The 72,089-nt window shown below is 43.0% G+C and overlaps 1 protein-coding gene and 1 long non-coding RNA gene across 4 annotated transcripts; one reads left to right on the top strand and one right to left on the bottom strand.

Moving 5' to 3' along the window:
- Positions 1-13,373: 13,373 nt before the first annotated feature.
- LOC306916986 lies at positions 13,374-64,787 on the top strand. 2 transcript variants are annotated; one of them, XR_013789072.1, is made up of 5 exons: positions 13,374-13,508; positions 13,598-13,659; positions 14,034-14,188; positions 30,722-30,786; positions 63,541-64,787. It is a non-coding gene; the product is annotated as an uncharacterized lncRNA (long non-coding RNA). The 2 variants fall into 2 exon arrangements; XR_013789073.1 differs by lacking the exons at positions 30,722-30,786; positions 63,541-64,787 and having other exon boundaries at positions 14,034-16,342.
- Positions 32,841-56,053, bottom strand: mdka (midkine a). Of its 2 annotated transcripts, XM_079495091.1 has the most exons (6): positions 55,950-56,053; positions 55,687-55,797; positions 42,268-42,350; positions 39,903-40,070; positions 39,087-39,248; positions 32,841-36,169 (listed from the first exon to the last, which is right to left on the bottom strand). In XM_079495091.1, exons 3-6 carry the CDS (start codon positions 42,347-42,349, stop codon positions 36,135-36,137), a joined length of 447 nt encoding a protein of 148 aa, XP_079351217.1. In that variant the 5' UTR covers position 42,350; positions 55,687-55,797; positions 55,950-56,053; the 3' UTR covers positions 32,841-36,134. The 2 variants fall into 2 exon arrangements, with proteins under 2 accessions (XP_079351217.1, XP_079351218.1); XM_079495092.1 differs by lacking the exon at positions 55,687-55,797 and having other exon boundaries at positions 55,950-56,050.
- Positions 64,788-72,089: the final 7,302 nt, after the last annotated feature.

Genomic DNA, 72,089 nt, shown 5'->3' with positions numbered 1-72,089 from the left:
TCAAAAGTAAACGAGAGTCGGTTTATTCTGGGGATGTCGTTAAAACGTCACTGGCTCATGTTGTCACTGAACGCAGGCCCTGACGCCCATTAACCCAGTCTGGGCGGGAACCCCTTTTGGTGTTTTAACTAAGCATTTAGCTATTGAAAAATAGCAGACCTACAAGCTCGTAGCGCGCCACCGAGTGGCGCGCTACGAGCTTGTAGGTCTGCTATTTTTAAAAAATTGTGAAAATGCGAAAATTGAATATATAATTCAGAAGACTTTTTTTTTTTATTTCGACGTCAGGTCTACATGGGTTAATGGCCCCCGAATCACAGCGGAGGATTGAAGACGAACAGATGAACATTTTGCGGGTCGTGTTTCTTTTCATTTTATTTTATATATATAAACCATCTTTCCTCTTTGATCCACAACTTCTTTCCACTCATCTTCACAAATTATGGCGCTGCAAGGGGGAGAGTAGTCAAAAGAAAATTGCTAAAATGAAAAATAAAATAAAATGAGAATCCTTGATATCTGGGACTGGGGCCCAGTAGGAATTTTAAAGGTCCCTCTGCTTTGCTGCACAAAATAGCACTGACAGGAATGTCCATTGTGCCAAATGGAATTTGTTGCGACGGCATGATGCATTCGATGATGATGATGATATGCTTGCGGTGCTGACAACAGCAAAAACAATGACAGTGATGAATGTGTCCGGATGATGACAATGGCTGAGCTTCATCATGTCAGCCACATCCATCCATCCATCTATCCGTTCATCCATCCGTTCATTGGGATTGCTCTCCGACACACGAGGATCGTTGTGCGTTGTGGACGAGACGCGCAACAAAGCGACGGGAACGAGTCCGATATCGACTCTGTTGTTGACGTGATGAATGTGACTCCCGGGGGAGGCAGAGGAGGGGGGGGGGGGGGGGGGGGGGGGGGGGGGGGGGCGTCTTTGTGCGACCTGCTTCGTCAAAGAGAATTCATATCGTAAAGTATTCCAAAGATTTCAATCAATTTATGACAGTCAATGCGACACATAGGCGATGGAGACTGGAGGGGGGGGGGGGGGGGGGGGGTTGGGAAGAAAAAAAAAAGTTGCACTGCACTGCCAAGAAAGCGCCCTCCTGCTGAGGAACATTGAACTTCAAGTATGTTGGAACTGTTTATTTACTGTTATTATTATTATTATTTCCCTTCTGTTTAAATTGATTTTTAGAGCGGGCTTCATGCACAGCAGCCATTTTGGAAAGAAATTGGGCCTCTTACTTCCTCTTCCTCAGAGTTATATACACCCATATATGGGGCTATTTGTAACCCCCTCAAGGAACCATGAGGGTCCCTGTGGACCCCAGTTTGAGACGCACTGGTGTAACGGGAGTCTTTCCAGTGAGCAAACATAATGCACAGTATATCGTCACCCTGAATCTGTTTGACCAGAATGGAACAGAGCCTCCATTAGTATCAGGAAGGAAGACACTGGGAGCATCACAGAAGGTTGGAGCCCTTTTTAATTTCGATATGTCGGTTACATCTTCGTCAGGTCAAGATGTAACCGAAATGTCATTTGTTTTACCTGCACCCTGTGAATTAAAAAGGGCTCGAACTCTCTGTGATGCTCCACTGTCTTCCTTCCTATTCGTCAGTCCTGCCTCTGAGACGCACCAGACTATAGCCTATACCTCAGGCTTGAGGCGCGGTGGAACTCCCTTTTCCTTCGTTAGTATTATTGGTAACACCTGTGAAGGGAGTAAGGAGGAGGCCTGTTGTGCATAGAGCCTGGGTGGCCCCTGGAAGTGCTGTCGTGGGCTAAGGCCTCACTCAGACCTTTACTGCATTGCTGTATGCTTGTTGGATGAATGTTGTGTAGTGTCATGGCCGCCCCAATGCATTTCCAATGGAAGTCACATGGTTTGTAGTCCACATTTTGGACTACAAGCTGTTGTATGGCTTTTGGCTGTGTTTCGACTGCGCCCCTCCCCCTCATACAACACAAATGTTGTGTCAAACCATGTGACTCCCATTGGAAATGCATTGGGGCGGCCATGACACTACACAACATTCATCCAACAAGCATACAGCAATGCAGTAAAGGTCTGAGTGAGGCCTAAGTACTCAACCCCAGTAATTTAGTCAAAGTATAGATACTCCAGGTCAATTAGTGAAAGTCGCTCAATCAAATTGTACTGTACTGGAGTTAAAGTTCTGGAGTACTTGCTCCATTGCAGATACATTAATAAGCTGAACCAAAGAATCTCAAATAACCAAATCAAAACTTGCAGATTGGTATTAAAAAATAAAACCAGTGGCCACCATATTATGGTTGGCAATTTTCTTCTATGTCCAGATAAAGGAAAAAAGTGCAAACAAACATTCATGCGTGTTCAAATTCTACCAACCATGAGGTAAAACAGTAAAAAACACCAAACTAAATTTATCTATTACAAGCTACAACATAAATCACTAAGTATCGCATAGGAACCAAAAGAGGCATCATTTACACACAACTATTGCAATCTTCAAAAGATGATTGTGCCAGTTTAACCCATTTTGAGCGGGAACCCCTTTTGGTGGTTACATACATTATGTTATAATTTAGCTATTGAAAAATAGCAGATCTACAAGCTCATAGCCAAAGCTATTTAATTGAGAATGCAAAACACATGTTTTAAGAAGCTGCATTCATTTGAATATTGTTCATTGATTTAACAAAATAAAATATACAACAAAAAGTACCTAAGAAATAAGTACAAACCATTACAAAAATTAAATGAATGAATCTAAATTATTTTGAAAATAGACGATTTTATGAGTTTGTGTAATGTTCAAATGGGTTTTTTTTTGTTTCCCATTGAATTCGGGCCAAAGTCAGCCAGGACCATAATTATGTCAGACCTTGTACCCTTTCAATCAGCAGTGCTTTTGCTGTAGTTGCACTCGTTTCGGGACAGTATATTGAACAGAATATACCGTAAAACCATAACATAACTACCTATATAAGAAATAAGGACAAACCATTATGAAAACAAATTAACATCATTCTTAAATTTCCATATTTGATCACAAAGGATATCGGGTTGAAGACGGGCTCATTAGTTAACTGTGTTATCCTCTTGGAGAAGAACTTGGCTTTCATTTATATCCACAGCTCTCTCCACATCACTCCCTTTATCCCTGGACTCCCTCCTGTTGTTGTTGGTAATGCTGTGTGATCGCCATGAACAGGCGTGTCTGCCTTCATGTTGGGCTTTGATCCCAAGTTCTTTCGCAAGACTCTTGCAGCTCTGCATATATATACTTCATGGAGTCCAGCACCATTTTTCAAAGGGTATTTGTATTTTTTGGACCTAAAAAGCAGAAACTCAGAAAGCCAGATAAAAATTCCATTCAGTATTTTTCATTTTGTATCTAAGGGCCGATTCATACTCCTATTTTACCGCTGTAGAGCCGAAATGATTTCGGCTCGTCAGAAATTTTCAGTAGCACCGAAGAGCCGACTTTAGGACGGTACCCGCCCCCCCAGAACCTCAAATGACGTCACATAGTAGGCTCTACAGAGCCGAACCGACTTTTATTCGGCTCTAAAATAGGAGTATGAATCGCGCCTAACGCAGTTCCAAAAACAGATTGTCAATAAAGCAAACGCCATCGTAGTTTGACTCAGCTCAGAATGAGGTAAATAATCGGGTTTTGGAAGAAACCAAAGGAGGGCACGCTGACTGACAGGCAGGCAGGCAGGCGTAGACTGTCAACTGGACGTGGATCTAGGACCTCCACGGCCACGCATACACACACACACACACACACACGACAGGACGCATAGGACCCATTATATTGAGTCTGTAATCTAGACACGCATGTTTTTCTTTTGTTGCATTTTTTTTTTGCAATGGGGGGGGGGGGGTGGGGGGGGGGGGGGGGGGGGATGGCATCCAGAGGCTATGGCTACACGGGGGGTCCTTATTGGCATGGAAGATTTAGGGACTCTTGCCTTACTGGAATCCCAGATCCGTTTCAACAAATGCTATATCAAGTTTCAGCATCGGTCTTTGTAATTTCACCTCAACGCGTATCACTGTATCCCTTACACACTGTACAGATTACATTGACGTATGTCGTATTATCTATTATAGGAACAATATTTATGATAAGTTTGCTGTTTTTGTTGTTGTTGTTTTGTTTTTTTTAGTTTTTTTTCAATTTGTTTATAATTTAATGTTTTCGGGGGTTGGTAACTCAGGGCTAGGGATCAGTCGCTATACGACAAATCAAATCATTTTATAGACTGTATTCTAAAGTATTCACTCTTTAATCTATAAAAATAGCAGATCTACAAGCTCATAGCGCGCCACCGAGTGGCGCGCTATGAGCTTGTAGGTCTGCTATTCTTTTTTTAATCGTGAAAATGCGGCACAAATCTTTGAATATATATTCTTTCAGGATACTTTTTTTTTTAATTTTGCATCTGAAAACCTCTGCATTCTGAACAGTTTCCGTTACGGAGGGAATCATGAATACGGTTATTTCCTGAATTGAGTGGATCTTGTCAGTAAAACCGATCCCAGCCCTGTTTGATAAAAATGTATTCTGTGCCCATATGGACTTGTTGTGCACGAATGAATGTATAATGGTATAGCCTAACATTTTTAAAATATTGACGAGCACTGATACTTTGATGTTATTAGTCAAGGTCGCTGATCTCAGCCGGTCGATTTTATACTCAGACCTTTAAAACATTGCTGCATGCTTGTTGTATGAATATTGTGAGTGTCATGGCCGCCCCAATGCATTTCCAATGGAGGTCACATGGTTTGACACAACATTGTGTTGTATGAGGGGGAGGGGCGCAGTCGAAACGCCCCTCCCCCTCACACAACACAATGTTGTGTCAAACCATGTGACCTCCATTGGAAATGCATTGGGCGGCCATGACACTACACAACATGCATCCAACGAGCACGAGAATTGCATTAAAGGTGTGAGCTCAGCCTAAGGGTGCACTCACACGGTTAATGCAATTCTCTGTGCTCGTTGGATCAATGCTGTGTTGTGTCATGGCCGCCCAATGCATTTCCAATGGAGGTCACATGGTTTGACACAACATTGTGTTGTATGAGGGGGAGGGGCGCATTCGACTGCGACTGCATTGCTGTATGCTTGTTGGATGAATGTTGTGTAGTGTCATGGCCGCCCCAATGCATGGTTGGTCACATGGTTTGACACAACATTTGTGTTGTGTGAGGGGGAGGGGGCAGTCGAAACACAGCTGAAAGCGTCGAAACACACAACGCTGTAAAGGTCTGAGTGAGGCCTTAGGTGGCTTTTTCAACGTTACTACTTCGTGGCTGTTTCCATCATGGTTGATGTAAAGATCGGAGGCTGATTCTCCTTCTCCACAGGTGATCTTCTCATTCTGATCTTAGCAGAATCCCCTTTTTTTCCATCGACACCAAATCTCTTCACGGAATATAGCCAAGCTCTCAATGCATCGCGAGTCACGACACATTGTGAGCTTCTAGTTCTGCTTCTTGCAGATTGTTTGCCCCATAATAGGGCCTCTAGGGTCCATGTGGTTAATTGTGTGACAGCAATTAACCCATTTTGGGCGGGAACCCCTTTTGGTGTTTCAAGCATCATATTATACTTTAGCTATTGAAAAATAGCAGATCTACAAGCTCATAGCGTGCCACCGAGTGGCGCGCTATGAGCTTGTAGGTCTGCTATTTTTGAAAAATCGTAAAAATGCGGCACAAATCTTTGAATAGGTATATATTCTTTCAGAACGAACGTTTTTTTTATTTCGACGTCGGGCCTAAATGGGTTAAGTAATTAATGGTGAACCGTGTTGTGCCCGGGTTATTTTTTTAAACGATATGTTCCATTCATAGAACTACAGGGAGTAGTGAATGATTTAAGGCCCATGATTTCGTTTTCTTACTATACTTAATGTGAACGTTTACATTGCCATTTATGTGCTGAGTAACCCTCCACACTCGCACAAAGAAAGACTGCTCTGAATATGCATAAGCATCGGTGGGGGGAAAAAGATTTATTCTTGTTCTTCGTTCATTGAAAGAGACTGATTCAAATGTACAGATTCTATTTGCAACTTTATATCAAATCTTTATCGAGAAGTTTTTTTTTTTTTTTTTTTTAACTCTTCAAATTCTTCTCGCATAGTTAGCCTTCTTCTGTGTTAAATATCCCCAATGTAAGTAATTTGTTGGCAGAGGTAAAACAAATTACATTCCTGGTCATTTTACAGTAAAAAATACAGTACAGTAACTAAATGGTGGAAGATTTGGACATTTAAAATCCCTTTTATTGTGCTCTAGCTCATGGGCATTCCCTCAACCTTAAAAAGGACATAACATACCAGACCCTGCATTCATGGCATGTCAGAACCTTACATTTCACTGCCAATATGCGGGAACTCTCTCTGAAACTCTTGAATTCAAGTGTAATTGCGGTACTAGACACTAAGTTCCAGTCAAGATGCCGTACTCAATACTAGTACTTCTTGAATTTCTGTGAGATACAAGTATGCATACATAGAGCTCAAAGGTCTGGGTTTATTAGCAGCAAATCTGCATAATGCCATGAATTCAGGTCTAGATTCGACCTATAAACAGAATACATTGAGAGAATGTTGGATAGGAATATAGTTTGGACTTTTCTACATTAAATGTAATTTATGATTAAGTCTAACTAGAGGAATGCTTTATTTAATACATGTCAGGTGGTTGAGCTCACATCAAACCACAACATGGAATAGGATTGGGGGAGGGGGGGGGGGGACTGAATAGAGGTTTAATGATGTACTGTAAATATTTGAATATACAGTATATTTTGAATTACAATAGGATTTGAATACGTATTTTCTATTTTGCCAGTGCTTGGATTATTATTTTTTTCTTTCTCCACTGGGGAAATACACAGCAAAATCCAGAGTGTTATTTCAATTTAAGGAAAGTGTACAAATGGACCTGTCCTGTGATATACTCCTGATTTTACTGTGTGCTTTGAAATGTGTTGTATACGTACGTTTCCAGTGCCAAGCAGGTCTGCTCCATCAATATGCTGCATATAGGCTCGCGGCTATACTTCTACAGTCACCAGATCATAAAAAATTAAATAAAAACACTCAGTCATTTTAAGCTGACTTTTGAAATATCGGGCAAAAATAACCTGCACAATTCAGTGCATTTCCACCCGCTGGGATAAAGTAAATTGGATTATGATTTGGCACATTGACTTACTGTATGAGATATTGCTACATAGTTATCCATCGATACGGTGACCTTTTTTGAGGTTTTGATGAACGTGTCTTACTTCTGTTAAACAGAAGAAATAAGTGTGTTGAACACTGGCTCCAGCAATTTATTTGATAAACGTTAACATTTCCTTCCTTCCTCCCTCAGAATTAACAAAGGAAGGCCAACATACCGAAACGCTAATCAAATAAATCACTGCATATGGGAGTGTATGACACTTTTCTTCTCGAAGGTCAGCTAGCACCTCACCACCAAAATCTTTGGTGTGCGTTTGGCCTCACGCACACCTTCGCAGCAGACTGCTGTATGCTTGTTGTATACAAAGGGTGTGACACAGCTTGCCCCAATGCATTTCCAATGGGAGTCACATGGTTTGACACAACATTTGTGTTGTATGAGGGGGAGGGGCGCAGTCGAAACACAGCCGAAAGCCATACAACAGCTTGTAGTCCAAAATGTTGTATCAAACCATGTGACTTCCATTGGAAATGCATTGGGGCGGCCATGACACTACACAACATTCATCCAACAAGCATACAGCAATGCAGTAAAGGTCTGAATGAGGCCATACTGTGCCTGCTAAAGGTGCAATATAGACAGCATTCTCAACACATGTTTGCAGTGTTGTGAATGTGGCGGCCCCTCCAAGCTCCAAATTGGTATTATTATTCACCACCTTTATGCTCTGCTATGTGATAATAACAATAATTATTATAATTTGTGTCAGAGCACTCGGAAGAAAATGACAGTGACAGAATCCGGAGCACGGTACTCGGAAGAAAAACAAAAACCTCGATGGCAAATCCTTGTCGACCATGCACAGCATTCATAATGAAATCATTCAACTCCACAACACATCCAGTGGTTTGCAATTAAAAAAGTGAAAGTCCAAAGCATTCTCTGACTGCTAGCACACTGCCTCCAAAAATGTTAGCATAAAACAAAATGACAAAAGAATTGTGTTTGGGTTTATATAATATTATTATTATTAGCTTTGCATTCAGATGCTCTTTGTGAAACAACTTAAATTTAAAGTACAGTACTTTTGTATCAATGTGTCATTCTTTGCGGCCAATCTAGTCTTTTTTTTCTAATGTTTATTACATTGCTTTAAATATCTTTTTTTGTTTTGCTAATCTAGTCTTTCTATCAGTGGATTCTTGAATATTATTATGCTGTCATGTTTATTTAGATCTTTCTTAAAAAAAAAAGAAGGAAAGAAAAGAAAAATACAGATTTCTGTAATTTGTAGATATATATATATATATATTTTAACATTTTTTTGTGTGTGTGTTTGGGATATTAACTGATATAAAGATGTATATTTGAGAACAGTATCTGTGAGAGTGATTTTATATTCCTGTGTCCTTTACAGTTGATTTGCCTAAAACCGGGAACGCATATCTTTGGCATTTCAGATTTTACCGTTGGCTATGAAAAACATTGCAGATATACAAGCTCACATCGCGTCACTGCGTGCCACACTGTGAGATTGTACATCTGCTTTTTTTGAATTGTTTTGATTTGGAAGGAATTTTGTAGAATCAAACGCAGGCTTGACACATTTAACGCCGTTGCCGTAGATGTACGGCATTAAAATAAATACCACGCTTAGCGCCATTGCCGTAGATATATACGGTACAATTGGTCTTTTATAGTGCTTATGATCGATCAAGTCATAATGCTACTTACATTAGCGTTGGGTTGCTACTAGCTGATGTCAGTAGCAATGGTGCGCACACACCCGCACCCATTTATCTCCAATTCCTGGTCAAAGGGTCACGGTGGCACAGTTGGTAGTGCTGTCGCCTCACAGCTAGAAGGTCCTGGGTTCGTTTCCTCCTCCGCGTCATCAGTGCCGATACCCGAGGCGGGGTTGGCGAAAGGGCCTTTCTGTGTGGAGTTTGCATGTTCTCCCCGTGTCCCCTATAGGGTAGGTACCCTCACAAAAAACATAATAATAGTAATCCTGGTCTCTAAACTGCCTCCCCCTGGCCAGCCGGGGCGCCGGGGAAAGGAACTGGTTGGAATAACGTGTTCCTTCCACGCGCTACGTCCAACCAGGGAAACTCCCCCCTGTCAGGTGTAAAGGAGCAACTTGGACACTCAGGCATGAAGGAAGCATGAGTTCAGAGTCCGTTGCTCTCCCCATGTCCCCCATATATGGGGACTAGGTTGGCGGAGGGTGTGTAGAGCCCAGGATCAATTAGATACTAAAAATAAGGTTTATTCCACGGCCCACGGCCGATGCTGGAATGGTCGCGATCAGGCTTTCTCGTCGCCGATTGCGAGACCGGAAGTGGATGCGACAACACACACAGTGGGAGTAACATTTGTAACATTCGGCTGCAGGTTTTAAATGGCTCCTGGTGTGAATTATAGCGAATTTATGAATGAATCCTGGCGGCTGGTGTGTTGTTAATAGATAACCTACGTATTCACTGGTTTTCCAGCACTATAAGACCGTGAGCTCTGCACAGAAAACGTATATTATTATTGGGATGATCTTCAAGTTACTGAAGTTGGCGTTTCACACTGAAATACCCTGAGATTTTTGGCATCGATTTTCGCTCGCAGAAATACAGAAATGACTTGAACTGGTTATATCAGAGTGGAGATTAGAAATACGTTGGAAATACATAAATGATATTAAATATTAACCCATTTTGTGCGGGAACCCCTTTTGGTGTTTTAAACATTATAATTCAACTTTATAATTTAGGATTTAGAAGATTCTTTTTTAATTTCGAGGTCAGGCCTAAATGGGTTAAATACAGTTTTTAAATGCATTGTTCCTGTAATGCTTTTGTGAGGCTTATTCTTAAAGCTAAAATTCGGACGACCCTTCTTGCCCTTGCGTGGAAAAGGACTACAGCATTAACATAAACCTCTCTCTACCTCTGCTCGTGAAACAATTTATTCATTTTTTGTTTTTTTATAAAATGCTAATAATGTTCCAGCTTCTGCATAATGTTGACTTCAGGACTGCCACATAGCTACAGCCTCCTCCACATAGCGGTTCGGGTTCTGTTAGCAGTCACCAGGATGGTTAAACCATTTTAGGCGGGAACCCCTTTTGGTGTTAGCATTATGTTATGCTTTAGCTATTGAAAAATAGCAGATCTACAAGCTCATAGCGCGCCACCGAGTGGCGCGCTACGAGCTTGTAGGTCTGCTATTTTTGAAAAATCGAAGAACGACTGACATGGAAACAGTTTTTCAGAAAACTGTCAGGATGTAGAAGACATTTTTAGAATCTGATCTCAGGTCAGAATGGTTTAAACCAATGAGCACTTCCATCCTCGAGCCCTTTCTCCTGCTATGACCTGCGGGGCGTAAAAAATCTATCAGGGAGGCAAGCGGAGGAATAACAGAACAATGAGAGGTCAACTCCCCACGCAAATTGATTTCCAGCAGAGCTTCGACAACAACAGCGTTCAATGTCTGCTTTCTATCCAAGCACAGATTGTACAAACACGACTGTACAAAGACTTACTGTATATCTGGTACAAAAGTCAATATGCAGTTTGTTTGGTCCCAATTTTGGGCTTGTATAAAGCCGTCTTGGTAACTTTATTATGATAAATGGACATAAATGCAGACTGGGGCCTGTGCTCCTTCTTTTTTTTTCGCGGTCGACTATCTGATTGTGATTAGAATTAAGAATACATGCTGACTGTGACATAATTGAAGCATTATATGCTCCTCCTGTCTACATGTCGAAGTGTCCTTGGGCAAGACACTGAACCCCAAATTGCTCCCGATGTGCTGGTTGGTACCTTGCATGGCTTCCGCCGCAATCGGTGTATGAATGGGTGAATGTAATGCACAATCTATGTAAAGCGCCTTGGATAAAGGCGCTATATAAATGCACCATTTTACCATTATGGATGGATTTTCTATCGGCGGAGGCAGACACTGTGTCTTTTATTCCATACGTGGGGGGGACGTACACGTACAGCAGCTCTGAAAGGCGTTTTCACAGTCACACCATGCTGTTGTTGCCAGTCAACGCAGGCCCGCGCGATCATTCATCATCTTCTCCATTCAAAGTTGCTCCACGGATATTACGACCGTGCTAGCTCAAGGGAAACATTACATTGAGAAATGCAATGGGGAAAACAGGGTGGAGAGAGAGAGAGAGAGAGAGAGAGAGAGAGAGAGAGACACATGCAGTGAGAGAAAGAGAGAATGAATGGCGACCCTCGGAGCATATCGACCAGCGATCGATCAATCCATTTGAGAGGAAGTAATTAACTAGCTCGGGAGCCCTTGAAGTATCACTGACGCTATCCTGCTGTCGCTTTTTCGATCTACGGTATCATTCAACGGGAACGGGATCTGTTGTTGACATTTCCCCGTGCCCTCTCGTTTCATGGTAGGGCTGTGAACCCTGCTAATGCAGGGGTTCTCAACGTTTTTGTCCGGGGACCCCCGGAAATGCTTTGGCAATGTCTCGGGACCCCCGCCCCGCCCCCTCCCGACCCCCAATATAAATTGACTGCTACAATAACCTTAAACCATTTTGGGCGGGAACCCCTTTTGGTGTTTTAAGCATTTATAATTTAGCTATTGAAAAATAGCAGATCTACAAGCTCATAGCGCGCCACCGAGTGGCGCGCTACGAGCTTGTAGGTCTGCTATTTTTGAAAAAACGTGAAAATATATATATTTTTTTAATCTTTTTTTTTTGAAAATAATTTGGGGGCCCCCTAAAATATTTTGGCGACCCCCCGAGGGGTCGCGACCCACGGGTTGAGAACCCCTGTGCTAATGGACTGGCAATACATTTTGCTGTGCACCTTTCCTACTGGAGGCTGTACGGTGCTACGTTGCTACTCGCAAATATTGGGCCATGGCTCTTTAGTCGACTGGTAACGTACGTGCCTGCTGTGGAATAGGGGTCCCGGGTTCCGGCCTCCCGGCTGTGGCTACATTGGTGGCAGCGGTGTAAATAGGTACCCCTGGTTCCTCGGCGTTACAGACCTTAAATTCGACAGCACGTTACGAGGCTGGCGTGCTTCCAGGGGGGGAACGACGACTGTAGGCTATACTGTGCTGCGTTGCTACTCCGCACCGAAGTCTGACGTCAATATCGGTAGAGGGTGCAAATCCACGGCCCGGGTTCATGTACTTTTTATTTGCATTGTAATCCCCATAGGCGGATTTGTTTGAAAAATAAACATGTCATCCCGGCCGTTTCACTCATATGGATATGAAGAATCAACGGACTGAGAGAAAACGCTATTGTTACTGCTACTGAATTAGTTACATTTTCACTAGAAACAGACTGTATTCATATATGAGTGAATGACTGTCAAACGATACAAATTAAAATGAAAATAGCAGATCTACAAGCCCACAGCGCGTCGCAGCGAGACGCGTTGTGGGCTTGTAGATCATGCTATTTTCAGCAAGTGTAAAATCAGTCATTACGACGGCATCAAGGCCCACCAAGACACATTTTGTTCGACTAAATCAACTGTAGATTTAGTCGACTAAAATCTTATGACATTTAGTCGACTAAATCTAGACTAACACTAAGACATTCCAGGTGACTAAAATGTGACTAAAACTAAATGAAAACTGTTCAAGAGACTATGACTAAAACTAAAATAAATAAAAATGCTGCCAAAAACAACACTGTATGCCTTAATGTTTTTTGTAGTTTTCGTCCATTTTTGTCCGTGTGTTTATGTAAGTCGATACATATGATATGAGATGTGTAAAATGAGAGCTTTGGAAATAGCTCTGCTGGTCCTGTGGATCATTGGATCCTGTGGAAGATGCTGCTCGGTTGAACTTTTGACTCAGCTCAACAGCAACACAAACCGGTGGCGGGAAGATCCGTTTGATTGTTCCTGCCTGAGGACTACAAAACAATGACTACAACATGACGTAATGATATCATCCGTTCCAGACCGGTTCACACGGCACTTTTAGAACAGAGACCAGGCTTTCCACCTCGCTTTCCTCCGAGGTGGAAAGCCTGCGAGGTTATACTCCTACCTACTGTAGCCTGGATCCAGCCCAAAGACCCCTACAGTCTGATAATCAGGCTAACTCCTACCTGCAGTGCTGCACTAATCAAGCCCAATTGAACTGAGTCAGTTCAGCTGTTGAAGTTAGAGACAGAAAAAAAGCCACAGGCAGCAGTGCACAAACACATGAGAAGAGCACAGAACAGAGAGGAAAAGTGTGATTCTAGAAGAGTTTTATGAATACAAACCACAGCGAAGCAAGGTAACTCACCAGATAAATAAGTTAATTTAAGAGTAACAAATAATTGGAAGTTACTTTGGTTTTTGATGAGTGGTGTTGTTTATTTCTAGAAACCATTGTGGATTCACTGGGGCAGCCATTGCATTGTTTGTGCCCAACCTGAGCAGAATCGGTGAGACAGTTAATTTCTTTTCAATTAAGGGATATTATTTTTAAGTTTAAGTTAATTGTGAACACTTTGAGAGTGTAATACTTTAAAAGGGAGTTTATGTTTTGATGATTTGTTTACTAAATGGATGTAATCCATTTCACCATGCACTTCATACAAGATGCACTGAATTCACGTGAAGATGTTTTTGCTTAAAATGCATAATGTTGAAAGAAAGCATGTAAAAGGTTTAAAAATGCACAGTGTTGCATACAGTATTTCATTTATTGTTCATTTAAAAAAGTTCATGTAATGCATATTTCATGGTTAAAAACTTAATTGACAACAGACGGTTGATACTATGTTACTGATTAGATTTCTCTGACCCTGTCTGACAGGTCAGGTTTTTTTTTGTTGGATTGGATCGTTTTCCAGTTGACCATTCCAATAAATGGCGAGCTTCCCACCACCAGGATCTAGAGATTGATCGACAGCGAGTATTCCCCCATACTCTGGTGACCACTGGACAGATACTACTGCACTCTACAGTGTGGTAGGCCTAACCAAGGGACCAGTGAGGCTATTCAACGTTGAAGCTCTGGGCCCTAGTGGTAGGAGGAGGGACTACAGGCGGACCCGTGGATTCATGACCGGGAAACCCCATGCAGCTGGGCTTTAACATTGAGCGCTCGGTTGCACTTCCGCATTTGACCACCAAAATTTGGTGGTCAAATGCGGAAGTAGACGTTCTGAGACGGTACTTCCGGCAGTCTTCCAGGTGCTTCAAAACGCCACTGAGCAACTTCCACTGACATGAATAGCTGGGGGGGTGGAGCTTCGCGCCAGTTCAGTCTCTATCCTTTTATATACTCTATGGGCCTAACCTGCAGACTTCCCCACTCTCAGCTGCAGTTTCACCCTTTGTCAGCCTTCTGATTGGTCCCTGACTGACCAACCAGCAGGCTCTTTCTGCCTTGTTCCGCCCTGGTTCCGCCTTGTTTATGTTGAATTTGCTAAAACATCTTTTTTGGAGAAAACTAAAAACAAACATGATATGCCCTGCAGTCACCATGCTGCACCTGGGATGTTCCTTTTCACTGACACCAAGTTTAAAATAAGAGTTGAGTGCAAGAATATCAATACGAAGCAACTGAAAAATACCTTATTTCAATGGTAGTGGATGGAGAGGGAGGATTTTTGTCCAACCATGGAACGGCAACCAATGGGTGCAAAGAGGGCAGAACCAGGACTTGACAAGGGTGCGCACGTGCATGCACACCTTAGAGTATATATGAATAGAGACGGCACCCGGATGAAACCCTGAGGTGAAATGGACATAGTGGCCGAATTTGATATTGCAGTGTGGGCCAAACACATGAACGCGCTGGTCCGTTGACTATCATAGAGCTCCGAAGTCTGACGTCACTTTCAGTAGAGGGCGTCAATCTCCAGGTTCATGTATTTGTGTATTTGCATTGAGATCCCCAAACGGTGATTTTAGGTCGCTTCATATAAGAACTGTTTGAAAAATAAACCGACCACCTCGGCGTTTCTGTCAGGGGAGTGGCTGTGCGTCGTTAATGATGTCCATTCATATTTGATACAGCCAGTTTCTAGAGAAAATGGAATTAATGTGACCGCAAAAGCCTTGAAACTACATATGAATGCAATGTCGCTGAGCATATACGTCACGCCCAGCTGTCAACATATTGCGTTCCTGAGATTCCTCGTTGACGTAAGCTCAGCTGGTGGTGACTCGACTCGTACTAACCACGATACATTATATATCCATAAAATAAAAATAAAAATAAACGTAATTAACGTTCAGTTTCTGTTGTGCGACGGGCTGCGGGCAGAAGCAGCCTACCCGGAAATGTAGTCTCTGGGTTGTTTGGCTCGTTTCTAACGCTTATTTTGTTACTCTTTGGGTATATTTGTACATTTCCACCTTCAGTCGATGCTTCATATCCATATGAGTGAAAAGGCTGGGGTGATCGGTTTATTTTTCAAACACAATTCTTATATGAGGCGATCTAAAATCCCCCTATGGAGAGTACAATGCTTAGAAAAAGATACATGAACCATGGCGCTCACTGCCCTCTACTGGTAGTAGAGGGCAGTGACGTCAGGACTTCGGTGCTCTATTGTGCACGTTCATGATGACACGTGAACGCTGAATGCCTGCAATGATAGTCAGCGGCAGCGCGTTCATGTGTTTGGACCCAATCCATCCCAGAATGCACTCTGTTCCTACCCAGAATGCACAGTGAAATCGCCTCATGCGCTTTTGAGCAACTTAATGCAAGTGGATGGGAGGAGAACTCGGGTGCCGTCTCTATTCATATATATACTCTAAGATGCACACACATTCATGGAACTCTGTTACGTACAGTTTTGGAAACCATATGGAACTTTTGACACATAGACTGATACCTCCTGGTTTATCCTTGGAACTCTGAACCCTAAATGTTATGTGATTTAACTGGAACAGAACAGAACAAAACTTGAGTTGAAGGTTTAAAGGAGATAACTGAGGATTCAAGTTCGAAGGGTGCACCCTTAAAATAGGAAGACACGGTGAACTGTGAGAATTGAAAGTGGCCAAGCAATTGCTACTAGAATTGGTACCAAATGATTTGTATTTCCATATTGTATGTTTGTATGTTTGTTTTATTGTTTTTCAATATAACTGCCGGCAATCATTGAACATTTAACCTCCTTGTGTCTGAGTCTCCCTGCAAGACCCGTATCCATTTCTACCTGCAAAAAAGATGTCAACCTTACTTGTAGTACTGCTAGGACTTTGTAGAGGGAATTATGTAAAAAAATAAAAAGCAAATTTTATGCACATTTATTATAATTATTAAAATAATTTAATAATTTACATTTGGGGGATATCTTTCACAATAATAAATAAAACATGTTCTAGACATTCTAATCACAAAAAAACATATTACAGTTATTTTACTTTTATCAGGGTCATAGGTTCAAAATTGCACAGTGTCCACAGATTTAAAATCTTTGTGAATTTCAGCCTCTGGGGGTTATTTATATGCAAATATCATGACCAATGGCATTGCAATGAACATCAATGATGTTTAGGTGAAAAAAGAACAGAACATTTTTTTATTTAATTAAAATATGTTTCTATTATTGCAACGGTGGGTCTTACAGGGTTAAGCACTCCCCACAGCTCCAGCAGTCGAACCTAATAACTAGTCCAGATTTTGCTATAGTGCCTTTTGGGTGCTACAAGCTACTCCCAGAAGTGTCACTCACCCCCGTTTGGCACAAGTCGGTATTACAATGGTCGTTGTGTTGTGGACTGACCCCCCCCCCCCCCCCCCCCCCAATATACCACACTGCTACTGTTCGAATGAACCTTAATGGTCGTGTGTGTGTGTGTGTGTGTGTGTGTGTGTGTGTGTGTGTGCGCGTGCGTGCGTGCGTGCGTGCGTGCGTGCGTGCGTGCGTGCGTGCGTGCGTGCGCAGTGGTTGGTCCCAAACTTTTTCATGTCAAGGACCCCCAAATCGACACTAATGAGCCTGCGGTCCCCCAGGCCCATTTGAAAAGATATGTCGGGGACCCCCATAAGAGAAGCCTGTTAAATTTCAAGGACCCCCAGTTTGACATGCATTAGACTGAGGACCCCCATTAATGGCATTTCTATCTCTGGGACTCCCAATTTATATTGTAAAATGTAATTGTTAATCTAACTCTTGAGAGTGTACGGGTTCATTTGGTTCCATTTGTACACTCTCATATGGTCCATTTGGTTCCAAACTATCATTTAGGTGTAGGGGACCCCCTGGAACTCCCTCAAGGACCCACCTTGGGAACCATTGCGTAAAGGTTGCCAAGTGCCCTTGGCGACCTTTGGTAACATAAGTTGACAAATCATGAAGAAGTATATACATTTTTTTCATTGGATGATGTACGACGACAAGAGCGCCCCTCACTTCACACGGGTGTGATTTTTGTTTATTAGCAGACAAGGATATATCCCAACGGGTTGAAACGAGCGTTTAAATCGCTTATTTATTCGGCGCTTCCATGCTTTTCAAGGAAGTTGTGACCAGGAGGAGGCAGCATTAGCTGCATCAAGACAATACTATACCAGAAATCAATGCTAGGATAGGGAGGTATATTTACAGAAAAACAGTAGGCGGTAATTTCTTAATCTTTAGGCTTGTCTAGGTCTTGTTGTAAATGGCAGACAGGTGCTCTTTTATGGCAATTGTTTTATGGAGCGTAGGGAGTCTCACCTTTTGATGGCCTTGGTGTGCATTACGCATGCACTGACCTCCCCATTTTACTTTTGTCCCTGGGACCCCAAACTAAACTAAGAGTGCCATTTTTGGTTCCATGAGTTACAGACCGGCCATAATAAGGGCCCATTTGATTCTTAAAGGCTCATTCATAGTCTGGATTTTCGGTGGTGAGGTGACCACAGCTCCGGTGGTGAGCTGACCACCGGAGCTGAAATAACGTTGAGCGGTGGTGAGTAAAAACAGAGAGAAGGGCTGGAGCGGTGGCGGTGGTTTGCTCTTCACCGCGGCTCGTGACGTCATGTTGTAGTTCGGTGGTCACCCCACCACCGAAAATCCAGACTATGTATGAGCCTTAACTCTCCCATCATTTGGCTGGGGTGTCCTGCGGAACCCCCTGAAGGACCCCTGGGGGTCCCTGGACCCCCATGTTGAGAACCAGTACTGTAGTTGCCCACCATAATGATGTACGGTAGGTTGGAATAATATCATTAGTCTTCCGCTTATCCTCCGTGCAGAGCGAGTCATCCATCACCCTATACTCCACCTTCTGGCATTCCTCCTCTTCCGTCTCTCCCACTCCCCCATCGCCCGTCTTTCTCTCCTCCTTGCCCTATTATTACCCTCCATTCTTCCTCGCGACTCTCCTTCCTTTCTCCTTTAGTTTTATCATGTATCTCCGCCAAGGTCACAAGGAGTAAAAAGGATCAACTCTTTTGATGTGTTCATGGTGTGCTGCACATGTAGTCGTCGTGCACATTAAATTGAACATGTCCCGAGGTCTGTTCTTTTCTTTAGAAGCCTGACATTTGGGAATATGTCGAGCTTGGATCGAAAGTCCGCTCTCAAAGTGGTGGTCCAGGGGATCACCCTTGGGATTTCGGGGTTCCAAATGGACCCTTTTACAGATCTCTGTAACTCTGAGAGTGTGCAAAATGGAACGGGTCCATTTTGGTTTCGTTTGTTGACTCGGAGTTATGGACGGTAATCTCTCAGTGCAACTGAGGTCCAAATTGTTCAGATTGGTGCAGACTGCAGGGAAGATCATAGGGGTAAGACAACTCCCCTCTCAGCAGTCTATTGATGAGCAGGCTACATTAAAACAGGCTCAAAACATCGTCAGTGATGTTACCCATGTTTTAAATGGCGAGTTTGTACTTCTGCCCTCTGAGAGAAGATACAAAGAACCAAAGTGGAAGTACATCAGATTTAAAAAATCGTTTGTACCAGCATCAACTAGAACGAGGCTCTGAAACAGCAGTAACTGTGTGAGGCTAGATTATCCACATCATGTGTGCAATTGTGTAATGTGTCTTCCTCTGTAATGTATTTTTGTTTGTCATTGATGTTTTATGTGTGGCTGTAGCTGGGGTGAAAGCCCAAGACAAATTTCCCTTGTGGACAATAAGGTTTACCTTGACCTTGACCTTGACGCTCTTGAAATGAAAACCGTTTGAGAACCATGATTGGTCTATGCACATCACTTCTTGTTCTTATTTTATCTCTCTTTTTGAAGGGGCGCTTTAGGGAAAACTATAGAACTAGGGATGCACTGTAATTGAAATGTTGGCCCATATCCCAACATAAACAGCTTGAATGTATATGTTCCAACTTGTTTTTGCAGCCTTCATCATCACAAAAGGCTTTTTTCAGGCTTTTTGTATACATTTTCCAACATAATTATTAAAATATAAAATATCTGCTAAAACCGATATATTATTTTGATGTCGTTTCGATAACAACATTGCATTTTAAGGCCAATATCGGCCGATACCGATGTGATGACGATTAATTACCCATCCCTATGTTTTTGTGTGAATGCCATGCACATTAAAGCACGCTGCCCCTTTTATTTTAGTTTTAGTCATAGTCTCTTGAATAGTTTTAATTTAGTTTTAGTCACATTTTAGTCACCTGGACTGTTTTAGTGTTAGTCTAGTTTTAGTCGACTAAATATCCTAAGATTTTAGTCGACTAAATCTACAGTTGATTTAGTCGAACAAAATGTATTTTGGTGGGCCTTGATGCCGTCGTAATGAGTGTTTTTTTCACTTGCTGAAAATAGACGATCTACAAGCTCACAACTTGTGAGCTTGTTGTGAGCTTGTAGATCGTCTATTTTCAGCATGCAACTAATTGTAAAATGACTTATACTGGATCTCTTGTCCACTAGTCCCTTCCTAACATTTTAACAGTTTTTATTTGTTGACGAAATTGTCAGTATAGTCTTAGTTTTAGTCATCATAGCTTAAAGTTTTTATTTAGTTTCCATTTAGTTTTCATCAGTGGAAAAAGGTATAGTCGACGAACATTTTTCGTCTTAGTTTTAGTCGACGAAACCAACACTGCGCTGCACAAAGCTTAAAGGTGCCGTACTAGAAATGCACACTGTTTACCATTTACACAAACAGCAGTCATACACACACACACATGTCTACAAAGAGACACGTGCCTTTCTTTATATAGCATAGCGAAAGACAGCATAGATAGTCTACGACTCTACCCGTATGATGATTCTCTTTGACACAAAAACAACATTCCTCTCTCATGCAGGGCATGGATATATACCCCCACGTTCACACAGTGCCTGTGTGTATCTCTCTCTCTCTCCTGCTCTGTGTGTATCTCTCTCTCCCCCGCTCGCTCTCTAGCTGCTTGTCTCTCCCAACCAAAGCAGAGAGTCAGTGAGCTATTTTACGTATCAAGACATTTTAATGAGGTCAGCCAACGGTGTTTTTCTCTCTCTCTCTCTTCTATCGAGTGTTCATCTCAAAAAGGAGTAGGTTTCTCCTGATGTGTCGAGTGTCTGCACATGTGCGCATGCATGCGCATGCACGTGCGCATCTCGCTATAGGCACGGATGTGCACGTTTGTGGTTTTCGGCACAAAGAGCCTTTGCATCTACGGGTATTTTTGGACACAACCTGAAATGCATAAATTAGTCTTGTTACATGCCTACATGGTTCCTCTGTGTATTTGTGCGTCTGTCTATTTAATGATGCCTATATATATATATATATATATATATATATACTGTATATTATATATATGTCCCTGTCTGCGCACAAGCCCCTTGCCTCCAACCCCTGTACCTGGTCCTTTGAGCCAGGCAGCACGTCTTGCCTCCATCTCTATAGACAAATTCCAATACCCCAGATCTCGGCCTCACTCACAAACCACTCACACCAGCATGGTGGTGTTTTACTGTGAAATTGGTGACCTGCTGAAATATGTGACAATCATGTAGACTAATCACATAATCTCAGTGTCCGAACGTAAATCATTGTGGTTTGTTTGTTGGCACGAGTTCAATCTAGCTGTATTTTAGGCAACGTATTTAAAGTATGTTGTAAGTATGATGTAAGTTGTGTGTAGTCCACACAAGATGGTCACATATTTCGGCAGGTAACCAATTTCATCGTAACACCGCCATGCTGGAGTGAGCGAGTGTATAAGTGAGCGAGATGGCCGAGATTTTGGGCATTGGAATTTGGCTTAACCCTGCATGTGTCCAATTTGACAGACATAAAGGAGTACAGAGAGAGCCTGGTTGGTGACTTTTCTTCAATCTGCAGCGCCCGCTGGCCTAGCGGTCCAGGCATGTGCCACATAACAGGCTTTGGCCTGGCAGCGCGTCGCGTGTTCGAGTCCCGTTCATGCTGCGATGTCTCCCTCTTTCCTGTCTATCTTCACTTGATACTATATCAATTAAGGCAATTTTGTCTCATACTACGATGATGTGCACCGAGAACAGTCCGTCTAGAAGCTCTCAATGCGGGGCATTGTGAACGTGTAGATCTGCTATTTTCGGAACGCAACACCGTCTCTCAACCTTTTTTCATATCCTCATAATATGAGGATATGAAAAAAGGTTGAGAGACGGTGTTGCGTTCCTCATTAATGCTCAATATTATGAGCATTTATGCTCTCAGAGGTGGGCTATGGACAGTTCAGAAACCTCAGTGCCTACCGATGACATCATCGATGGGGGATTCCAAGCTTATGGAAATCATAGCCTTTCTCTTCTTGAAACGTTGGCATGCTGAAATAGAAGTCCTTGTTTTTGCAGCAATAACAACAAAAAAAGTTTGAAATCTAGGTTCACGCTGTGAGCTGTTAGATCGGAACTACTTTAAAATGTTTTTCAAAATAGTAAAAAATGGCAAAATAACTAAAAAGGGAATGTGATGGAGGAATTGTTGAAGCATATGCTGATGAAAAATCGTATGTATTTCTTCATCAGTTGCAGTATTACAGTAGGCCTATAGGGGTTTCCCTAGGTCTCCTTAACCCATTTTGGTGTTTTAAACATTATGTTATAATTTAGCTATTGAAAAATAGCAGACCTACAAGCTCATCTACGAGCTTGTAGGTCTGCTATTTTTGAAGATTTTTTTAAATTTTGAGGTCAGGCCTAAATGGGTTAAACTGGGAAAGGTCAAAGTCGTACGATTAGTCACACACGTTACCACAGTGAAATTTGACCGCATTTGACCCATCTCTTGGAGCGGTGAGCCGCAGCGGGAATCATTAGTTGATTTGACCCCCCAATCCAACCCATTGATTGCTGAGTGCCAAGCAGGGAGGCATTGGGTCCCATTTTTACAGTCTTTGGTAAGGATCGAACCCCCGACCTCCCAGTTTCAGGGCAGACACTCTAACCACAAGGCCACTGTCTGGGTGGGACAGATGGATGGAGCAGTCATTATCTCATCAGGCTGCTGCAAGAGGCCATATTGCAAAAAAAAAACCCACAAAACAATACAGTCCAAAGTCAATACTGATCTCCAGACAGCCTGGAGCCCCGGTATAATCTAATTTAACAGAACTGTGCCCAGTGTTTATACACACAGGTTTTTAATCATACTTTTGGTTGCCAATTTCACCTGCTTCCTGTCAGAATTGGGTGTATAACAAAGGATAGCACAGCACAGATGGAACCTTTGTGTTTGGGCCAGTCACAAATTAACATAAAAATGCTGTTTTATCCCAATTGAGTGTGTAGAATGTTAATGTAGGCCTAGGCTAGTGGTAAAACATCTGTCTATCCTTCCCCCCTGAAGGAATTATTAGGATAATAATTATTAGATAACTGATAATAATAGATAGCCCTCCCATGCAGAGAAAAGGTAGGAGTGTCTGTGGACCCTTTTTTGATGTGTCAACCAATTTCCCCATGGATAAATAAAGGCCATTTGATCTTATCTTACCCTTAAAGCTGCCCTTCTTTTATTATTATTATTATTGAACAATACACAGGAGTTACCTGTACATGGCAAGATCTAAATGTAATAATGGGGAGTTCAGGAAACATGTTTTTACCCAATTGTCCTGGTTAAAGCTGCTATAAGCATTAATATGTCAAAATGTTAATGACCTTTTTATTTTTTTATTTTTTTGGTATTCAGACAGTCAGCAATGGGTAGAACGCTCCCAAAAATAATTTAGTCTCTGTGACACATCTAGGGGCCGCAATCTGCATTCAAAGATTTTCCTGGAAGCTTTGTCATTGGTTGATTTGTCATTGCGACTTTTTTTTTTTTCCCGACCAATGACAAAGCTTCTAGGAACATCTTTGAATGCAGATTGTGGCCCCTAGATGTGTCACAGAGACTACATTTTTTGGGGGAGCGTTCTACCCATTGCTGAATACCAAAAAAATAAAAAGGTCATTAAAATTGACATATTATTGCTTATAGCAGCTTTAATAATGGCCCTTTTTATTTACAAACATAACATTTGTTACCATTGTTTCTACATTCTGTGTACTGTACATAATATTGTACAGGTACATGCTAAAAGATGCCTGAGAGATCGCCTTGCCATGCACAAAATTACATTAGAAGTCATGATTGCCCCCATGTCTAGACACATAATGATTTTCACAATGCTAATGATTCTTCATTGCTCACAGAGGGCATTGAACACATTAAACCTCGATCTGCTCATGGCAGCGCGGACGGAATACAGAAACGTCCGTCGATTGCATTCGTAACGTGGTCTCAATGAGGGTACGGCCGTCACCGTTTTCTGTTCATGGCATGCGTTTTGTTTTTCTTTCTATATACCTCTTCCCTGTTTTTCTCACAACCTACAGTTGGGCGGGAACCCCTTTTGGTGTTAGCATTATGTTATGCTTTAGCTATTGAAAAATAGCAGATCTACAAGCTCATAGCGCGCCACCGAGTGGCGCGCTACGAGCTTGTAGATCTGCTATTTTTGAAAAATCGAAGAACGACTGACATAGAAACATAGCTTTTTCAGAAAACTGTCGGGATGTAGAAGACATTTTTAGAATCTGATCTCAGGTCTAAATGGGTTAAATACTGTAGGCTAGGGTATATTATGGGTAGAATTATCCTAAAACTTCTTCGTCTTCTTCTTCTGTGTAATCTAAATTCTCTCTGTGTTTTTCATCGTTTTAGATTTGGTTCATTTGTCTGACTTTTATCTGGGTCAGCTAGGGACTGTCTCTCATCATATAGTCGTATAGCCACCCTGCACAGCAGGGGGGCCAGATTGATGTAAAGATAGAATGATGACAGCTCCGTTCACTGCAATGGACCAATTTCCGGCGCCGCAATTTCCGGATATAGCGGAGCTCTCTCGATTGTCCCTGGAAGTTTTTCAGTCAACACTAGCAGCACAGTATAGGGCTGCAGCAGGGGATATAGTTTATAGTTTAGTTTCACCTTTTTTTAGAGGTGAGACGTGTAATTTTATTTTAAGTGAGACGTTGATATAAGATTATTTGTTATCGCTCAGTACATCTGAATCAATTTAAAATCCACATCTCATCCGAAAGCCCAGGTATGGGATCATTTCACACAATTAGTGTGAAACTAATTGACAATTAGTTTCACCTGTTAGCCTAGAAGCGAGCTAGGCATGGTGCTTGTAGTGGAGGTTAGGATTCTTTGCAACTCTGCAATCGGCTTCTCGCTTCTCACTCTGCCCGGTTGTTCATTTCCATTGGCACGCTTTCCTTTCTTGGAGAAGAGTTCATGAATGTATATAGATCCGACATACGTTCCCCACAGAAAAGGTAAGATGTACATTCCAGTATATCCTTCCTTGGCCAACTGATCACAATAGTTTTCTGCAGTTTTTTGTTCGTCTTTCATCCTTTGTTGCCATAATTATGGTAGAGCGGTCGCTTGGGAATCAGAAGGTTATCGCTTCTGGGTTTGTGTCGACGAGTCCTTGAGAAAGACCTTGCATGGTTTCCTCCTGCGTTGGTGTGTGAATGTATGTGTGAAATGCCCATTTTGAAGCACTTTTGTGTAAAGGCTCTATATAACCGTTTATCTAGTGTACATAAAGAATTGGCCTTCATTTCCATAGATAGTTTTTGAGACACATTCACTCAGTGCCTTGTATTTTGAGCAGAAAGGCTATAAAGAAATGTAGGATTGTTTCCTAAAGTATGGACAGGACAGGACACGGACATATTCATACAGACGTCGATATGGATCAGGACAAAGAAGAGAAAAACAATACTCTGTTACCTATTCCTCTATGGGCCAGGCTCTATAATGCACTGCAGCAGCCATTTGGCAAAGAACTTGGGACCCTCCCCTACTTCCTTAATTCACAGGTGCTACCAATGATACTAATGAAGGTATATCACCCTTAGGGGTCCATTTGGTTCCATTTGTACACTCTCAGAGTTATGGTGGTCCTTAAAATTAAATAAATCACACCCGTGTGGGGGTCCCCGGGGGGGACCGCCCCGGGCCGCCCCACGTCCGAAACGGTTGAGAAATGACAGAGTTACCGTGTGGGGGGTCCCTCTACTGTACTGTCACTGTACTGTACTGGCACACCCAAAATCACCATATATACATTAATATGTGAGTCTGTGTTTGTGTGTGTGTTAGGTTGCGCACAGGTGGTGAAAAACAACCATGCTGTTTTTAACCATGCTGATTAAATTACTAATCACTGTGCACTGATTAGTAATTTAGTATCATCGATGAAGGAAGTAGGGAAGCGGCCTAGATGGAAGTAGGAAGAGTTATAATCAGAATGCCTGTTGCCACAAATTTACGTCATATTTGGCGGACATTTGACCTAATTTCTCCTTTCAGTGTAAGACAAAAGTAGACAGACACTAAGCCGATTTGCTCAGACACTATGACGTAAAATTCTCCATGCACTGTCAATGGGAATTTAATGTTTGTGTTGGACGGAAATCTACACTAATAGCTGAATATAGGAGGGGCGGGCTATAGCGCCCCTCAAAAAATAGTGCCGTATATTGAACTCAGATCCTGTTTGTCAAAGACAATTTGCTCAACCACCTACATTTTGTCACTGGACCCAGAAATATTCAGGACTTCCCGGTCAGACCAGACACATACAGTATAATCCATCTCCCACCTCCATCCATCCATCCATCTTCAACCGCTTATCCGTAGTCGGGTCGCGGGGGCAACGGCTCCACCAGAGTGCTCCAGACTTCCCTCTCCAGACTCCATTAGTGACTTCCTCCTGGGGGATTCCGAGACGTTCCAAGGCCAGGGAGTCGATGTGTTTCCTCCAACTGCGCCTTGGTCTGCCCCGGGGTCTCCTCAGTGTCGAGGACCTCCCTAGGGAGACGCCCGAGAGGCATTCTAACCAGATGCCCGAACCACCTAGCTCCTTTCCAGGCGAAGGAGCAGCGACTCTACTCCGAGTCTCTCTCGTGTGACTGAACTTCTCACCCTATCTCTAAGGGAGATGCCAGCCACCCGTCGAAGAAAACTCATTTCGGCCGCTTGTATTCGCGACCTTATTCTTTCGGTCATGACCCACACTTCATGACCATAGGTGAGAGTAGGAACGAAGATTGCTCGGTAGACAGAGCTTTGCCTTCTGGCGCAACTCTCTTTTCTAATGTGTTCCTGGGCTCTACACACCCTCCGCCAACCTGGGGAGAGCAACGGACTTGAACTGATGCTTCCTTTATGCCTGAGTGTCCAAGTTTCTCCTTTACACCTGACAGGGGGGAGTTTCCCTGGTTGGACGTAGCGCGTGGAAGGAACACGTTATACCAACCAGTTCCTTTCCCCTCCATCAGGCGCCCCAGCTGGCCAGGGGGAGGCAGTTTAGAGACCAGGATGTTTTTTGTGAGGGTACCTACTACCTACCCTAGGGGACACGGGGAGAACATGCAAACTCCACACAGAAAGGCCCTTTCGCCAACCCCGCCTCAGGTATGGGCACTGATGACACGGAGGAGAGAACACACCCCCAGCGCCCACAGCCTCCCGAGCGGGAATCGAACCCAGGACCTTCTAGCTGTGAGGCGACAGCACTACCGACTGTGCCGGATGCTTTATAGTTTACTCAAATAGTAGGTTTCTACCTCTGTTGCTCCTGTGCAGCATGAAGGGATTCATATGAGAGCACAAGTACCTTTGTTATCCATATCACTGGCAAGCAGCAGTATGATGTCATATCTGAAGTCTTAACGTCCTGCCTATGTGGACTTCGATTCAAACACAACTACAAGACAAAGTTGAAACAAGGATTATTGAATGCAAAGGAGCAATCCAGAGAGCTAGGGAATGAAAGGTCTTCCATTACCCGTCATCTTCAAAGATGCCAGCCATCCTCTTCCCTCTCTCATGTTCTCTGTGATCCAGCAGATCAAAACACCACCAGAGGAGAGAATATGGAACATACGGTATATTACAGGCTGACTGAAGATGTGAAAATGTATTGCCTTAAAACTTATGTGAGTTGATGTTATTGAATGCATTTATTATCAACTATTTTGACATACGTAGCCTAATTTGTTGCTATTATCGTATATGGTGTTGCGTACATACTGTAATTAACTGTAAACTAAACTTAGTGAACTGTGTGAGGCCTAGTTCGTCAAAACAATTCTCTCTGCATCTTCAGCAACGTGCCAAACGTACGCAACTCATCCGAAGGAGATCAAATCTTTTATAAATTCTTTAAACCTTCGATATTATGGCAGAGAGATGGGATTAGCGTGTCAGGGCTTTGAAATCTCTGCTCATTTCAGCTCAAGCTGTGAAAAGTTTAAATAGAAACTTAATTTTCCTCTACCTTTGTAGTGTAGAATTTTTTTTCCGTGTAGCCTAATTCTCTTCAAACGAGGAGAAAGCAAATTTGACATGCTTTCCCCATTATTTGGGTACGTCCTGATTCTTGCGTTTATAGACTGCCAAAGGGACACTTAGCAGATATTTTTTCCCTGTGTCACAGCCATAGAGTATATAAAAGGATGGAGACTGATCTGGCGCGAAGCTCCGCCCCCTCCACTATTCATGTCAGTGGAAGTTGCTCAGTGGCGTTTTGAAGCACCCGGAAGGACCGTCTCAAAACGTCTACTACCAAATTTTGGTTGGCAAATGCGGAAGTGCAACCGAGCACTCAATGTTAAATCCCAGCTGCACAGGGTTTCCCGGTCATGAATCCATGGGTCCGCCTGTAGTCCCTCCTCTTACCACTAGGGCCCAGTGCTTCAACGTTGGCGTGCCTCACTGGCCCGTTGGTCACAGCCCCCTGTAGCTTGGCCTGCAGGGTCTGTGCTGCCTACTCTATCTGTCTCCACAAGGCCTGCAGGTTGGGAAATTGGGGTGTCAATCAGTACATTGGGAGCACCTGGCCAGTATTCCCAGTGTGCTCTATAAGGACTGGGTGTTGGCCACACTCACCCTCTCTCTCTCTTCCTGTTGGCAGCAACACTTTAGCTTTAGTTTGTCCTTTGGTTTGCACCATTCAACACCCCACACTACATTTACCACACATCCACTCACCAGTCTCACCTACACTACTGATTTCACTGATTAACACACCCCACATGAAGTGCCAGGGGGTGGACACCAGTTTTGGTCCTGGGTGCCACTGTCCCCATTATAAATAAAATAAAGAAAATGTCATTCTATTGTGCATGTCATGTGCATGTCATCACCTGCACACCAGATTAGAGGAATTTTCAAAATATGGATTAAAAAAATCTCGGTTTCTCGGTGGTGGCACCCAGTACATGGTTAGATTCATCTCGTGATCTCGTGGGTGGCACCTAAACAGTTAAGTTGTTTATATTGTAAATAAATATTACTTGTGCACTTTTAAAAGCTGTGTCTTCCTCCTTTTTGTTATGGCCTAGAGCCAGGTCATGACACCTGTGTCGAACAAGCGTTGATTTTGTGTTTTGCTCCTCATCTTAATTCTCATCTCTTCCTTTTGGCTCTGTGTTCTTGTTCACAGACTGTGTGTTACGCCCTGTGGGTATATATGCAGCAACGGGCAGTGCTCACCCATACAAACAAGAGGCACAGAGAGTACAACAAGCTCACAAAAGGCCCATATATAATAACGATACAATCTATTGAAAGGTGCGTGCGTGTTCAAAGAACGCACCCCGGGAACATTCTGGTGGTGTGAGCGCTGCAGAGAGACAATGGGAGGTGCAGATCATACAGTAAAACTGTGGTAAACGAACGGGCCGGGCTTCAATGCTATTCTCTGTGTAGAGCCCTCTGCTGAAGACAGTCAGCTTCTGGACTCCTGTGGTCATGTTTGTTTTGTACACCAGCTGGACGTGTGATAACAGAGTGACGGTGGGTATAGTGGGCAGGCGATGGCGCTGCTCTAAAGCCCTGGGTCACTGGGTCTAGTACAGAATAAAGCAGCTATGTTTTTGCCTTGTTAGCCCATTGATGCCTGGTGCAACCTATACGTTGTTCTACCCTTGATGCCGGCGCTCTCTCTGTGTCTCATCAGCTATTGTTATAATTTAGCTATTGAAAAATAGCAGATCTACAAGCTCATAGCGCGCCACCGAGTGGCGCGCTATGAACTTGTAGGTCTGCTATTTTTGAAAAAACATAACTATTTAAAAAAATAATGAATCAAAATTTGAAGGTTTTCAGAAACCTTAGGTCAGGCCCTAGAAGGCGTTCCCAGATTCAGCCTCAGGTATCAATGGGTTAAAGGAACAGAATCACTTTTTTGTCGATGGTTAGTCTATGAGTCCATGGAAACGATTTGGTTTTATGGTGATGCTGAAAATGCCCTGCTGTCTGTTATGGTCTTTCTGTGTTACTGCAATTTTCCCATGATGCATTGTGCCGTTGCAAGCGCCAGTGTGGCCATATTGCAGAATAAGCAAGTCAAGCACTCCAAAGTGAAAAACTTAATGGAGAATGAATCCTATATTCAAATTGGCTCGTGGGTGCCTATGTGGGCGTCAGGCCGGCCTGAAGATCTATCAAATTATGCTTTTTTTTCTCCACTATTTGACATAGGGTTGCAATGTAGTATGGGTTTGGTTAGATGTTCTGTACAAATGAAACTATTTAATCTTAACCCATTTTAGGCGGGAACCCTTTGTTTTAAGCATTATGTTATGCTTTAGCTGTTGAAAAATAGCAGATCTACAAGCTCATAGCACGGCACCGAGTGCCGCGCTATGAACTTGTAGGTCTGCTATTTTTGAAAATGTGAGCACAAATCTTTGAATATACATTCTTTCAGTGAACGTTTTCAACTCAAATCTTTATTTGCTTCTGGGGGGGTCCCTGAAACAAACAACAAATTTTCAGATGGGGGTCGGTGGCCAAATACATATAATTTTTGGGGTCCTTGACATGAAATATTGAGCACCACTGACATAGAAACATCGGTATTCCAGAAAACTGTCATGATTTAGAAGACATTTTTTTAAATTTCGACGTCGGGCCTAAATGGGTTAATGTACCATGATTACTTAAAGTTCAATCAAGTTGTCAATCATAATCATCCAGATTATTTACAGCTGTGTCTGTGCGTGTTGTAACTGTCTCTGCCTACACAGTAAAATGCAGCCTGAACGTGATGTTCTACTTGGAGCGCAAGAGAACCTGCCGCCGGTCCCATGAGGTAGGCTATACTGACCCACACGCTGCACATTATCAATGATCAGAACACCGATCAATTCTGTCGAAAGGCTGTTATTCCTGCAACTTAGAGGTCTGCATTTGGGCCATTTGTAATCTCAAAAGGGCAGTTTAAAATAGGCACAAAAAGGCATGGGCCGTGGCTCAGCGGTCCAGGCACCTTGGCCGGTAGCCCAAGACTGGCAGCGGCTACCGGCCGGGATCGGGTTCGACTCCCGATCCCGGCGGCCTTTACTGCACGTCACTCCCCCATCTCTCTCCCCCATTTCCTGTCAGCCTACTGTCTGTCCCTCTATAAAAAATATAAAATAAAGGCGAAAGCCACACAAAAAAACATTAAAAAAAAGAAAGAAAAAATAGGCACAAAAAAAAGACAGACCTCCATGCTGGATTCTTGAAACTTTTGGATGTAAAAAACGGAAACCAAAAACATCACAGCTGTATAGGCTAATTGTTTTAGATGGAGCTGTTTTCAGGAGATGCTTAAAATTGCCCACATTAACCCATTTTGGGCGGGAACCCCCTTTTGGTGTTTTAAGCATTATGTTGTACTTTAGCTGTTGAAAAATAGCAGACCTACAAGCTCATAGCGCGGCACCGAGTGCCGCGCTACGACCTTGTAGGTCTGCTATTTTTTGAAAAATCGTGAATGTGGCACCAAATGTTCGAATATATTCTTTCAGAGCGAACGTTTTTAAATGTTTGAGAACCACTGATCCTAGAAACAGGGTTTTCAGAAAACTGACTTTGTTTAGAATTTCTCAGGTCTAAATAGTTAACAGGACGGCAACAGATAACAGACTGCGATAGATAATGTGCATTATGCCCCCATAACCACATTCGAGGGATAAGGACACCTAGGGCAGTATTATGCGTGTCTTAAGTACCAGGTCTTATTACTTAACTTAAGACCTGGAGGCGTGGTCAATGCTGTTTGGCCACTCAGAATAGCCAAATGGCATTGATCACGCCTCCAGGTCTTAAGTTAAGTAATACGACCTGGTACTTAAGACACGCATAATACTACCCCTAGATCCCTAACCACATTTAGCTGATTGTGTCATCAATGTCTTTTTTTCTGGAAGAATATTCCACAGGTTTTTATGCCTACAGTACATGTCTTACTGTACCTCCTCCAAGTGATGCTGCAACATTAATGACTTCATATTTGTTTGACAGCATATCAGTTACAGTATACTGTACCTTTGTGTACATTTTGTTTACGGATTATCTTAGCTAATAATATATTGGAATCATATGTTCCACGTGGGATCCGAACTTTGATGTAGGAAACAAAACAGTCCCATGGCTGAGATGTGCTTATTCACGAAGAAAGGGAACCCCTTTTGGTGTTTTAACTAAGCATTATGTTATACTTTAGCTATTGAAAAATAGCAGATCTACAAGCTCATAGCGCGCCACCGAGTGGCGCGCTACGAGCTTGTAGGTCTGCTATTTTTTGAAAAATTGTGAAAAAGCAGCACAAATCTTTGAATATAGGCTATATTCTTTCAGAAGACTTTTTTTTTTAAATTTTGATGTCAGGTCTAAATGGGTTAAAAAAAAAAAAAAGAGGAGGGAAATTGAAAGGGAGAATAATAGGGAAGCCAAGACAACCTAGGCTGGCATGGTCAGACTAATAACACTGTAGATATTTAGTCTGGAACTTCGGTGTGGAAGATTTATTTCCAAGGGACGGTTACAAACGGATTCCAACGTCACAGCAAAAAAAAAAAAAATCTCACTTTGAATAGGGGGCTCTGATTGGTCACCCACAACTCCAGGGTGAGCGAAATGTAATTCAAACATGAGTGCCAGGCCAATCTCCCCAGGGATATTTTTTTTCCCCCCTGTGGCAGATTCGTCTGGTTTCCAGGCTAAAAATACAAGCCCCGTGTGTGTAACAGACGTCTTCATGCAGTTCTTTACCGGGAGGAACAGATTGAAGCATTTTCAAACTTGGAAACAGAAAGATGAAAATGAATGCATTACACAATGACTCACTGCAGCATAAAGCTATTTATTTATAAAGGCTCTGTTCTCCAGCACACATCAAAGAGAGACTGACACCAACTCTGTGTGTGTGTGTGTGTGTGTGTGTGTGTGTGTGTGTGTGTGTGTGTGTGTGTGTGTGTGTGTGTGTGTGTGTGTGTGTGTGTGTGTGTGTGTGTGTGTGTGTGTGTGTGTGTGTGTGTGTGTGTGTGTGTGTGTGTGTGTGTGTGTGTGTGTGTGTGTGTGTGTGTGTGTGTGCACTATTATGTGCGAAAGAGGAAATTACTTTTGAACTGAAATCATCATTTGAGTCTGTGAGTAGACCACAGATAAAATTCACTGCAAAGAAAAGCGCATCTCTCCGCCAACAAAGCACACCTTTTTATTAACTATACTGAAATGTATCAGGTTGCATGAAAAACAGCTCATTTGGGCTTTTGTAAAGAAACTATAGAGTATAAAGAAATACGGTAAACTGCCCCAAAACTCCTTGACAAAGGCACAGCAATCTGAAACGTTTATGTACACAAATTACAATCAATATCCATTGATTGTTGAAACCTTATATCCAATTAACACTTTGCCCCCCATATTTAAAGATGTTTCGTAATTCGATTGGTTGCATATAGTAGGCTATTTTTAATACTTAAAAAGTTTTGTTACTTCTTTTGCTTGTTTGTTCCACTTTACAATCAATTGTATCAAGACTAGGAAGAAAATATAAGAATAATGTAGATTTTTAAGCAATTATAAGCTAGTTTTAGTATTTAATGTCACAAAAACAGGAGGTAATCAGTGTCATTTGCTGATTTAAACGCTACAAATAGTTTCTTCTATTGAGGTCGTTGGGCCAAGCCAAGCTATTTGCAAAGGGGTTGTTGAATATAAAAGGACAAGGAAAAAGTTGAGCAAATTGCAAGTTGAAACATTATTTATCAAAACCGCCAATATTATTTAAGACATTTCTCTAATGTTAGTAACCCCCCCCCCCCCCCCCCCCCAAACTCATTGTAGTGAGCAATTTATCAATTCAACCGCAGTCTGCTAAACACACTGTAGGCAATTACGTATACATGCTATATCAGATTAGCCGTAATGGTACTTAATAGATGTCATGTTGCCTAGCATCATTATCTATCAGTGAAATATTTGGTTGGCATTTAAATATGCAATGTGATCCTTGTCTTGATCGATGTTCATATAATACATGAAAAGCACGTGAAGTCGATTTCTTTCCCAACAATGGCCTATTTGCACTTGTTATTGTCAAGAACATTAACACCAGGCAAGGCGGGAATCACTAGGGATATTATCAGAAGCACAGGCACTGCTCTTTAAAAAACAATATCGTAGGGGGTTTGCAAACTACTTTAAACATATGAAAACACTGTCAGGTTCCATTAAAAATATAGATTTTGTTTTCAATACAAAACTTAAAAACTAAAAGAGCATCAAACCAACTACTGGTTGGAGAGCGCGGCCTCAACTCTCTTATTTAGACAAATTATGATATATATACCAAATATATATATCATCATATTCCACAAAATCAGATATTCCATCACTATAGAAACAGAGAATCAGGAACCCACACAAACATGACATTGAAGTAGTGAAACCAATAGTGAGTACCAAAAAAAAAAGTCTGGTGTCAAAACCACGCCCCTTGGGTCATGAGTAATATTGTTTTTATTTTCATGAAAACAAATCTGGTGCGCTATAGTTGTTTATGAAATCACAGAGTGGACAATAAGGTGTTGTCTATTTGTTAATGTATACAGTACTGTACATGTGAGTTGAATGTTTTGGTACTGCAATCCGAGGCCAGCCTTGCAAACCATATAATGAGATCGGGATATCACTGGTGTGAGGCAGAAAGCTCCTATGTCCATATCGTAACTTGTTTTTTTTTTGACATATGGGGTTTCCACCCCGACAGAGGCGACTATACGTTCATCGCAGTGGGAGAAGCCAGACCCATGTTGTCTCACTGCGGTATAAAGGCTAAGGCCTCACTCACACCTATACATCTAGCATACAACAATGTTGCATGGTAGATGTAAACAAAGTAAGTGTCATGGCCGCCCCAATGCATTTCTAATGGAACATGGTTTGACACAACATTTTTGTTGTACGGCTTTCGGCTGTGTTTCGACTGCCCCCCTCCCCCTCATACAACAAAAATGTTGTGTCAAACCATGTGACTCCCATTGGAAATTAATTGAGAGCTTGCATCAGTCAACAAGTCTCATGCATCAGCTATACAACAATCCGTTGTGCAGGTGTGAGTGAAGCCTTACAAAAAGGCCAACAAAAATGACATTTCAGACTAATCGTTTCTCTTTTGACAAGCGACACGGTTGGGGATTTTACACATTAAATACCGGTTCATTTTTGGAACCACCAGACCTTCAAAATCTCTTCCAAATCCGTCAACAAGGCCTGCCATTTGCAGTTGCACTGGAAAGATATGTGCGTGACATTTTTCTTTTTTTTTAACGTTTTATATCGTATAGGAAAACTATTGGTGGAGAGGTTTGTCTAACCCATGTTATGCTTAGCTGTGATTGGACCGTAGCAGTTTAGCTATAGGTCAATTAGATATGTCTTAGTTTAATGGTATATAGAGGAACACAATGACGAGCTTATAGTGATGGCCTGTGACGCCTTTTAAACACTACATTTAGTCTCCCGGATTCTCAGAGCTCTATACTATAGATCCCCTTCTATCTTTGTATTAAAACGAAATCCCCCCCAACATAGGAATGTTGGGGGTCCAAAGTGGTTAAAATGTTGCAACACGGAGTGATTTTACATGAGAAACGGCACGTGTACAAAACACTACTGCTTGATCCGTCTCTTTTCGGCATTCTGCAAGGCAGCTATAAGCGACACGCGGCGCAGCTCATTATAAAAGGGAGCTGGCGTGTGGCGTTGCGCTCATGTCTCATACTGTGAGGAACGTTCCCGACATAATCATGGGGCTTTGCAAGGCTGCACCGTAGGACTCCACTCCACTGTGGGGAATAAAAACAAAAAAGAACCCGAAAATGCTTTTAACTCTAATCCGTGGGGCTGCAGTTATACGACGTCTCATTAGCCAAATAAATCAACCAAAGGGACACGGGGAGAACGTTATGACCTTTTGAACCTGTGAAAAAAAAAATCCAGCATATTTTTTTTACATGGTATAGCCTGTAACTCTAAAATCCTGCAATGTGGGTGCAAAATGGTTATCTTTAAAGTGTTATCTTATTCCTTCTGCTGCTTCGTAATTCTTGTTCCGTGTCACTCCCAAGAACTTGTCTCGCTTCTTCTCCCTGTCGCCTCCTTGTCCTCCTAGATCTTCTCCTCCTTCCCTCTTCCCTTCTTGCCTGGCAAGACGACAACAACAACAAAAGCATTAAAATGGCATACTGTGGATTTGCTTCGTTTACAGCAGTTCAGTCAGGACAACTCATGAATGAATGGAATATATATTTATTGAATGTAAAATGAGCAATATATTCATTATGGTTTGCCGATGAATTGGATCTGCTTTTTAGGTACTCGGATCAAAGTGCATCGGTCCCGACAATAGGGACTCCGGATCCCCCCCCGTACCTAAACAGCAGATCCAAAACGACAGGTGGTAGCTGGGGTGGAGGAGGGTGAGCAGCAAAGGTTTAAGCAGACAGCAGCGCAGCAGTATCAGTGTGTGCAGCAGCAAACAAGCAGGACGAGCAGCGCAAACTTCCAGTTTAAATAGCCGGTATGAAGGTGGAATGAGTGTGTGAAGTGAATCATGTGAATGAGACCGTGATGCTGAGCGGCCGGCAGCAACTGCACTGAGTTTCCTGACTGAACTGTCAAGGAAGGACCCCCAAAATTATTATCAACAAAAATAGCAGATGTACGTAAGCTTGCAGCAGGGCACGAAGTGACTCGCTGTGAGCTTGAATATCTGCCAGGTTCAAATACCCAGTGTAGGACACAAGTCTCTTAAATTAAAAAAAGAGCGGATTTGTCGTGGACCTGGTGACGAGGCCGTCGCGTTATGACGAAGAAACCGGAAATCTAGTCATGCTCTGGGCTTCTAGGGCTTCTGGGAAAATGAGTTCAATGCAAGTGAACGGGGGTTTGTTTGGACTACCACATGCTGTGCAGGGTGGTTTCGTTTCGCATCGTAATGGCGGCATGTTTTTCTTCTCAACAACAAACCATGGGACTATTTTCCACTGGAATTTCGTGAATCAAAGCTGCAAATACTTTGGCGTTATGCTCCAAAGGTAATGGATCGATCCCGGCAGTCTAGATAGGCTGGATAGATTAATCTAAGGCCCCGAACGTGAATGCATCTTTGATAGAGGGTTAATTACTCTGTCCCAGGACATACCATGCCTTCGTCCGCCACCCTTATGTTCTCTCCTAGCCTGGCTAATAAGCCAGACTCAAATCACACTATTTGTTTTTGCCAATGGCTGATTCGGTCTGGCTAGTTCTCTCCTGCCTACCCTGTGTGTTTCCCCCCCTCCTACCAGAGAGACAGGGAGTGCAGCTGCGAGCTGTTTGGACTAATGAGCTAGTTAAGTTTGGCCATGTCTCGGGGACGTTTGCAAGTTTTGTTATGGTGCCCTGTGAGGTGAAACCTTTCTGAAGTTTTAAGTAAAGTGCTTGTTACTCCTGGTGGTGACGGTTCACTGCATTTTGGTTCCACTTAACGCTTCGGCTTTGGCAAGCATGACATACATGTAGCCTATTCTATCTATCTGTGCCGATTGAGTGGCAAAGTGAGTTCAATGTCGTCTAACGTCGTTCAATGCGATCAGATGGAACTTTTCTGTTTGGATGTAATTGGGCTGTCAAGGCCAGAAAGTATTTTTTTTTTTTTTTTTTTTATACATTTTATCCCACGATTTTTGCAACCCAGTTTTTTCACCCAGTGCCAATTATCTAATGTAATCCTGGGCGCTACACTTCCTCTGCCAACCTGGGGGGGCAACGAACTGACCTCATGCCTCCTTCTATGCATGAGGAGTCCAAGCTGCTTCTTTTCACCTGACAGGGGGGAATTTCCCTGGCCGGACGTAGCACGTGGAAGGAACACGTTATGGCACAATCCACCATGAGGTGACATCTCATCTATAATCACCAATTAATGATGGTAATATAATTTTAATAGTTACAATTGATCAACTAGAATTCATATTAATAACTTGAATACAGACAGCGAAAGCTGTGCTGGCTTGGTACACCACTATCTAATCCAAGAAAGGGCTGCTATTACTGCTGTTGTTAAATATGGAGTTCCGTGATTCCCCCCCCCCCCCCCCCCCCCCCCCCTAAAACATAATCATCAGGTACTATGATTATACTAGGAGGAAGACTTTTTTTCAAAAAAGTCTAAAGAAAGTGTTAAAATTGTGTTTTTATGTGGCCACACCCACCAGTTCATTAAGTATACTTGGTTTTCACCTTAGCACCACCCACCTGAACTTAAGCCTCGCCCACAGCTGTTGTTGTATGATAATGTGGGAGGGGTTAGGGTTATGATGTCACTAAATGGTGTTATTTCGATTGGGCCTTTGGACTCAAAGGCTTTCAGCTTTCAGGAAGAAACCAAAAATACACAGGGAAGACGTATTTGAATATTATAACCAAAGCTGGGGGTCTATTAGAGTAATGTTATCTCCAGACACAAAGTACAAAAATCACGGCACTCCATCTTTAAGGTTGGTAGCGTCTCTGTTGGGTGGAAACCTTAAAACGGTTGCTTTTCAGGATAAATAAAACATTATAAATAGACAATCTACAAGCTAAATATGCATCGCTCGCTTCGTGCCACGTTTCGAGCTTGTGCATCTGCTACTTTTGATGCTCTTGTGTGACACTGTAGTAAGTAGGGGCGGCGGTGGCTCAGGGGTAGAGTGGCTGGATGGTAACCGCAAGGTTGCCAGCTTGAACCCTGTGGGCTCCCCCAGAGTTGGTGTCGAAGTGTCCTTGAGCAAGACACTGAACCCCTAATTGCTCCCAATGTGCTGGTTGGTTCCTTGCATGGTTTCCGCTGCCATCGGTGTATGAATGTGTGTGTGAATGGGTGAATGTAATGCACAATCTATGTAAAGCGCCTTGGAGAAAGGCGCTATATAAATGCACCATGCACCATTTACCATTTAAGTAGGGCTTTTCATTAACGAAAAAGTACAAAAAGAATCACACGCTTACTTAAGCGAGTATTTTACGGGGCCATGCATATAATGTCCAGATAAAGGCATGAAACCATCAAAGTGAAATACGGGCGGGCGGTCTCACCTTTGGTCTTAGTCTTGGTTTTGCTGGGACAGGGTTTGGACACGGAGATAGTTTGTTGGCACTCTGCATTGTACAAGGCCTTCTTCAGTGTCCCTGTTCGGGCCCGGGAGCCAGAGGTTGCGTCACATTCACCCCAAGTGCCAAAGCGATACTTACAGTCGGCTGTAAACGACAGAACAGAACCAATGTTAGTCAGACAGACAGACCACAACCAACATTCCTGTGTGTGTCAGTGTTGTTTTTGACAGATTTAAATTTTAGTTTTAGTCATAGTCTCTTGAATAGTTTTAATTTAGTTTTAGTCACATTTTAGTCACCTGGAATGTTTTAGTGTTAGTCTAGTTTTAGTCGACTAAATATCATAAGATTTTAGTCGACTAAATCTACAGTTGATTTAGTCGAACAAAACGTATTTTGGCGGGCCTTGTTGCCATCGTAATGACTGTTTTTTCACTTGCCGATCTACAAGCTCACAACGCGTCGCAGCGCGACGCGTTGTGGGCTTGTAGATCGGCTATTTTCAGCATGCAACCAATTGTAAAATGACTTATACTGGATCTCTTGTCCACTAGTCCCTTCCTAACATTTTAGTCTAGTTTTTATTTGTTGACGAAATTGTCAGCATATTTAGTCTTAGTTTTAGTCACCATAGCTTAGTTTTCATTTAGTTTCCATTTAGTTTTCGTCAGTGAAAAAACGTAGTCGACAAACATTTTTTGTCTTAGTTTTAGTCGACGAAAACAACACGTGTATGTGTGTGTGTGTGTGTGTGTGTGTGTGTGTGCGCGCGTGTGTGCGCGTGCGTGCGCCCATTACCTCCAAAGTCCTTCTTCCAGTTGCAGGGCACTTTACACTTCATTTTTCTGGTTTGCTGCTCACACGAGCCTTCCCTGAACCCCGCACCACAGTCTCCGTTGCTAGGAACACAGTTGCCATAACGCCACTCTGCGCATTCCGTTCCCGACTTGGGAGCTTTGGTTTTGTCTAGTGAAGAGTGCGGGGAGAGGAGGGAGAGGGTTTTTGGTTAACTTTTTTTATCCGACAATTTATTTTCCAATTACCTGTAAGTGCATAGTGTTTATATTAGCACAACGTCATGATTCAAGATGAAAAGGGCAAGGCTAAAGGTCATTACACACTGGCGAATTAGCGGCGCGAATAAAAAATTCGACACCGGAGCGAACACCGGAGCGAACAAATAAAGAGCGAAAACGGTCGCATTTTCGCACATTCGCACATTCGCCACTGATGTGGAAGCTTGCATTGACTTCAATTGGTTTTAAAAAAAGGCGAATTATTCGCACGAATAATTCGCGTCGCTAATTCGCCAGTGTGTAATGACCTTAAGGACTGGCGTGCTCTGTATTGTCTTGTTTGTTCTGTACAGTATGTCTTGTCTGTTTGCTTGCTTGCTTGGGCTTCGTACACACATATCAGACGAACATGCTCTGTGCTGTCCATGTTTCATGACCGCCTCAATGCTTTTCCAATGGAAGTCACGTGGTTTGACCAAACAGTTGTGTGTGATGGGGGAGGGGGGCAATCAAACACAAGTGTTTGGTCAAACCATGTGACTTCCATTGGAAAAGCATTGGGGCGGCCATGAAACACCGGCAGAGCACAGCACAGTTGTTCTTTATGTGTGTACGAAGCCTTGGGCTTCATTCACACGTAAAAGACACCCGTCTTGTCTTGTCCGTGTTTAATGGCCGCCCCAATGCATTTCCAATGGAAGTCACATGGTTTGACCAAACATTTTTGTTTGATGGCTGTGTTCTGCCCCCCATCAAACAAATGTTTGGTCAAACCATGTGACTTCCATTGGAAATGCATTGGGGGGGCGGCCATTAAGCACTGACAAGGCATGGACAAGACAGGTGTCTTTTAGCCGATGTGCTCAACATCATGGTTCACTTCTGGTATATTTCCCCTCCTCAGATAGATGCACTGTACTGTAATGTACTGTAAACAATCATCGGCCTCCAACAATACCTAGTGCTGTATATGTCCAAAACGGTTGCCTTTTTTTAGTGATGTTACCCATGTTTTAAATGGCGAGTTTGTACTTCTGCCCTCTGGGAGAAGATACAAAGAACCAAAGTGGAAGTACATCAGATTTAAGAAATCGTTTGTACCAGCATCAACTAAGATGTTGAACGAGGCTCTGAAACAGCAGTAACTGTGTGAGGTTAGATTATCCACATCATGTGTGCAATTGTGTAATGTTGCGTCTTCCTCTGTAATGTATTTTTGTTTGTCATTGATGTTTTATGTGTGGCTGTAGCTGGGGTGAAAGCCCAAGACAAATTTCCCTTGTGGACAATAAAGTTTACTTTGACCTTGACCTTTCAGATTTCAAATTACAGCAAAAGTAGAAGATCTACGAGCTCGAGCTTGCACATCCGCTATGTGCCGGTAGAGCGGCCGGCTGGGAACTGCGACTTCGCAGTTCAATCCCGGGCTCCCCCAGAGTTAGTGTCCCAAGTGTCCTTGAGCATTATACTGTGTTTAGGATCCAAGATGGCCGCAGCACCGGGAGGGGGCGGGGCGGAGGAAGGAGGTGAGCGGGTGGGGTCGACATATGCCCTTACTGGGCTGCGTTCACACATTCAAGACACCTGCCTTGTGTTTGTCTTGTGTCTGTGTTTAATGGCCGCTCCAATGCATTTCCAATGGAAAAGCCCATATGGCTTGACCAAACATTTTGTTTGATGGGGGGGAGGGGGGCAGAACACATCCATCAAAGCTGTGTTCAGACACAAGTCGGGTGTCAGACACAAGGCAAGTGTCTTGAATGCAGCCCAGTAAGGTCATATGTCGACCCCGCCCGCTCACCTCTGCCCCACCCCCTCCTGGTGCTGCGGCCATCTTGGATCCTAAACACAATATAAACCAATGGGAGAGGGGTGGGGCCGAGAAAGGACCTTATTGCTCCCGATGTGCAGATTGGTGCCTTGCATGGTTTCCTCCGCCATCCATCGACCATCTGTGTGTGTGTGTGTGTGTGTGTGTGTGTGTGTGTGTGTGTGTGTGTGTGTGTGTGTGTGTGTGTGTGTGTGTGTGTGTGTGTGTGTGTGTGTGTGTGTGTGTGTGTGTGTGTGTGTGTGTGTGTGTGTGTGTGTGTGTGTGTGTGTGTGTGTGTGTGTGTGAGAATGGGTGAATGTATGAGAGAGATAGATACCTTTCTTGTTTTTTCCTTCCTTTCCTGCTGCCACCATAACGGCCATGAGAGACACCAACAGTATCACCAATACACCCCTCATTCTGTGCAAAACAAACACACACACACACACACACACACACACACACACACACAGAGAGAGAGAGAGCAGATATTGAGTAATATGATCATCATTGGCGCGTTGAAACCGGTAAAGCATCTGCGTCATTTTAGATTCGTTTGAAACATCTTTTAATAATTTTTCTTCTAATCTTCTCTTCTGCATGGGGGTTGGTTCTCTGGCACAACATATTTTCAGATGTGGGTCCACAGCCAAATCCATATCATTCTGTGGGGTCCGACTCCTTGGCATGAAAAAGTTTAACCCATTCTGGACGGGAACCCCTTTTGGTGTTTTAACTAAGCATTATTTTATACTTTAGCTATTGAAAAATAGCAGATCTACAAGCTCATAGCGCGCCACCGAGTGGCGCGCTACGAGCTTGTAGGTCTGCTATTTTTTAAAAATCGTGAAAATGTGGCTCAGATCTTTGAATATATATTCTTTCAGAGCGAACGTTTTTAACTCAAATCTTTGCGTCTGGGGGGGGGGGGGTCGGCGGCCAAATACATATAATCTTGGGGGTCCTTGACATGAAAATGTTTGAGAACGACTGACATAGAAACATAGGGTTTTTCAGAAAACGGGGGTTGGGTTTTTGTGCTAATTCGCTTATTTCCATCGAAATAAGTAGTAAAGTGTGCCGCTTGGGATACTATTTACATTATGAAGAGAGGATATATTTTTGAGCGATGGAAATAAACGAATTAGCACAACGCCCAATTCAATTCAATTCAATTCAATTCAATTCAATTCAATTCAATTCAATTCAATTCAATTCATTGAGGGCTTATATTAGGGGAAATAGCCAATAATGCGCTTTTGCACAAAATAACACCTGGACCTCTTTGTTGGGGACGTAACAACTACAAATAAAGGAAAGAAAGCGATAGACTGCGGTCTACCTATTTTGGAAAGCACTTTGGGTCAACTGCTGTTGTTTTTAAATGTGCTATATAAATAAAATTGACTTGACTTGACTTGAAGAAAGCCTTCTAGCATTGGAATTCTGTTGTGCACGAGGGAGAATAATATTTTTGGAATGCCATGAATTATTAATGAATGCATTATGATGTATTGTTGCCGCACTGCCAAGAGCGCCATGAAGTTTTGCTCTGTTTCCAGCTCTCTGAACCTTAAAATAGATGCTTGGATAAATCATTTTACAACTATAATCTGTTAGCACCACTGAAGACTCATTTATCAAGTGTAAATTATGTGTAATAAGGTTCAGTACATGAAAATGTACAATGGCTGGCAATGCACAATACAACACAATAATACTCAGTAAGACAGCCTGAAGGGCGAGATCTCCATCCCTGATGATGTCACGTGATGTCACAAGGCATGACCATATATGGCCATGCCTGGGGTGACCAACCAACCAAACAACTGACAGGACTGCATGCACGATTTCATAGTTAACTGCGACCTCGGTCGCAACAATGCAATGCTGTTTTTACTAGTGAATTCCGTTGATGTAATCAACCCTTTACCGCCGCGGCCTGACAATGCATGTCAACTAATGAGCATACAGATATGATTATTGTATTATCATAGAACTCCATTTTTTAACCTCAAAATACATGTAAAACTTCCTAACGAGTAACGACCTAGAATCGTTAACAGCTGTGTATAGAAGGCATATACTGTAGCATGCAGTACAGCTACAGTACCAACCACTCATCTCTCCCTACTGTCGTCGCAAAAATTGCAGATCTACAAGCTCAAAACGCGTCGCAGCGCGACGCGTTTTGAGCTTGTAGATCGGCTATTTTTTGCTATATTCAAATTGAAATGTTGAATTATTTTTTTGCTATTTTTGAACTGGAATCCTGAAAATTAACATTTTTATGTAATTTCAAATGCCTTTAATTATACGTGTGTTGAAGCATTGAGCTACTAATTTAGACTGGAGTAATTAAAGCGGGTCATGTTTGCATGTTGTGGAATTGTAAACAGCTGAAACCAATATTATATCAGTATTCTGACATTAACCTGAGGGTCCACATTAAGTGAAGGTGCAGGGGCCGCATGTGGCCCCCCCGGCCGCCAGTTGCCCACCCCTCATCTAGGGGCTGACACAGTTTGCCGGTGAGTCGGTGACCCATTAAATCGGGTCTCCCGTGAGAGTGGTATTCTCACGCATACGACGACTACCGGTACTCGTTTGAGATCAACAGCTTCCACCTGGGGGATGTTTCTAGCAGCTCATTTATGGTAATAATCTGGGAAGTAAGTGATGAGCAAGCTGGTCCCTGTCGTTGCTTATTACAGGAGTGTTCAGCAACCCATAAAGATGCCACTATTACTACTACTCAGTGGTGGAAAAAGTACTTAAGTAATTGTTTTACAGGGCAGGGGTGGGCAACTTTGACGATGGAGAGGGCCACTATATTTCCACACTCACTCCCTAGGGCCATATATTACTGTCGTCACAAAAATAGCCGATCTACAAGCTCAAAACGTGTCGCAGCGCCGTACCAATACTGCAATTTAGAACTACTTCGTTACAAGTAAAAGTACGGAATTGAAAATGTACTTGAGTAAAAGTACAAAAGTATCGGCATCAAAATGTACTTAAAGTACTAAAAGTAAAAGTATTCATATTGCAGAATGTCCCATTTCACAAGTTCAAAATGTGTAGAAGATCTATTGAAAATAGCCGATCTACAAGCTCACAATGCGTCGCAATTGTGAGCTTGTAGATCGGCTATTTTCAAATGGCCGAAATGTATAGGGTTGAAGTGGTTAATGTATGTTTTATTATCAAAATTAAAGTAACTAGTAACTAAAGTTTTCAATTGTAGTCGAGTAACAGTACAAATTTTGGCTCCGAGATGTAGAGGAGTAGAAGTAAAATTACTGGAAGTTGGAAATACTCAAGTAAAGTCCAAATACCTCAAAATTGTACTTAAGTACAGTACTTAAGTACAAGTACTTAGTTACTTTCCACCACTACTACTACTACTGTTGCTGCTACTACTACTGTTACTATAGCTATAGTATAGTACACATCCATTTTACTCCATCAAAATACAACCTAGAGTTTTTACACTTCATCACCACCTTCCTAATACAAGCAGTTCTCTCCATTTCCGTTGGCTATTTCTGTCTCCTATTTGAAACAACACTACTGTATATTATCTGCGCAATACCTGTCAGGACCAAAATAGCCAATAGACCAAAATAACAATGGTGATCAATATATCAATCAGGTTTCCTTCCCTCTTGTAACCCTGCACCAGTTCAAAAGCAGATCGTTCCCACAGAGAGAGGGGAGAGAGGGAGAGGGGGGTGGGTTATTTATTTGTGTGTCCATACTCCATAGACATAAAAGGTCTGTTCAGAGCTCTGTAATGACCAGAGGCTGGCTCAAGGTCAGAGGTTAATTGGAGCAAAGGGGTCAAAGGGACAGTAATGATTCAGCGTGTCAGCGATATACAGAACACGTCATTGTGCTTTTCTGTATTTACCTTAAAGATGGAGTGACCTTATTCCCCCCACACCCAAAAACCTATTCATGTCAAACCTATTCATGTCAAGGACCCCCAAATTGACACTAATTAGCCCACAAACCCCTATTTGAAGTGATATGCCATAAGAGAAGATTTTTACAGCTCTAGCAGTGCATGATTGTCAACCATTTTCATTTCAAGGGCCCCCGGTTTGACCTGCATTAGACTATGGTCCCCTATTTAATGGCATTTCTATCTCCGTGACCCCAATGTGTATAGGCCTATCTCACAGCATTTCCCCGCCCCCTTTTTACGCCCCCTTTTGTTGATAGTGGTATTCTTTTTTGCGGTCCATAGGCTTCCATGTTAAAAGAGGTATTTTCACAAGCCACAAACTACCGTTTTGTAAAGGTAAGGTTTATTCTACTTATTTGAGTTGTTATACCATTGTGTTTTCTTCATATTATTATCGGTCTTTGACATTTTAACATTAGGAAATGTACTTAGATTCTCCAGAGAAAAAAAGTGGTAATGCCTAATGTTAAATGACACCACTATCTACCGGAAGTGAGCGTGGAAAGGGGGCTGTGAGATAGGCGTATTGCAAAATCAAAGTTAATTTAACTCAGAGAGTGTACAAATGGAACCAAATGGACCCGTTAGGGTCCATTTGTACACTCTCAGAGTTATAGAACCATAAGGGTCCATTTGGTTCCAAACTATCATTTAGCTGAGGACCCCCTGGAACTCCCTCAAGGATTCACCTTGGCACCACCCACATTAAGCCTCTGCCTCACCCACAGCTGTGTGATAATGGGGGAGGGGTTAGGGGAGGGCCTGGGGTTATGATGTCGCTAAACTGGTATATTTTCCATTGGGCCTTTTGACTCAAAGGCTTTCAGCTTTCAGGAAGGAACCAAAAATACACTAGCGTTGTCCCGATCCCATCACGTGATTGGAAATTGGGACCGATCATGTCATTTTGTCCAATAATGAAAATAATGCCTTTTCAGTTATGTGTGTGGGTGGGTGCCTGCCTGCCTGACTGGGTATGAGCACGAAAACAGCATGGTTGTTTTTCACCATCTGTGCGCAACCTAACCTAACCTTGTCAAACACAAACACACACGCACATATTAACTGTGATGATTTTGGGTGTGCCAGCCCAGTACAGTACAGTAGAGGGTACAGTAGAGGGACCGGCACATGGTAACTCTGTCATTTCTCTACCGTTTCGGACACGGGGCGGCTCGCCGGAACCGGGCCGGCACCCGTTCCTGGAACCCCCCCCCCCCCCCCCCCCGGGAACCCCCACACGGAGTTGCACCACTCACTTCACACGGGTGTGATTTTTATAGTATAGTCTGTTGATTACTTTTGATGCAGTAATGGTATTGTTCTTTTCTTACTGTCATCTGGGTATAGGAGAAATTCACAGCACACAAGAAGGCTTTCTCCAAACATCGCAACAATATATGTTTCACTTATAACTGCACTGCAGCCTCATCCGGTTTAATTCAGGACAAACTGAATCTTCTAAAGTAGACATCAAAATCAATCCAAGCTTCATTTGAAGTTATAATGAGCAAATCTACTTGCCGTTACTGTCCCTTCTACACTCATTAAGAGGGTTTTTGATGGCAACAAACTTAACAAAGGCATACATATTTTGAGTACTTGAAACTGGAGTTCTTTTCTTGTGTTGAATGGTAAGCAATGACATACCCATATCAAACTTGCTTGTTCTTGAAAAAGTTAGTTTCAACCAAATAAAGAACTTTCTAAGGGCCGATTCATACTCCTATTTTAGAGCCGAATAAAAGTCGGTTCGGCTCTGTAGAGCCTACAATGTGGCGTCATTTGAGGTTCGGGGGGGCGGGTACTGTCCTAAAGTAGGCTCTTCGGTGCTACTGAAAATTTCTGACGAGCCAAAATCATTTCGGCACTACAACCGGAAGTAGCAAGGCTGTTTTATTTCAGATTCTGATTTGATTTCTAAGTTACAAACCGTAACAAAGTGACCAAACCAGCATTGTTTCATCTCAGTTGCACAACCGTTTTAGTTGGCTAAATCTACAGTTGATTTAGTCGACTAAAATGTATTTTGGTGGGCGCTGATGCCATCGTAATGACTGTTTTTACACTTGCTGAAAATAGCCGATCTACAAGCTCCCGTTGTGAGCTTGTAGATCGGCTATTTTCAGCATGCAACCATGTGTAAAATGACTTATACTGGATCTCTTGTCCACTAGTCCCTTCCTAGCATTTTAGCCTAGTTTTTATTTGATGACGAAATTGTCAGTATATTTAGTCATAGTTTTAGTCATCATGGCTTAGTTTTTATTAACATTTTTCATTTTAGTTTTAGTCGACGGAAACAACACTGGTTCTTACAAGATGTATTTTTCAGCATCTTTCCTGAAATTAATGCTTTTCTCTGAAGTGGGTTGAACTACTGCAATAAACTTTTGACAGGTCTTTCTAAAAGTCGTGACAGATTATTCAGAACTATGCTGCTATAGCCTACAGCTAAAAGAAACAAATACAAGAGAACACATCAAATGAAGTCCATCTATTAGTTTATAAATCTCTCGAGGGCCAGCCTACACCAGTCGTGTGATGTTCCTTGATGAGCTTTTGTTTCAAAGCGGAAAGTAACATTTAAGCAACGGGTTCAAACAACCATTTAAATTGCTTTTTATTAGTCGGCCTACAATACAAACGGAACCAAATTTGGTTCCATGTGTATATATACTGTCAGAGCTGAGGGGAGGACCTCGAAATGTAAAAGTTTGAGTACCACTTGGCATGGCGTCCTGGTGGCCTCAGCTAGCACCATGCTCTGTTTATCTCCCTCCTCTCCCCAGCCTCCCCTCCGTCCCTCTGCCACGCTGATATATGGGCTCCGCTCCCTCCACATTCTTTGGTGGCGTTGGTGCACAGCTTCGTTGCAAGGTAACGCAAGCCGTGGGCTTATACGTTTTGCTCTCTGATATACCCATGGGACGTACACACATAGACATCAAAGGGGGGCTTGAGCCCCCTGCCCTTTTACCCGTCTATAAAAACAACTGCCCCAACTCCCCAAATTTCCAGACCATGAATGCAGCATTTATACTACGGTGAAAGAGATGCGTGCAGTACTTAGTTTAGACAGTACTTGGTTTAGACTAGTCATTGGTTAGACCAGTCATTAGTCCTACAACTACAACCTATCTCAAACCCTCACCCTAAACCTAACCTCCCACGGGGCAGCACACCTAAACCTAACCTTAACCCATGTCTAACCAATGACTAGTCTAAACTAAGTATGCACCCCCCTTCTGCTTTCCATGCCATATACCGGAAGGCTATAGCATTCAGGAGAATTGCTTTTTTCCGAAGTCTCCTGAACTTGGAACGTATAGCAATTTGTTTATGAATCCATGTCATATACACCTCATCTCCAGTAGATAAAGAGTGCTGGGTTGCGACACGAAAATAGCTGATCTACAAGCTCACAACGCGTCGCAGCGCGACGCGTTGTGAGCTTGTATATCTGCTATTTTCGCAATCTTTGTCCAAAAGTGCCCTCTTACGGGATTTCCAGCCCCTGCCTCTGTAACACACTCTGCACGTGCCTGGATGCATATCCCATGTGGGCCCATTTATATATACGTTTGTTTCTGATTGATGTCAAATAAAAACTCGAGAGGCTGTGTGGGTTGAAAAAGGCATCTTGTCAATTAATGATGTGTAGTTACGCCCCGGACATAGAATAAACATTACAAAAAGCCTAGCGTGTTTATACAGAGAGAGAGAGAGACCGTGGAGTGCGTGGACATCACTGTCACATGTGAAGAATTACCACAGCCAGTCAACAAATGAGAGGGAGAGGGAGAGAGAGGGGGAGGGAGAGAGGGAGAGGGAGAGGGAGGGGGAGAGGAGAGGAGAGGAGAGGAGAGGAGAGAGAGAGAGAGAGAGAGAGGGAGAGAGGGAGAGAGAGAGGGAGGGAGGGAGAGAGAGAGGGAGGGAGGGAGAGAGAGAGAGGGAGAGAGGGAGGGAGAGAGAGACTGTCTTATAGGAAACAAAAGGAGAAAAGAAAGGAAAAGAGTAAAAAAGGAAACCCAGTGGGGGGGAAAAGGAAGAGAGTGATGGGGACAAAGTGAGCGAAACAGATAAAAGGAGACAGCGAGACAGACTGAAAGACAGCGACAGAGAGAGAGAGAGAGAGAGAGAGAAAGGGGGCAGCGAGGGTGAGATAACTGTCTGGGACAAGCACATTACCCATAATGCACCTCCCCCCCTCTTCTCAGAGAAGCCAGTGACCGAGAAACACTGACCACACAGCGGGGGGGGGGGGGGGGGGGGGGGGGGGCTGTTAATGTGGGACATGTAACAAAAAGCCAAGGAAACATGTTGGCCTGGCCTACATTCATAAGGTGATGCATATTGTACTCCTTCTGGTCAGCTGTAAATTGGCTTTATTCTATCTTTGGAAGTGTTCAAAAACGGACTGCATTCATCATTGCCCCCCCCCCCCCCCCCCCCCCCCCCTCTCTCTCTCTCTCTCGCACGCACGCACACAGACGCACATTGACAACCTATGCTGTGTGTCACTCCCCCGTCTCTCTCACTCTCTCTCTCTCTCTCTCTCTCTCTCTCTCTATCTGCAGTACACATACTGTCAATGAAGGCAGAAAAGCCCCCAAAAATTAAATTGTCTGGGTGTTGGATTCTGGAGAGCCGATGATCAGTTTGACACCGCATGGTTGTTATCATTAACTTACACCTCGCCGTTTACATAAAGACCTGTCAGTGAATTTCCTGCCGCCGGAACTTTAAGATTCTGAGCACATAATTAGAAACGCTGGGGCAGGAATGGAATGACAACAAAATTGCTCTCAGCAGGGTCACATTCACCTCTTTGTGTGTGTGTGTGTGTGTGTGTGTGTGTGTGTGTGTGTGTGTGTGTGTGTGTGTGTGTGGGGGGGGGGGGGCTTTAGGGATAACAGAAATGTGGCCTGAGGTGAACCATTTCAGTCTGTGTGTGTGTGCGTGTGCGCGCGCATTCGTTCGTACAAGTGTGCGTGTGTGCACACTTGTGTGTGTGTGTGTGGGACTGCATGTGTTTGCTGTTGACTCTGTATAAATAGAGATATTGAAAAGCAGCAGAACAGAATTGACTTTATGTCTGTCCCAACATGGCCCACTGTTGGAGTGGGCCACGCACGCACGCACGCACGCACGCACGCAGAGAGAGACTGAAATGGTTCACCTCAGGCCACATTGCTGTTATCCCTAAAGCCCCCCCCCCCCCCCCACACACACACACAAAGAGGTGAATGTGACCCTGCTGAGAGCAATTTTTTGTCATTCCACTTTCTCCGTCACCCCTCATCGTCTCTGCCGTTCCTCTTCCTCTCTCGGCTTCACACACACTCTTTCTATCAATCTGTTTTCTCTCACCCTCCGTCGCTCCATCTCTCTCTCCTCTGCTGCCCCCATCTTGCGAGAAGGCCTGATCAGGCAACACATTTGCCTGACGGCAACACATTTTTTGTTTCGAAAATATTTCGAAACAAAGCAAAAAGCACTTTCGCAGTCTCATACCAAGGTGTATGAAAATGAAGGAATGGCCATGGATAACCTTGACATAGCCTAGTCTGACATGTTTTGTTTGACACATTTAAGTGTTTAATGCTTCTCTTCCAAAGTTCCACGTTGACTCAGAGTTGAATAGCAGTGTTTTTTTACCGGCACGGCGCGATACCAAAACCTTTTTTTGTTTTTGCCCCAAAGTTATGCAATAAGCAGATACAAGGTGGTGCCTTAACCCCGCCCCCTATGAGTTAACCCCGCCCCCTCTGAGTTAGCCCCTCCCAGAGCCATAGAGTTACAGATTTATACGACATTGAGGGGGCAGAAAACAGCCCGGTCGGTCATGTGGTTCATGTAGCTCGTTTGTCACTGTAAGACTCACTCATTTTTATAATGAATTGCATTTTTATAGCTCTTTTCCAAGTGCTCAAAGCGCTTTACAATGGTTCATTCATTCATACATTGGGAGGTGAAGCGGCGAACAGTCGACGCCAGCGTCCTCACTTCCCACATTCACACACCAATGGTGGCAAGCTAGCACCGACCGACTCATTGGAGGCAATGTAGGGTTCAGTGTCTTGCCCAAGGACACTTCGACATGTGGACAGGAGGAGGAGCCGGGATTCGAACCGCTGACCCAGGGATCATTAGACGACCTGCTCTACCTCCTGAGCCACAGCCGCTCCAATGCATTCCGTAAACTTCCAGTTCAGGCCTTTGTCACTATTCGCCAATAGAAGTCTATGTAGAAGAGCCGCCACTGGACTGAAGCCCCACGAAGTGAACGGAGTTGTCATAAGTCTTACTCTATGGCTCTGACCCCTCCCACCCTTGCATACACCTCAGAGACAGCCATAACACCACACTGGCAGTGGTCATTATGGAAACACCAACTTAAATGTTTCAGATGAACTAAATCGTCGCTGTCGGGCAAAAAATATTAAAAAAATGTTTGGGGGGTGTTAGCTAGCTCCCCTCCAACTGGCTTTCGCTCCATATATGGCCAATGCATAATTCATTCCATATGTTGATCTGACCTCATCAAACCCTGTACACTCAAGACACGCTCCATATATGGCCAATACATGGCCAATACATACACATGTATTGGACATGTATGTTGATCCGACCTCATCAAACCCTTAGATCTCCATATATGGAGCTGACCCGTTCTGACATTCCATATGTTGATCTGACCTCATCAAACCCTATACACTAAAGACACACTCCATATATAGCACGTGTCATGGAGAAGACTGGATCGTCACGTAGATCTATATATATATATATATATATATATATATATATAGGAGCCGGCCTCACGGACACCAGATTAATTGTTTAACTCCTGCTTCTTAACTGTGCCGTATTAAGAAGCTCTGTTGTTTCAGCACCACCTCGCCCTCAGGGCGTCTTACTGGTTTAGAGTACTAAACGTGACGTCAGGTGGCAGACAAGTCTATGAACTTAATGTTTGTTTACTTTTATGTTTGTTTAAAAGTGTTGGTTCCCAAAGTGGGGTCTGGGGACCCCCAGGGGTCCTTGAGGGAGTCCCTGCAGCTAAATGATAGTTTGGAACCAAATGGACCCTTATGGGTCTGTAACTCTGAGAGTGTACAAATGGAACAAAATGGACCCGTTCCATTTGTACACTCTCAGAGTTAAATTAACATTGATTTTACAATATAAATTGGGGTCCCAGAGATAGAAATGCCATTAAACGGAGGTCCGTAGACTAATTCATGTCAAACTCAGTGGTTTCAGTGGTGGAAAAAGTACTCAATTGTTTTACTTAAGTACAAGTACTAATACTGCACTTTACAACTACTTCGTTACAAGTAAAAGTACGGAATTATATCGGCATCAAAATGTACTTAAAGTACTACAAGTAAAAGTACTCATATTGCAGAATGTCCCATTTCACAAGTTCAAAATGTGTACACAATCTATTGAAAATGGCGGAGCTTGTACATCTGCTATTTTCAAATGGCCGAAATGTATAGGGTTGAAGTGGTTAATGTATGTTTTCTAATCAAAATTAAAATCACCAAAGTAAAGTAAAGTCTTCAAATGATTGTAGTGAAGTAAAAGTACAAATGTTGGCTCTGAGATGAAGTGTAGTAAAAGTACTGGAAATTGGAAATACTCAAGTAAAGTACAAATACCTCAAAATACTTCAGTAAAAGTAACTTTCCACCACTGGCGTCGTTGAAAAGAAAAGGTTTGGGAACCTCTGGAGGGGAGGGGATATTTCTCCAGCGCTTGCTCCATGCGCACCAGCCCCCTCTAGACCAGGGGTTCTCAACGCTTTTGGCTGCCTGGGGACTCCCGGAAATGCTTTGGCCATGTCTCGCGACAAAGGGATGCACGATTATGAAATTATGACCGATATCCGATCTCCGATTATCTGCAGGGTCATATTATCTGCCGATACCGATTCTGACCGATTCCGATATTATACAGAGGATGACAATGGAAACAAGCCTATAGAGGGTATGCGCGTGACATCATCATCAAACCCGGAAGTTATGCAGAAATGCCTACTGAGTGGCAAAAAACAACTTTCTGGCCTTGACAGCCCATACACCAAACAGAAAAGTCCTATCTGATTGCATTAAACAATGTTAAACTCACTTTTCCTGTTGCTTTGCCACTCGATGTGCCATTCACTTTAAGCATGCGCATACTCTCTATAGGCTGTATAGGAGTTTGGCCCAAAGCCAATCCTATCAATCAATAAATAACCTATATTCTTTTCCAAGTGTCTGTTTTCACAACTGAATGAAAAAAAACATTCAGCTTGTTGGATCACTGCTTCACCAGCAGTCAGATTTTCTGGCCTGTCACTTTATATATAGCTTTAACAAGCGTTTTCCCCACATTATGTGCAAATAAATTGACTGGAAATAATGTGAGTCTACTTTAGAACACGACACATGTCGTGTCGCTCTGTGTGTATTTCTATAACGACGACACATGAGCCAAGTTGAACTGTTTGAACAATGTTGTTGTTGTTGTGCTTTGTACTGCATGCAAAATAGTTATTCAGTTCTGTGTGTGTGTGTGTGTGTGTGTGTGTGTGTGTGTGTGTGTGTGTGTGTGTGTGTGTGTGTGTGTGTGTGTGTGTGTGTGTGTGTGTGTGTGTGTGTGTGTGTGTGTGTGTGTGTGTGTGTGTGTGTGTGTGTGTGTGTGTGTGTGTGTGTGTGTGTGTGTGTGTGTGTGTGGATTCCTCGCTTAGTCTGCCAGCTGTGTCTTCAATTTTTCCACCTCTTGTCATGAGGAACAGAAACCGATAGCATTATTATTTCTCCATTTCTCTGGACCTGTGAGCATGCACGTGTAAACACGTTCATATACATGGTTGAAAATGTCTTGTGTGTGTGTGTTCAGAAGTGATACTACATCAGGAGGACACATGCAGCCAAATGCGTTTGTCCATCCAGAAATATGCGTCGAAATAGCTTATACACGCGCACGCATTCACACACATTCCTCTCTCTCTCTCTCCCTCTGTCTCTGTCTCTGTCACACACGCACGTACACACACACACACACACACACACACACACAGGCTACACACAAAATCTATTTTCAATGTTTCCCTCTTGATCTCGCACACGCACGCACACACACACACACACACACAGGCTACACACAAAATCTATTTTCAATGTTTCCCTCTCGATCTCGCACACGCACACACACACACACACACACACACACACACACACACACACACACACACACACACACACACACACACACACACACACAACCCATAAAAGGGTTCCTGCTGGCACTATTGAAAGTTGAGGCATTGGGAGAGTGGTGTGACCTGCCTCTGAAAATGGGTCATCCGAAGGCTGAATGCACCATAAAACACAGCAGGCATGAGATCAGCACAAAACACAAAACAACAGGAAATAACTGGTTCCCCCCAAAAAACACAGAAGTCTCCGTCGAGAGATTAATCCGGGATTTGCCGTTGCTGCCGTTTTTTTCTTAAACCGAAAAGTGCAAGAATTCAACGAAAAGTAAAATCCCATCTCCAGCAGATTGCTGTTATTTTAAGACCTTTCCTTTAAAATGCAGCAGACATCACAAGCATGCAAAAAGCAGTTTATATACCATAAAAAGTCACAACTTGCATAAAGTAAAATGTAAAATAAATGACTTTATAGGCATATATAGTATGTAGCTGTTCTAAATGTGTTTTTCAAAGAATTTGATTATAAAAAAACTTAGTTTACAGGTTAATAAAACGACAAAGAAGGAACTCACTTGTTCACTAGGAGATGGATGCTGCAGATACAGTAATATTCCCACTCGCCTCTCCTGGTTTTCTAAAGCCTTTGGTAATTCCTTTCTGTAATTCTCCTTATTTTATTCTCGCTGTAACAATGACAATATCCAGAAGTTATTGTGAGAATATATATATATATATAAAAAACAGACAACTAATAAACTCTGCAAATGAATGATGTAATTACGATGCAACAGATAATGAAAGTCGGGAGAAGACAAAAGTTGGAGGATGAACTTACTTGTTCAGCCGGTGAAGAGTGGCTGTTTGAAGTTGGGAGCAGTGGGAACTCTGGGGAATTCAGCTTTTTTCTTTTTTTTGGAAGGGAATCGACTGTGAAGTTCACTCACTCTCTCACTCTCTAGGTCTCTCTCTCTCACCCCCACCCCGTCCCCCGCCCCCCCCCTACTGCCCCCTTCTGCCTTTTGTCTCCTAAACCAGTTCATTCTGGTTCCATTAGGACCCCCATTCTCTCTCTCTCTCTCCCTCTTTCTCCCTTTCTGTCTGTCTCTCTCTGTTTCTCACACACACACACACACACACACACACACACACACACACACGCGCACACATGCACATTATCCTCCCTGTTCACACATGCACATACCAAAGACTTTCTCACACGCACGGACATTTGTGAAACACTGACAACGCACAGAGGAATCTGTCTGTCTGTCTCTCTCACTCGCACGCGCACGCACGCACGCACGCACGCACGCACGCACGCACGCACGCACACACACACACACACAGGAGGCCTGTTTCGTAACTGAACCGGTAGGCCGGTGGCTCATCTACTGCCAACGTTGCGGTCGGTCAGCCATCATCAGTGTGGTCGCAAAGAATCTGAACCCTTTAAAGGGACATTGCTTTGATGCATCTAACGGAGGTTTAAGGGCCTCTGTCACCTCAACACATGTATGCTCAGCGTGCAGCGTGCACTTCTGCACGCACACACAAAATCACGTCATCGTTGTTGTCGGGCAGAAACAATGCATGCCTCAACTTTTTTTGTGATCTTTTTTTTAACTCCCTACTTGATCACACGACGGCGTCACATCCAAAGTATCAAAAGTAGCAGATCTGTAAGCTCGAACCGCGGCGCCATCGCTGCTTTTGCCGTTTTTGAATTTGAATCCTGAAAAGTACAGAACCGTTTTGGACATTACGAGGTTTCTACCCGACAGAGACGCTATAGTACATTATATTAGCAGTGAGGATGTTTCTATAGCGTGTGAAAACCAAGAGAGGGGCGGTGTCTGAAAAGCTAGGGACGGCCCTCTCGTGGGCATTAAATTCTAGCCCACATCACTCAGAATAGAGTGACGGTGGTATGTTTTTGTAAATATTGAGCTCGTTCTTGGCGACAACATAGTGAACCAACACCAGGATGGATAGAAAGAACGTCGGGCCCAAATACATTACAAGGACAAGGAAAATGTTGTGAACAAACACGGCTGTGCTTAGATACTTTGTTGGAACATTTATGTCTCTGCGCCCGTGCGCCGTACAGCCGAGATCCAAGCCATTCTACGTATTTTTGTAAACTCGGCAATCTGGGTTCCTTGATGCTGTCTCATCTAATTCCGTTTTCTGGCTCATTTCCTCGACGCGACCTGCTGTGGCACTTATTTACTGAGCAAGTCTGCACCATTGTGAGGTCAGTTTAAAAAAAGAACGTATACAAGCACACGGATAGTCGCTCAATGTAAACAAACCAGACAAGCCAGCAAGTATGGCGGCCGCTACCACGTGACACATATGTTGACGCCCCCTCCAGGAGTTATGGTACACCCTATAAGTACCAATCTACATTATTGAACATAGATTTACATCTAGTAATCTATTCTATTTTCCATGTTCTATTATTGCTTCTGTAAAATGTCATATTCTCATCACCCTTTATCTTGTTTATAGATTTATATATAAAACAACAAAAGATCAAAAATACAACCTGTACAACCAACGGTTTCCTGGAGTTGATAGTTCAGGTTCTGTTTGCTTTGATCTCCCGTGCACGTATACACGGTGGATTTGCCGAGGACTCTTATCTCATCTGCCAGATTGATAATCATATCCCTATCAAATCCTATTCATATTCCGGCTCTCATCATTTCATGCTCATTCAATGGGGCATAGCGAAAATAACAAAAAACATGGGTTCTCTGAATCTGTTTGCTTGGCAACTGTCTCCTAACAGCTGTCTGCAGTGCAGTCGGTGTCACACAATTCTGAAGTGAGTTCTTGCTTTCACTTGTCCTCAGCGGGTTCTTGTTAGTATAATAGCAACGGTGCTGGCCAAAGGACTCGTAATTACAGATGTAATTTTATTGGCAATGGACAATATATGTTTTAGTGGCAGAGTTCAAGACTAAGAAGCACTAATAAGAAGTCCTGGAGGAACATAATTGAAAAAGCTCACAGCCTTGAGTCTAGCAAAGTATTAGTTGTGTAAGGAAGATTGTATACCCCCTGAGCTACTGTAGTGGTAGCTCTGGTCCATAGCCTTCTACTGCTTCTACGATTCTGCCCTGCAGTATAAGGCTATGGGACTTTCAGTTTTAAATCTCAAATCGAAATCAGACCAGCCTCTCCTCTTTAGCGTATTTTAAAAGAACGTTTTTGCTACTCACCAAAACAAAGGCGGGTTGTGTCATTAGAAAGTCTACTTTCCTTAGTGGACGCACTCTGAGCGGTGGTGTGGTGGGGGCCACACGTATAAACGGTACTTTTTGGCCAAAAGGGATTTTGTTTCCACCGGAAAAAAAATACTTTTAGTTACTTCAATGCGCCCTCTACCGATATTGCCCAGATAATTGCCTCATAGAGAATATTTTTCCTCCGGTGAAAAAAAATCTCTTTCTGGACAAAAAGTACCATTTATACGTGTGGTGGGGGCTCATAGTGCTCCCACTAAGGAAAGTAGGCTTTCTAATGACACAACCCGCCTTTGTTTTGGTGAGTAGCAAAAACGTTCTTTAAAAATACGGTAAAGAGGAGAGGCTGGTCTGATTTCGATTTGAGATTTGAGAAAGTCCCATAGCCTTATACTGCAGGGCAGAATCGTAGAAGCAGTAGAAGGCTATGGACCAGAGCTACTGTAGAGGTAAACAGGCCATGTTGCATTGGTGGGCATGGTTATTATGTCTATAACCAATCCTAACCCTAACCTTATGCCCAAACCTAACCTTAACCAGAAACCTAACCTCACAGAAAATATGACTAAACCTAACCTCAGAACCACTCCCACCTATAGGCGAAACACCCGGGAGAGAGAGAGAGAGTCTGAGCCTAACCACCCCTCCTGCTCCCTGGTTACCAAAATAGTTTGGCTCCCTATATGGTATAAATATGTCCCCTCTGGTGTGGCAGGTTGTGTCTGCTCTGTGCAATGCCCTGGGAGCTGCATATTTCAGTTTATAGGTAAGGTAGTGTCATACACCATACAGTATAGTGTGTATCTCTGTGTCCCCCCCAGTGCCTCCCCAGTGTCCCCCCGAGTGCCTCCCCAGTGCCTCCCCAGTGTACCCCTGAGTGCCTCCCCAGTGCCTCCCCAGTGTCCCCCTGAGTGCCTCCCCAATGTTAATTAATCAACATTTTCGGCGCGCGGCGGCCTGCGTCGCGCTCATGGGACCGGACCTTAGTCTTTTTCAAAAAATATTAGTGGACCTTCAGCATTTCTAGTTGAGGACCCCTGGTATATAGAATGCTCATTCTTTTGTGCTGAAAATGCATGCAACCTTTGTACTTTTGTAGGGTGTAAGCTACTGTGTTTCTGCTCACTAACGAGTAACGAGCTTGTCTTTCCAGCCGACCGGTAACGAATGCACCTTGTAGATTATAATGAGACACTACTTCTTGCATTACCCAAGCCAGTTGCATAGCCACATTATAAAACTTCTGTCTAAATACTGAATGGTAACCAGTGTTGTGTAAAGCACTCATTGAATTAAAATGTTCTGTGATCGATACCAGCACTGCCCGCCCAGCGTAGCCCAGCTTGGGTAATTTACTAATGTCCCATTGCTGTGAGCAGCTGTTATTTATATATAGGTTACATTTCGCACAGTATTTTGTTTGGCTAACTGACCCCGTTCGTATCCATAATAAAGTGTCCAGTGAAAATTTCTCATTATTCATAGTGCAGATTAAAAAAAAAATCTGTTTACAAGAAGAATATTTTTAGTAATATTCAAGCTTGACATTATTCCCCCCCCCCCCAGTATTCTCCAGGAGAACTGAAGCAAGTTCGAGGACTTAATACTCAGTGTTTGGCACTGCAAACCTCTGCTATGAGAGCCATGTTTTGTATTTTGTCCGTTGTCTTGTATGCTCTTCAGTGACAGATTACAGTGTATGTATAGGTATATGTATACTAGAAGCCTGCGAGCCTGCGACGCACTCACATCTAACGGTCCATCAGAGAGAGAGAGAGAGAGAGAGAGAGATCGATACCGGCACTGCACTGTAGAGGTAGGGAGAGGGACCGTTGTTGTAGGAAAGCCCTGATGTGATTGGCCAGTAGGAAAAAGCACATAGAAACAATAAAACAGGATGGCAGTTCAAGGTATCGGCGTAGCATTGAAATTCATAACATTTTCAAAAACAGTTTTATAATAAATCATACAACAAGCGAGTCAAGCGGCGGGTTACCTCCTCCTCCTCATCGGCATTTAAAGCCTGGATAGACACAGGCACGAAGGAGAACTTATAACCTATTGCTTGTGGCCCCTGGAACCTTTAGGCGAATAGAAGGCCAGAGGGAAGCAGCCATGAACTCAGAGCTGAGGGGATGAGAGTTGTCTGTACAAATGGACATGGCTTTCTTAAGCACCTGTTTTTTTATCCCATTTTGGGCGGGAACCCCTTTTGGTGTTGGCATTATGTTATGCTTTAGCTATTGAAAAATAGCAGATCTACAAGCTCATAGCGTGCCACCGAGTGGCACGCTACGAGCTTGTAGCTCTGCTATTTTTGAAAAGTCAGACGTTTTTAGAATCTGATCTCAGGTCAGAATGGGTTAAATACTTGATCTCTAGGGCTACTGAAATTCACTCCGGCAATCTTTGAGGCCGTTCTCGCAATCCTACCTAGGTGTTTTTTGTCCTTTTTATGTTTAGGTTTCCATAGCAACAAATGATGGAGAAGGAGATAACTGACTTTAGGGATGAGGGATTTAGGGATTCAGGGATTTATTAATTAGGGATTTATCAACCACAGGCATGAGCGGCACTATACTGTGCGTCACGGTCTATGACTTGGTCAACCGAACCGCGCCACAAAGCTGTGCTCAATTTGCATTGTGCTCAATACGCACAAAGACACTCTCTACATTTTAATACTAGAAATGTATATGTATGCATGTACTTATTTATTTCAAAACGGACTATTATAGGCTACCCTGAAAGATTGAAAAGCTCAAGATTCACAGCTTTCAGATGGAAGTTTAAAGGGTGATGCAAGAAGTCTCATTGAACATCCGGCAGTGTGATGCAATAGCTCGGAAGGCTTAAAAACCTTGCCTTGGTCCCAAAGGTTGAGTTCAAACGTCACTCTTGCAACACAGATGCTGGGTTAAATAGTTAAATTGTATTATTTAAGGCCATTTTGTCTTGCACCGCACGACAGCCTGAGCGCGTGACTCTTATTCTCCTACTGAATGACGTTGAGAAAGAAAAAATAGAAAAAAGAAAGAGAACTAGAAAAAGTGCCCTTCTGGGCACAGGTCTCCACCAGGAGGATAGGACTGTGTGAGATGTTTGGCAAAATGTTTAGGATGTTTTTGAGGCATTTTGTTCCAAAAATGTGTTTGGCAAAAATCAACCTGTTGGTGGCGCTATAACAGGCCAATGTGAAAAGGGTGGGATATATTCCTCAGCCTAGTAAGAAAATGTGTGAAAGATTTCACGTAAATTGCATGCTGCATTCATGATTTGAGGCTTTTGTTCAAAACGGGGCAATCTTGCAAACTGTGAAAGCTAATTATAGCCAATTAGGATGGAATATGAAATATCGGACAGATCCGACTTGAGCACATGACCATAGAGATAGTGTGTAACGATTTGTGAGATTTTTGGACAGAATCTGGAGGAGTAATATCAAATATGTGTTTTACAAAAGTCGGCCTCCTGATGGCGCTATAAAAGGCAGATGCGGAAAATGCAGGTCAACGGTTTGTCCTTGGCCTCTAGGGAGTGTGCATGCAACGTTTCACGCAGATCGGTGCAGTTTTAGGTAAAACATGTGAAAAGCTGCCTCATGGTGGCGCTATAACAGGCCGTTCTGGAAAATGTGGGGCAGAGGTTCATCATTGGCATCCAGGGAGTGTGTGTGCAAAGTTTGGCATCGACCGGGTTAACGGTGCCGGAGATTAGCTGGTAACGGACGGACGGAAGGACACACACACGGACGGACAGAAGGACGGACACACACACACACACACGGACGGAGTGCAAAACATACTCTCTCCCCATGCCTTCGGCCTGGTGGAGACAAAAACCGGGACGATGGTGCATTGAGAGTTCCATACCGGTAAGGGTTCCATTTGTACACTCAGGGCTCCATTTTCGTTACCGCTAAACCCCTTATCCCTAAACTTCTTTGCCTTTTTTTACTATTTTGAAAAACATTTTTGAATAGTTCAACTAGCCAATCTACATTGACACGTTGTGAGCTTGTAGACTGGCCATTTTAACTATTCAAAAATGTTTTGGAAAATAGTAAAAAAAAGGCAAAGAAGTTTAGGGATAAGGGGTGACGAAAATGGAGCTTTCAAGAGTTCCAGACCTGTAAAGGTCCAATTATGAACATTATTAGTGGTGTTCAGAGCGAAAAAACAGATCATTACCAATGCAGTTACAGAAGTTATTTGAGTTTAGCTCAGAGGATGAGGACCATAGAAGAAGACATGATTATAAACATGATCTGTTCGCTCGGACAACACTAAAACAAATGTGCACTTCTGTTACAAGTCCTATAAAGTTATGGAAAAACCAGGAGTTGAAGCGTTGTTTAAAAATGGAAAAATGATAAATTATGAATTAGAAGGTTGTGGATTTCATTTTTCTTTCGTTCTCACATCTTTGTTTTGTTCTCGTGTTGTGCTCTATGCTTTTTTGTTTTTGTTTGTTTGTTTTCTTTCCTTTTTATTTGATGTAATCATGATGAAGTAAAATTGACGGTTAGGCCTATAGCAGAGCATCAATTAGTTGTTTTTTTATGATATATAGGGGCAGGTATTAATAAGATGTATCTTCTTCCTGCGCTCCTTTTCATTTCTTTTATGGAATATGTAAAAAGAAAAAAGGTAAAATTAATATAATCATGTAAAACCATAACTGAAATGAAATAAATAAAAATTAAATTAAATTTGTACATTCTCAGAGTTACAGGATACAGACCTGTAGGGGTCCGTTTGGTTCCATTTGTACACGCTCAGTTACAGCAGGGTCCGTTTGGTTCCATTTGTACACTCTTAGGGTGCCATGTCATTATTCAGACCTCCCATAATTCTGAAAAATACGTATTTGGGTTCATATATATCTTCTTCCCAAAAGGACTTTCAAACTAGGAAGGGTATGGCCTGGTCAGCCTGCAATGACATGCATAAGATCTGGTCATCCCAGCTTAGTAAGATGTTAAAAGTAAAAATATTTAGGATGACCGTTGAGCCGATTCTACTCTATGGCTCTGAGACACTTTCAAAGAAATTAGAGAAATGGTTGGATGGCACTTACACCCACCTTCTAATGAGAGCGCAAAACCTGTCTTGGAAGAGCCACCCATCGACTAATCTAATATACGGCAACCTTCCCCTTGTGTTTCTTCACTAGTCCGATCCAGAAGAACACAGTTTGCCGGCCACTGCTACAGAGCTGACAATGAGGTTATATCTTCCCTTCTTCTCTGGAATCCCGCCTCAAAGCAGACCAGCGGTAGAAAACTGTCGTTCCCTGATGTCATCGCTAGGGATGCATCAGTAAGCAGGAACTGGGGATGGCAATGAAGGATGGCAATGAAGGACCGGAAAGTCTGGCGTGGCATTGTGAAATCCATGATCTCGACCGCAGTGAAAAAATGATGATGAACACTACCCCACTGCCCCACTACTTTAACACTATCCCCACTACTGTGGGGATGTGGGGAGGGAAGCGATCCAGGAGTCCTGAGTTGGTGTTGGCTAGACCAGTGGATCCCAAACGTTTTCACATCAAGGACCCCCAAATTGACACCAATTAGCCTGTGGACCCCCATTTGAAAATATATGCCAGGGACCCCCATAAGAAAAGACGTTCACGACTCTAGCAGTGATTCTCAACCAATTGAATTTCAAGGACCCACAGTTTGACATGCATTAGTCTACGGACCCCCATTTAATGGAATTTCTATCTCTGGGACCCCCAATTTATATTGTAAAATCAATGTTAATTTAACTCTGAGCGCGTACAAATAACTGGAGGTCATGGGCAGTCCCCCACTGGCAGAGTTACAGACGTGTAGGTCCATTTGGTAGGTTCCATTTGTACATTCTCAGAGTTACAGACCTGTAAGGGTCCTTTTGGTTAAATATTTCCATTCTCAGAGTTAAAGACCTGTAAGGATCCATTTGGTTGCTTGAAAGTAATATTTTTGGTTAAATCATTTGGTTTAAGGTAAAGCTCTAGATTGTGAATTTCACATTGCTAAATGTTTAAACCATGTGAGTCAAAAATGATGGCTATACTCATGTGATTTAGAGGTGCAGTTGCATATTGTTCCCACTGGAGGGCGCAATATAGTATATAGTCAGGAACTGCTTCCTCTTCTGTAATTGTCACTTCCTTCCAGGTCATTTTGTGCTTGCTGCTGGGAAGAGCTGTGAACAACTACTGGTATGGAAAAAAACACACACAGAATAATAGTTTATTGTTGATTATTTCATAACACGTACAAGATAATGAGCCATTCTGTTATTGGAGTCCAGACTGATTCTGAAGCAAAGAGAATTCTTTCAAGTTTAGTGTTGTTGTGAAACCACACTAGGCCCCAAGCCTGTTGCTAATGCTAACCATGTCGTAACATACTTTATTTGCTTGTTTGAATCCAGATACATGATAAAAACAAACACACATTCATTGTCTTGGTGTTTTAATCATACTTTAGTGCAACACTGTGGTGATGTTTATGAAGAAGTTTGACACTAACCACTAAGCTTAGCTAGCTAGCTACTAGCCTTGGTTACTGAAGCAACAGCATGGCAAAACATTTTGTTGACATGAACACCACTTGTTTGAGTGTCTTAAAACACTGTGGATTGTTGTAGTCAGTGGTGTAAAGTAACTATAGTGGTGTAAAGTAACTAAGTACAATTACGTACTGTAGCCTACTTAAGTAAAGTTTTGAGGTATTTGTACTTGAGTATTTACAATACTTTTACTTCTCATTACATTACATCTCAGAGTCAAATATTGTACTTTTACTCCACTACAATAATTTGAAAACTTAAGATACTTTGTAGATTTTGATTCTTACTTCACTTCAGCCCTACATAATCAAGAAGAGGAAAGCGATTGTGTTAGATTGTGTCTAATGTGTGTTGGTTTTAACTATATTTGTCATGAGTTAGGCCTATGTCTGGTCATTTTATTTTCATCTATTTTTTTTTCTTTTTGTTTAAATTCATTTTTGTGTGTTTCTGGTTATGGTATATTATATTGATTTTTGTATGTACTTTAAGCTTAGAGTATATTAATAGAGACGGCACCAGATTTCTCCTCCCATCCACTTGCATTAAGTTGCTCAAAAGCGCATGAGGCGATTTCACTCCTCCTTCCGGGTAGGAACAGATATGGCAGTACAGCACCCGAGTGACATGTTTTCGTAACATGGTTTTTTGGGACCCTTATGGTGTCTAGTTATGATTTCTTCTTGTTGCCCGGATCAAATAATGTCCCATGGGGGTTATTTTCTAACCCTTTCTTACACCTACCCCCAAAATTAACCATACAATGGAGCTAACACAAAATACCATAACTCTTGAACTAAACAACATACAGAGACAAATGAACACATTTTTCTATATAATAAAGGAATAAAGGAATTCATTAAAGTTGTTATTAAGATTCAAGCACATCTGGACTTTATTTCTGGACAGAAAAAGCTAAATGTTTGAGGTGTATTCAGGTGTATACAGTACAGTGGCCAGTGTATGGACAGTACAGTGGCCAGTGTATGGACAGTACAGTGGCCAGTGTATGGACAGTACAGTGGCCAGTGTATGGACAGTACAGTGGCCAGTGTATGGACAGTACAGTGGCCAGTGTGTGGACAGTACAGTGGCCAGTGTGTGGACAGTACAGTGGCCAGTGTGTGGACAGTACAGTGGCCAGTGTGTGGACAGTACAGTGGCCAGTGTGTGGACAGTACAGTGGCCAGTGTGTGGACAGTACAGTGGCCAGTGTGTGGACAGTACAGTGGCCAGTGTGTGGACAGTACAGTGGCCAGTGTGTGGACAGTACAGTGGCCAGTGTGTGGACAGTACAGTGGCCAGTGCGTGGACAGTACAGTGGCCAGTGCGTGGACAGTACAGTGGCCAGTGTATGGACAGTACAGTGGCCAGTGTATGGACAGTACAGTGGCCAGTGTATGGACAGTACAGTGGCCAGTGTATGGACAGTACAGTGGCCAGTGTATGGACAGTACAGTGGACAGTGTATGGACAGTACAGTGGACAGTGTGTGGACAGTACAGTGGACAGTGTGTGGACAGTACAGTGGCCAGTGTGTGGCCAGTACAGTGGCCAGTGTGTGGACAGTACAGTGGCCAGTGTGTGGACAGTACAGTGGCCAGTGTATGGACAGTACAGTGGCCAGTGTGTGGACAGTACAGTGGCCAGTGTGTGGACAGTACAGTGGCCAGTGTGTGGACAGTACAGTGGACAGTGTGTGGACAGTACAGTGGCCAGTGCGTGGACAGTACAGTGGCCAGTGCGTGGACAGTACAGTGGCCAGTGTATGGACAGTACAGTGGACAGTGTGTGGACAGTACAGTGGCCAGTGTGTGGACAGTACAGTGGCCAGTGTATGGACAGTACAGTGGCCAGTGTATGGACAGTACAGTGGCCAGTGTATGGACAGTACAGTGGCCAGTGTATGGACAGTACAGTGGCCAGTGTATGGACAGTACAGTGGCTAGTGTATGGGCAGTACAGTGGCCAGTGTATGGACAGTACAGTGGCCAGTGCATGGACAGTACAGTGGCCAGTGCATGGACAGTACAGTGGCCAGTGCATGGACAGTACAGTGGCCAGTGTATGGACAGTACAGTGGCCAGTGCATGGACAGTACAGTGGCCAGTGCATGGACAGTACAGTGGCCAGTGCATGGACAGTACAGTGGCCAGTGCATGGACAGTACAGTGGCCAGTGTATGGACAGTACAGTGGCCAGTGTATGGACAGTACAGTGGCCAGTGCATGGACAGTACAGTGGCCAGTGTATGGACAGTACAGTGGCCAGTGTATGGACAGTACAGTGGCCAGTGTATGGGGTCTATAGATGCTTTAGTATTCACCCCCCTTTCCCGACAAGGTGGCATGACAAGGTTGGTCCCATTGGAAACCTGAGGTTGTGTAGAATCAAATGGTAACTCTATCTTTGGTCTATCTCTAAATTTGAGCGTGCCACAGTCTCCGAAAGACTGTTCCAGCCAGAAATTCTACAGTACAGTACAGTACAGTACAGTACAGTACAGTACAGTACAGTACAGTACTACAAAGTACAGTACTACAAAGTACAGTACATCATCTATCTATCTATGGGTCTGATTTTTATATAATTGCGGCACTCATTTGCATAAAAATGACAGATGGGACACTTTGCCAGCTTTTTAACAGCTCATTCAAGTAGGAAATATTCCATGATGTGGAGTGAGTTCATACAAAAAAGGGGTTTTGGGGCCCCTGAAACCAAACGGCCCCGAGTTGGGGGTGGTCCCTTCATTTTGAGATGGCCCAAGGTATATGCTAACAGGAAATAGTGAAAAAAGGGTAGCAAAAAATAGTATGAGGGCTGGGCCTAGCTCCCGGACTATCCCGTCTTTCCACAAAATAATAGAAAATGTAGAAAATGCTTGATAGTGGGCTCGATACGGACCCGGCTCAATAAGCCGGATCGATAAGGTGCTCGTTATCAATAAAAAATTAACGAACTCCATCCCTAGTCATCGCCGTGTCTGGGGGCATGAGTTATGCCTGTTCAAAGTTTTCATTTTCAAACGATTGCTATAGCGCCATCATTTGGCCAATTAGATTGACCCTCTAGGCCTCTAACAATACCATAAAGTATGCATGTAGCAGGGACAGAAGAATAATAATTTTCACAAAACTGCAATTTTCTGTTCAAAGTTTCTTGAAGACTCTGGTGTTGATTGGAGTGCAGTTCGTCACCGGGGAGGTAAACCTGAGTGTCTAGGTGGAAGAGTGAGGATGGCACAGTGGATTGTGCGGAAGGTGGAGGTGAAGGGTTTGAACCCGGGTTCGACACTAACACATTGTGCAGAATGTCCAATTTCATGTAATTTTCAAATGTATAAAAATCTTTAGAAAATAGCAATTCTACAAGCACACAATGACTCTAAAACAGGGGTGCCCAAAAGGTAGATCGCGATCTACCAGTAGATCACAAAGGCTGGTAGATCACAGCATGGCATGGTCCTAAAAATATATTTAATTTAAATAGGCTGTTAAAAAATAACTTTTGGGAATCTGACACTTGAATTATGGTGACTTGTCAGTTCAAACCCACAATGCAATACTTGTATTACAAAAATACCCTACCAATTCCGTTTGTCCCTCTATTTCCCCATTCCAAGTGTGTTTGTGTTATGTTTTGCTGTATGTAACGCCAGTGACGCTATTCCAAAGCCCCCGTACATTTATAAACAAATTTCAGCATATCATATTGGTGGGTAGATCTTGTTGAGCTGGTCATTTTGAAAGTGGCTCTCAAGTCAAAAAAGTGTGGGCACCCATGCTCTAAAACAACTATCTATTCACCATGTTTTCATATGGCTATAGACCCCTATAGCCATATAAGTCTATAGGAGTGGTCAGCTATGTGTGTGGCTGGGTCCCTGGGTCTGTCCCTAGCTGTTTCCGAGCACGAAAATAGCGTTACCACCAAGTGTCACTGTTGCACAGGCCAGGGAGGAGGGCTAGTACAGTACAGTACAGCACCACTCACTTCAGACGGGTCCGATCTTTTTTCCTATAAAGTCCTTCAAAGGTAATTGAAATGTGAAATCAAGCTGTTATTGGGGCTGTTACAACCCGGCCTAGGGGTTACCAGGTGTAACACAAAAGTGGTCTCCCTCCTACCTAGTTCCCAAATATAATCAGCCAACACCAGTTGAAAAGCCAAAGTACAATGGTTTATTTCATAAGTTAGTTACATCAAATACATGGGATAAATTACCTCAGGGTGGGCACCTGTACAGAACATTACTCAACTAAAAGAAAACCTATGCTTACCTTCTCCAAACACAAAACAAACAGGTATCTTACCTAACATCAACTAAAGAAACACACTACTAACAAGGAAACCAAAGGAAAGGACACCCACCCCTACATTACCGAGAGTAAACCATGTTGACAGTGAAGCTTCCTAAAATACTGGTAATGGCTAACTAAAAGCACTCAAAAAAACAGACTGGTGTTGTTGGGAGACTGGCATGGAGGAACATAGATATTAAGAAATAGATGCCTCATTTGCCGCTGCAGTTAATTGGAGCGACGTGTATCCCAATGAAGGCGGAAGTGCAGTGCTGAAGGCTTTTTTTTTTTTTTTTAACAAATCTTTATAACAGTCATGACCGTATACATTACAATACAAAACAAACAAACACAAACAACAAAGTTATTAACAATACAACATCAGAGCCAGGGGGATTAGATTACTAACACAAAACATTAAAGACTGAACACAAAGCAACAGTTCTCCGCAGCTTTATTATTTAGAAGTGCTGAAGGCATTCGCTGTCACTCAATTGACTACTGGCCAATCACAGCGCGTCTTTTCCGGGACTTATGTTACGCATGTGGAAGCTTGACAAGCTTCCGCTTTGCTTCCGCTATTCTTCGCAAGGAATGTCGGGAAAATAGTGCCTTCAATTTTGACACACGCCTCAGAGCCGGAAGGGGCGTCTATGTATATATGTCTATGTGGAGGAAGACATCTGAAGATCTGAAGGTAGGCAGCTTTATACGCCAGACCAGAAAGCCAGGAGCCAATCACCTGTGAGGTTCCACCACTCAGCCAGTCACACTCAGCCACCACTCATTAACCATTCACACAAGCTGGTACTCACTCAGTCACTCACTCAATCAGTCACACCCACACACACACACCAAGAGGGAAGAAACCTACACATATGACCCATGGTCATAACAGGGCCTAAAGTCTCACACTAACTCCCAACCACATTATTGTTCTTTTTTTGTTTCCAAAAACGCAACCGTGAGAATCATGGATGAAACCTGACGCTGACTTGTTTAAACTTATCCCTGGAATAAAAGTTATGTGTTGAGATAAGCTATGCATACAAAAAACAAATGTAAAAACATGACCAAAATGTAAATCTGTAAATCTGTATAAAACTGTAAATCTGTATAAAAAAATACAAAAAACCTGTCTACTTGATGACACATTTCTAACTTACTATGAAACTCATGGTGGTTTAAACAATTCCATCCGTAAAAAAACATGCTTTTTGGTATAAATCCACTATGTCTGCAATAGCGTAGCCTACAGCGAGACACTGTACATAATTTGGTGTTCATATATTCTGAACCGGTAAAGCCCTTCACCATGTGAATGAAATTTGGGGTGGATTGGATTTGTGTGATACAGGCCCACTAACTTTGGATGCTGCTGAACAATATACAGACTATTCTGCCTGTGGTGTGTTTTAATCGGAAAGGTCATACGTGAATTTTTTATTCGATCGACCTACGGTTCAAGAGTTATAAGAGCTACATTCTTTCAGACATTGAGTGAATTATAGCATGATGATATGATTATACTATGTTTTTCATGATTTTGGAGGATTTAAAAAGTCAAACAACATACTATAGTATGTCTTCATGAATGAATATAGTATGTTGTTTTTTCCTCCAAAACGACAAACTATATAGTATTGGGTTTTTTTAAATGATGAAAATCATGAAGGATACTACACTGATGGTAGATCTTGTGATATGCTAGCTTATCCCTGGAATAAAAGTTATGTGTTGAGATAAGCTATGCATACAAAAAACAAATGTAAAAACATTACCAAAATATGTCACCCTGGTATAAGGATACATTTTAACTTTTTAAGTACTATTTAACTGTTTTTGCTGAACTGTAAATCTGTATTAAAAAAAATACAAAAAACCTGTCGACACATTTCTAACTTACTATGAAACTCACTTTCTATGAGTGAGTTCTCTCTCTCGTTCTCTCTCTCTCTCACTTCCTTTCTCTAGTTACACCACTTCCTGTATCTAGCCACACCCCCTTCATCTCTGCCACACCCCCTTCCTCTCTAGTCACACCCACTTTCTCTCACTTCCTCTCTCTCATTTCCTTTCTCTAGCCACACCCCCTTCCTCTCTCTCATTTCCTTTCTCTAGCCACACCCCCTTCCTCTCTCTCACTTCCTCCCTGTAGTCAAGGACTGTCTAAGAAGGACGAGACGCGAAGACAACATGGCGTCGTACGGGCGACGCCATGTTGCTCCATGGAAGGAAAGAAACATGCGCAATGGGCTATATGCAGCCAACACTTCCGTGTTCAGCTTCCTTGGTCTCAACTGCGCATGTTTCTTTCCTTCCATGGAGCAACATGGCATCGCCCGTACGGTCTTCGCGTCCCGTCCTCTTTAGACAGTCCTTGCCTGTAGTCACACCCCTTCCTCTCTATCCACACCCCCTTCCTCTCTCTCACTTCCTTTCTCTAGTCACACGACTTCCTGTCTCTCTCTCCTTGTATTAAGATTTCACCCAGATCTGGATTTTATTTTCATAACCACCTCGTTGTATTGTCCTAGACCACCAGGGGGCAACACCACCCACTCCCGATCCTTGACTTATCAACCGGTAGGAGAACTCGAGTGATGGGGCACAGGTAGAGTCTTGCACAGGGTGTCTCTAACCATTGCGCCACCACAGCATTCTCCTGACTGAGTGAGATTTCCGGGCGCTTATATCTTCTTCTTTCTTCAAAGTAAAGTTTCAGAGTAAAGAGCAGAGCGGGATTCGAACCCACAACGTCTGGATCATGTGTTCAGCCATGTAACACACTGAGCTACCGGGCTCTCTGTGTTCTGTCATGGTTTCTCCTCTGTATTATATGACTAACATCCAT

Source organism: Electrona antarctica (genome assembly GCF_951216825.1).
Source record: "Electrona antarctica genome assembly, chromosome: 24".
NCBI classification, from domain to species: domain Eukaryota; kingdom Metazoa; phylum Chordata; class Actinopteri; order Myctophiformes; family Myctophidae; genus Electrona; species Electrona antarctica.
The sequence above is the reverse complement of the archived record's forward strand: the minus strand, read 5'-3'. Positions and strand labels throughout refer to the sequence as shown.

Excerpts from the sequence above, each read along its gene's own strand:
- mdka (XM_079495091.1), bottom strand. The coding sequence starts at position 42,349 with ATGAGGGGTGTATTGGTGATACTGTTGGTGTCTCTCATGGCCGTTATG. Across the intron at positions 40,071-42,267 it reads GGAAGGAAAAAACAAGAAAG|ACAAAACCAAAGCTCCCAAG; the intron begins GTATCTATCTCT and ends ACTCTTCACTAG. Across the intron at positions 36,170-39,086 it reads AACCAAGACTAAGACCAAAG|GCAAGAAGGGAAGAGGGAAG; the intron begins GTGAGACCGCCC and ends TCGTCTTGCCAG.